Genomic DNA, 72,089 nt, shown 5'->3' with positions numbered 1-72,089 from the left:
TGCAGATCTGCACTGCAGCCCCCCCCTTGTGTGCCAATCCCAGGACACGGAGGCCAGTTGGTTGCATCCACTGGGGGGGGACAAGGGCAAACCCACTGCTCTCAGCTTTACTTGTGGCCTATGGGGGAGTTCAACCGAAGTCGCCGCATGAACTCTGCTGTGCAGTCACCGGGCAGCAGTGGAGGAGTTAAAGCAGGCGCTGCTCCTCTGTCAGAAGTTGTTTGGTCAGAGCAGAGGAACACTGCCGAACTGGCTTTACCGCTGCGCAGCTCCGCCCCAGGCAGCGTGTCAGCACTGAGCCTCCTCCAGTGACAAGCTCCTTCACACACAGGAAAAGCCCAGCCGCAGTGAGTGCAGTGCGCAGAACCTTGCACTGGTCTTTTGAGGGGATTTCCCTCCCCCGAGCACTACTCAGCTTCTTGTAACCAGAAACACATGACTCTGACTGTTCAAGCTTCTTACTGTTACTGCAATTATGTCTGTTGGTAACTGAAGCTGCATCACATAATTAAAGCTGTTCGAGTAACTCCCTGTAATCTGATCCCTGGGGCCTGGCCAACTCTGGAAGCTTTAGTTTTTGGGAGCTGCTGCCACACTGTTTCCAGTGAGAGAAGTGCAAGGAAATGTCACACGTCATCAGACCCAGCAAGGCCGGCCCAGGAACAAAGCAGGCAGCTCGGACTCACTGGCACTGGCTGGGGAGTGGAAGGGAAGAGATGTCATTGGAGTCTATCTCCCCCACCACCCTGAGAATGGAGCTGAAGATCAGCAGTGCACTGGAGCTCTTTGCCCCACCAGGCTGAACATTAAGGGGGAGGGGGGAGCACACATCACCGGAGCAACCACAAGGGAAGAGGCAGCCCAGGGAGGAGATCCAAGTTTTGAACTTTAGTGACACCTGAAGCCTTACGGGCCCTGTTGTTGCTGTCCTTCCACTGGCTCTGGAATAGGCCAGCCCTGTTACATCACAGACAGCACCACAAAGTATGAGGGCCCACGCGCTACCACAGCTCTTCTTGCCTGGTACAGTGGAGGTAGCACTGCTACTAATTTCAGAGATTAAATCCAAATCTCAGTGCAGAACTCTCTGTGGAGTTCAGTAATCCAAGCACACAGACCCTCACACACAGACACCCCTTCCAAATGCTCATAAACGTAGCCGCTTGCATCAGAGATGAGCTGTGCCTGCTGATGTTGGGGTGTGGGGGGGGGGGCACTGCCCTGGAAGAGCTCGTCTCCCCCTCACCCCCTCGGCAGTCTCCGCCTCTGGAAAGGAGTAGCCCCTCCCTGCAGCTTCCAGCTGTTCCTCATGCCTCCACCTCTCCCTGCCCAGAGCAGCTCACAGCTTGCCAGCCCAGCTGGGGCCCTGCTGCACCATGTGGCTGAGCAATCTGGGGATGCATGTGACCCTCCTGCTCCCTCCCCCGCCATGCGTGGCCTCTGGCTCCTGTACCTCACAGACACACAAACAGCCATTTGCAAACATACACACCACAGCCCCACACACTCAGTCTCACACCACACATTTGCTCACGAGTAACTCTCTTCATCCATATATATGCACAGTCATTACCTTCACACACTCATGCATACACCCAGCCACTCAAGCACTGGCTCAGACACACACAAACAAGCCACTCACATTTCTGCCCCAAAATGCTAGTGACACATGAGTCTTGGTTTCCACCCTCGTGCAGACTGAACCTCCCCATCCCCCTACCTGAATCACTTTTTGATGTGGGAACCTGAAGATCTACATTTGCTTTCACTTTTGCATTCAATTGACCTACATTGCAAGCAGGAACTTGGAACTGCATAGCTTTCCCCAGCTGCTTTGAGTCCCGACTTTCAAAAACAAAACAGCGTCTTAACACTTGTAATATCCCTGCTGATCTGGCATGTATGGCCTTGTCCAGTAAACACCTTCAACAGCAACCTGCTGCTCTCATGGAGTGAGTCACTCATGTCCAGCCGTGGAATGGCTTAGAGCTCGGAGATGTCAAAGAAACTTTATTCTGATATTTTGCACAACTTCTGAATGAGACTTTGCTTTGACTATGCTTGCTGCACTTTCTATTTGTTTTTCATGAACAAAGGTTTGATAGTGGAAAGGAAATTTTGGGCCTGAGATTTGTTTAGACACAAAACAAATCGCTGAAACAAAATTCTTTTTGTGCAGAAGGGGAAATCATTTAAGGTTAGGTCATCAGATCAATGAACCGAAACAATACAATATGATATAGATGACCAGTCACTGCTCAGTTATTGAATATCCAATATTCAGAGGAGTACAGTACTCAGGATGATGAATTCACAGGTGATCCAGAGAGAGGCTGAAATCCATTCATTGAGTCATCCTGAATAGGGAACTAATTAGTGAAAAATTGGGAGAGTAGTTTGACAGGTGGCAGAGCCTGCGTAGGAGCACTGTGAGATTCCACAGTCCAACTCAGTTTGTGAAGAGGAAAAGGGTTAAAAGCACCTAATAAATTGTTTGTTGTGGATTGTTCACCTAATCCTAGCATGGTTAATGGGCAATGGAAAAATTAGTCCTGATTTTCAAGGAGTGCTTCCCAAATCAGACTGACATATATTGACTCCTAGACTGAAGGCAAACGTACACAGCAATCGTAAAGTTCACATGCATCTTTATGTGGGCAAACCTCACATTTGTATATTCTCTTGCACATAAAAATGTAGGCCCACATTTTCAGAACTATATGCATGCATTTGTGTATCTAATTTGCATGTGCAATTACTGCAATGTCACAAATGGAGTAATGGTGTGCACTTGCATATCTAGTAATTTGCATGGCTATCTAGTGACTTAGGTGGGCTATTACTGGATTGCAAGCAAAACTGGGAGCAGTGTAAACAGATGTCTAAACCCTTGTGTATGCACTATGCTGAAAATATGGGCTTGGATTTGTGTGCACAAATGTGGGGTTTGCATGTACAAAAAATTGTAGACACAAATGCAGAGTCTGGATGGTGGCTGCTTTAAAAGAACTGACCCAAAACATGACTAAATAGGGTCTAATTTTGCAAAATACACCTTTGCCTTCTGTCTGGTAAAATTATTTCAAAGATAGATGGCATTATTTTTACTCTCTACAGAAATATCTCACAATTATGCATGTTAATTCCCATCTCCAGCTAATAACCACACACATGTTAAGAGGCAAATGCCTAAAGACTGAGTGGGAAATATAGCAAAGAGCTTTCTGTACTTTTCACTCCTACCCATGATTGTTTAGTTTTGCCTGACTCTGAAACTGACTCCCAATGTTATGTTTAAGGAGGCGAAAATGAGAAGACCACTGTTCCACCAGATGGCCTGATCCTCCAAAGACTGCTGAGGAAAAGCTCCACTCTTTTAACTGTTATGGTTGACCCATGTACATCCTACTATTAAGCAATCATGTTCATAATACTACTACCACCTTTGTCCTTCTCTAGTGCCTCTCATCTGAAAATCTCAAAGTGTTTTACAAACATTAATTATGCTTCAAAACACCTCTGCAAAACTAACAAGAACAGTATAAACAACGAGGAGTACTTGTGGCAGCTTAGAGACTAACAAATAACGTGGGCTAAAACCCACTTCATCAGATGCATGGAGTGGAAAATACAGTAGGCAGGTATAAATACACAGAGTACATGAAAAGATGGGAGTTGCCTTACCAAGTGGGGGGGGGGGAAAGGGGGTCAGTGCTAACAAGACAATTCAATTAAAGTGGAAGTGGGCTATTCTCAACAGTAGAATACCAAGGGAGAAAAAATCACGTTTGTAGTGGTAATGAGGCCAATGTAATCAGGGTGGGCCATTTCAAACAGTTGACAAGGAGTGAGTAACAGTAGGGGGAAATTAGTAGGTGGAAATTAGTTTTTGTAGTGACCCATCCACTCCCAGTCTTTATTCAGGCCTAATTTGATGGTGTCCAGTTTGCAAATTAATTCCAGTTCTGAGGTTTCTCATTGGAGTCTGGTTTTGAAGTTTTTTTTGTTGAATAATTGCCACTTCTAAGTCTGTTATTGAGTGTCCGGGGACACTGAAGTGTTCTCCGACTTGTTTTTGAATGTTATAATTCTTGACGTCTGATTTGTGTCCATTTATTCTTTTGAATAGAGACTTTCTGGTTTGGCCAATGTACATGGCAGAGGGGCATTGCTGGCACATGATGGCATATATCACATTGGTAGATGTTCAGGTGAACGAGCCCCGATGGTGTGGCTGATGTGGTTAGGTCCTATGATGGTGTCCCTTGAATAGATATGCGGACAGAGTTGGCAACGGGGTTTGTTGCAGGGATAGGTTCCTGGGTTAGTGTTTTTGTTGTGTGGTGTGAAGTTGCTGGTGAGGATTGGCTTCAGGTTGGGGGCTGTCTGTAAGCGAGGACTGGCCTGTCTCCCAAGGTCTGTGAGAGTGAGGGGTTGTCCTTCAGAATAGGTTGTAGATCAGGGGTGGGCAAACTTTTTGGCCCGAGGGCCACATCAGGGTTGCAAAACTATATGGAAGGCCGGGTAGGGAAGGCTGTGCCTCCCTAAACAGTCTGTCCCCTGCCCCCTATCTGCCCCCTCCCACTTCCCGCCCCCGACTGCCCCCCTCAGAATACCTGACCCATCCAACCCCCCCGCTCCTTGTCCCCTGAGTGCCCCCTCCTGGGACCCCTGCCCCTAACTGCCCCCTGGGACCCTACCCCCCATCCAAACCCCTCTTCTCCCTGTCCCCTGGCTGCCCCAACCCCTATCCACACCCCTGACAGGCCCTCCGGGACTCCCACGCCCTATCCAACCCCCCCCCCCATTCCCCATCCCCTGACTGCCCCCCCCAAAACCTCCACCCCATCCAACCGCCCCCTGCTCCCTGTCCCCTGAATGCCCCCCCAGAACCCCCGATACATCCAACTGCCCCCTGCTCCCTGTCCCCTGACTGCTGCCCCAGGACCCCCCATCCCCGCCCCCTTACCATGCCAGAGCCCGCCATGCTGCCGCGCTGTCCGGCAAGAGCGGCAAGCCAGAGCGCTGGCAGCGTGGCGCGCTCAGGCTGCGGAGGAGGGGGGACAGCAGGGGAGGGGCCGGGGGCTGGCCTCCCTGGCCGGGAGCTCAGGGGCTGGGCAGAACGGTTCCACGGGCCGGATGTGGCCTGTAGGCCATAGTTTGTCCACCTCTGTTGTAGATCCTTGATGATGTGCAGGAGAGGATTTAATTGGGGGCTGAAGGTGATGGCTAGTGGCATTCTGTTACTTTCTTTGTTGGGCCTGTCCTGCAGTAGGTGACTTCTGGGTACCCTTCTGGCTCTGTCAATCTGTTTCTTCACTTCACCAGGTGGGTACTGTAGCTGTAAGAACGCTTGATAGAGATCCTGTAGGTGTTTGTCTCTGTCTGAGGGATTGGAGCAAATGCAGTTGTATCTTAGAGCTTGGCTGTGGGCAATGGATCGTGTGGTGTGGGCTGGATGAAAGCTGGATGCATGTAGGTAAGTATAGCGGTCAGTAGGTTTCCAGTATAGGGTGATGTTTATGTGACCATCGCTTATTTGCACTGTGGTGTCCAGAAAGTGGGTCTCTTGTGTGGACTGGTCCAGGCTGAGGTTGATGGTGGGGTGGAAATTGTTGAAATCCTGATGGAATCCCACAAGGGCCACTTTCCCATGGGTCCAGATGATGAAGATGTCATCAATGTAGTGCAAGTAGAGTAGGGGTGTTAGGGGACGAGAGCTGAGGAAGCGTTGTTCTAAGTCAGCCATAAAAATGTTCGCATGCTGTTTACAAATGGTGAAACTGAGGCACAGAGAGCTGGAAACAGAATGCAGGCTGCTATCTTGTGCTATAAACTACTAGACCATGATTTATCCCTTGATACTCTTGGTGGCGATTTAAAGCAGGGGTGAGTCTGCTGTTTGCAGAATAGTTATATAATTCCCTTTTATAAAATACAGGAACTAAGTATTTGCCATTCTCGTCAGGGTCAAACCACAGGTCTGTCAAGTCTGATATCCTGCTTCCTGCAGTGACCCACACCTGCCACTTCAAATGCCCCCTCAGTAATGCACCTCTGTCATTGTGCAACCTGTACATGGGGAAAAGAATTCTTTCTTAAGATGAGCAGATGAACTCTTTGCACCCTGCAGCATGAGGTTTGATTGCCCTGTTCATTATCTTATCTTCTACAGCTACATGTTACTAATGGTCTAAAAATTAGCCAAGACTTCTGCAAAAAATCCAGCCACTGGGTCTGTATGTTTGACTCAGTTGTATCGTAATGCTGGCGCCAACACATTCAGAAACAACCTGTACTTCACATATTGTGAAAACGTGCACTATGGTAACACAAATTAATAAATAATAATAATGTGCCTGGTGCAACCATGGGCTAACTGGGAATGTTATATATTGTCCAGTCACAGCAATGGAATCAGCTTTTTGGAGCTCAAGCCTGCAACATCTGAGTACTTCTGTGAGAGTCTGAGTGCTCTCAACACTCACCTGCTCAAATGGGAGTTGAAGGTGCCCTGTGTTGCAGGGGTCTGCTCAGCAGCTGATGAGTTGATTTCAGGCCATGCCCCTTTCAGAACATATACAACAAACAGACACACATATACACAGCATTAGCTTAAGCAAGACATCCCAGTCTGCTCCATAAATGACAGGGGTGCTACTTCAGGCCTGGAGATCAGGAGATCGCTTCTTTCAATGACAATTAGATACCAAAGGAGGCTCATAAGTGCATGTTAAACAGAGGAGAATTGCTGAATTTAGAAGACTTGAGGAAACATCTAGAAAGCTGACAAAAGTGACAATGAGGTTTGCCATTTTTTGTCTCAATGTCAGCCCTGCAGTTTTATCCCCAAAATGTTGAGCAAGTCCACTTTAAACCTCATTGTGGTACATCATAAACTAGTGAAGGGATGGAATATTTTGGGCCTAATATTCATAGACCTTAGGGTGCCTAAAAGTGTGTGCCAAAAATATGATAATGACTACATATCAGGCCATTGAATACACAAATGCATTTATTTATCCATTCACAAGCACAATTTCAGCAATGAGCACAAATTCTGTGTGAAAACTGGATGGACATTTTGCACATCCAATTGCAGGCACACAGGCAGATTTTCAGAAACATGCCTGCATTTGGTAGACAACAAGTTTTCCCCCATGACGGCTGTTCAGTGGCACATATGACAAGCGTTTGCTGGTCTCCATCCATTCCCTAGGGGATGAGCATTACACATCACTACATCCAGCAGCTCCGCTGGCAGTAACTGGCATCCTTGCTGACAGCAGAGATCAAAGACTAGGGGCCTGATCCAGTGCCCACTGAAGTCAATGGAAATATCACAGTGGGCAATGGATCAAGCCCTAAACTATTCCCTCATCCCTAGATGCAATCCCTTAAGATCAGGGAGGAGGCACATTGATGGGGCAGAAACTTGCCATGTAGCTGGATGGGTCATATCTGTTCTGTGGGCTTCAGTCTCCCTGGCTAAGCATCAGGGGGTAGCCGTGTTAGTCTGTATCCACAAAAACGACAAGGAGTCTGGTGGCACCTTAAAGACTAACAGATTTATTAGGGCATAAGCTTTCGTGGGTAAAACACCACGTCTTCAGATGCAACCTGGCTAAGCAGCACCTTTCCTTGGCACTAAATTCAGGCCATCTTTGATGCAATGGGAATAAAGATTCAGAGTGGGCCCTGCCTGCCTCTTTATCTCCTGCCATGAACTTACTTATTACTTTATTAGACTCATTAAAAAAATAATAGCTGCACCAGGGTTGAGAAACTGGTCTCTAGAATTGCCCTTGGGCTGCTGGGTAAGGCACACAAGAATGCATCTTGAGACTGCCTCACTTGAGACACAGATACCAGTCATTAGCCGCATGGTGGATGACAGCGAGCTCTTTGTGACAGACAGAGACACGCAACGCAGAAGGTGTATCCAACGAGGGGAAGGGGCAGGGTCTGTGCAGCCTGTGCTGGGCGTTGCCTTCTCCTCAATGTCTTCCTGTTACCAAAGGGGCTTCACTTCTCCTTTCTTTCTCACGGCATGTAGCTAACAGGAAAGCTGCTTCCATCCAGAGCCCAAGCACTGTGATCTCTTGGCACACACATTGGTTGCACAAGCTGCAAAGAGGGTCTCCTGTCACTTACTTAGATACCTTAGTCAACCCCACCCCCAGATCTCACTGCCCAGCCTCTTCCTTCCTCCTCTCCATTCCCCTGCTGTTACGCAAGAAGCAACATAGACACAAAAAGTGAATGGTGCAAGCCTTTGCAAGGGAACTTCAGAGAGGGAGGGATCCGATGCTCCCACCGTACATGGGAGTCATTTACGGGAGTTGCTGTCAACCAGAGAGGCAGTTTCTAAATGCAGCATCATATGTCCCCGGCTGCTGCCTCTTACTTAATCTCTGCTTCCTCAAATAGTGCCTGGTATTGGGTAAGAGCTTTTCTGGAGGTGACAGAAGCAGGGAAAAGGTGCCAGAACAATCCACTTGCCATTTCTTTAATGAAGAAAATGGAACGTTTTAATTTATTCAGATGGGCAGAAACAGAACCATTTACCCGATTTCTCTGCCACCCCTGGAAACTGAGGGGGGGGGGTGAGGGGAGGAAGTGGGTTCTGATACATGCAATCAGGATCCATCAGAACTATCTCCGGTCTGGATTTTGCAAAGCTTCAATCCAGCCTATGATCTTGAAAAATTCAAATCACTACCCCTGGGATTCCTCCATCTCTTATTAACTCTGGCTTTCTGGGCTTATTTAAAACAAACAAAGAAAAACCTGGCAACTAAATTAGGCTACAATTTTCAAAAGTGACTAATGATTTTGGGTGCCCAGCTTGAGAAACCTCAAAGGGGTTTGATTTGTAGAAGTTGCTGATCACCCAGCCTCTGAAAATCAAGCTCCTTTAGGTGTCACAAGTTAAGAATCCAAAATCTGAATAACCCAGAATCAGTAGCTGCTTATGAAAATCTTGGTAGGAGAAATAGACTAGCACTGGATTTTAGGTAGTGGCTTCCATACTAAATGCATGTCAGTGCAGTTAAATGCACTGAATACATTGGCAAACACATCAGCCATTTATGTGTTCAGCAGTAACTTCCAGGCAGCCTTGGACATTAGGATCAGGGCTGTCCAGAGAGGGAATGTTGACAAGGATGCTGGGATTTATTTCCTGTTTGTTAAAAAAATAATAAAAAAAAAATCACAGGACCTTTAACATCCCCCTGGGCAGATACCCTTTTGGAATATAATGGAAAGCACTTCAGCATTGCTCCCCTGTTACTGCATTGCAGGCTCAGCGCTGCATACAGAACCGGAGGTGTGCCAAGTTTTCATGTATGCCAGCGGTGGTTAGCTCTTCGCCAGCAATAACTGGTTTCTGTGGCGAGTTTATAAAGTGGAACCACAAAATAGTTTTAGTTTGATGAAACTGGCGGGAAAAAAACATTTATCTCTCTCTATGCATGGGGTTTGAGCGCTAAGGCTTGGCAGGAGATATGAAATACAGGCTTTGGGAGCAAAGGCAAGAAGATTCTTCACTGAGCCTCACAGCCTCCTACTCATTATTATTATTTGTATTCCAGTAGCACCTGGGGCCCCAATCAGTGATCAAAGCCCCCATTGTGGTAGGCAATGTGCAGGCAAGTAATAGGAAAACACCCCGTGTCCCAGAGGGCTTACAGTCTAGGGCCCTGATCCTACAAAGATTTAAGTACATGCTTAATCTTAAACGTGCGACATCAATGGGATTATTCATAGGGGTAAAGATACGCATATGCATAAATACTTGCAGGACAGGTGCCTCAAACATTTATTACTCCAAAACCATTGGTACTAACTAGGGCTCCAATCCTACAGTAGTGCATGTCCATAGTCTACCTGTGGGAGGAGTCCTATTGATTTCCACAGGACTTCTCCCATGCATAAAGTTAAGAACAGGAGTAACTGTTTTCAGGATCAGGGCCTACATGTATATCATAAATGTTCTGAGTAAATATCTCCATATGTCCTGATTTTCTCCATCCCACCATTTTACAGTAGCACCTAGAAGCCCCAATCTAATTCATGCTCTGTGCTATACACACAGTAAGAGAGAGCTCCTGCTCTAAAGGGCTCACAAGCTAAACAGATTACACAAGTAAAGGCAGGGGAAACAGAGGCACAAAGTCAGATTGAGTTACCTGTGGTCATGCAGCAGCTTGCTGGAAGAGCTGGGAATAAAGCCTAGGTGGGTTTTTTGAGTCCCCATTCAGTGCCCTGTTCACTGAATCACTTAAAGAGTTGACTTTATAAAAAATGCCAGAGGACCCCAAAGCCTTCATAAAACCAGAGTTTCAGACAGTCAGGTATTATACTAATAATGTTGCTATTATTAGTCTGAAGGACTCAAAGGCATATTGGATAAAAGGGAGTTTGGTACAGCTCAAAGCACTGGGATTGCCCGTGTAGAAACCTGCTGATTAACTCACTGCAGAGCTAACTCCAGGAACAGAGCGTTGCTTGGGCAAAAACCTCTTTACTCTTGCCCAGTGAGGGGCCTCGCACGAGGGTACTGCACAAGAGTGTATGCATGCAACGTTTGGGCTGCACTGGTGGAGGCAGAGTTTGTGGGCTTGATTCTGATGCTGCCTCAAAATTTTATTGTAGGGAGGATCCTTCTATATAGGAGGTGAGAATGGGTCTTTATTGCCATTGTTTTCAAGAAAGCAGATTCTTTGCACTTAATTCTGTCTCCATCTGACAAGTTTACAGTCCTCATTGTCCTTTGTATAAATATATTATGCCACCAGCCAATCAGAGCCTCTGACAGGACAAAACACAATCTCTCCTTGCTCTCCCACACCAGAGCCCTCTAGGGACATGGGACTTGTGTGAGCATGACACAGCCCAACAATAGAGGTACTGTGCTGGCTGATAGCCATGTGATGGGAGCTGAAGGAATAACATTGAACAAGAGAGTTCATTATTGTTTCTCTAACATGTGAAACACCATAAAGGAAAGCACACCAAGGATATATGAATAAGACTTCTATTAAAATCAGAGCATAATAGCAGATTAGTTCTTTGAAATGCCAAGACTGAGTCCTGGGCTACACTAGAAAATTAGGTCGGTTTATCTATGTTGGTCAGGGGTGTGAAAAATCCACACCCCTGGTGGTGTTAAGTCAACCTATGTCCCCATGTAGCCAGTGGTATGTTGATGGAAGAATTCTTCTATCACCCTAGCTACCTCCTCTTGGGGAGGTGGATTACCTATGGCGACCCTGCCATTACCTATGGCGATCCTGCTGTTGGCGTAGGTAGTGTCTATGCTGAAGTGCTGCAGCAGCATAGCTGTCGACATCCATACGTACGTCAACCTAGCTATGGATGTGTCTTCACTTAAATTTGGCTCCTGCCAATGTTGATAAGTGCCCCACCATGCCGACTTAAAACACCACCTCCCCAAGCGGCGTAGAGTCACAGTCGATGTTGTTAAGCCAATGCAGTGACAGTGTGGACACTGCATTGCTTAGGATGACTGTTACTGGCCTCCAGGAGCTATCCCACAATCCCCCACCCTGGCCGCTCTGGTCACCATTGTGAACTCTGCTGCCTGGGGTTAGTTGACAGGAAGCCATCCCTCCCCTTTAAAGCCCTGTGAATTTTTTTAATTATTTTTTCCTGGTTGCCTGGCATGGTGAGCACACCTAGCAGCTCTCCATTGCTGAGTGTAACTGCCCAGCTGACCGTGCTAGCTACGCACTCCAGACGTGCTCCTGCACAGAGTAGACAGGAGATATTGGATCTCCTGGGCCTGTGGGGAGAAGCGGCTGTGCGGGCACAGCTATGGACCAGCTGTAAAATGTTGACATCTATGAGCAGATTGCTTGGGGGATGCAGGAGAAAGGCTACAAGCAGGAAAGGCAAGGAGGCACACCACAAGGCCAGGGAGGTCAACAATCAATCTGATGCTGAGCTGCAGACCCGCTAGTCTTACAAAGATCTGCAAGCCATCCTCAGCAGAGACCACACCTCCACCCCCAAGAACACTGTGGATATTTCCGAGGAGCCTGAGTCACAGGACCCTGCCATGAACAGCAAGGAGGAGGAGGTGGACGAGGAAGAGGAGGAGTATCGGGGACAGGCGACCGTGGGATCCAGCTGTGCAGCAAGCCAGGACCTGTTTTTGACTCCACCACAGTCCAGCCAGTCAAGCACAGGTGAGTTTGATGCAGGGGAAGGGTAAGTATGCAGCTTACTTTGAAATTACTGGGATGGCACCCCAAACGTAGCAGGACACATCTGTTGATTTACTCATTTTTACTTGTGCTGGATAGGCAGTGGAACAACTGAGAGAGGTAGAATTGCTATCAGCTTTTCATTCTCCTCTAGGGTTAGGCAGAGGGAGCCATGCGGAGTTGTTTGTTTATGTGCACACAGATGTCCCATGAATCCAAAGAGATCTCAGTGAAACTTTCATGGAGGTACTCTGCAATCCGCTGCCAAAGGTTTCTGGGGAGGGCTGCCTTATTTCTCTCACCGCGGTAGGGCACTTTCCCATGCCACTCAGTGATTACTTCAGTACGCACCATTGCAGTACCCAGGCTAGCAGTGTACAGACCCTGGCGGCATCAGGATGCCGCCAGCACAGCTGTGCTCTCTCTGCCTCTGTTACCCTCAGGAGTGAGATATCAGATAAAATCACTGTCCCCTGTGGAAAACAGTGCCAGTATTCAGTTCCATTGCCATATATTACTAGAATCATGCAAGCGAGCTATTCCCTCTCCTTTCTCGAACCTCCCAGAGGGCCATACTCACCATGACTGGTGCTGTGAGCAGCGCCATGCTGTATCAATCCCAAGGAGAAGTGAGAACGTAGCGCTTACAACGTGTATGGATTGAGTGGAGTGAGTTCAGTATCCTAAGTGTTGATTTCTGTCATGAATACGCTGACACTAGTACCTCTGTGTGTTGTATGTTCAGCTGCCGGCACTGTGGCCTTGAGGGTCTCCCCCTCCACAGCCACAGAACACTTGAGCCAGATAAGATGAGGAGAAGGAAGAGGACATGGGATGACATGTTCCACGAGATCCTGCAAGCCAGTGCTCCATCAGAGAATGAGCACAGGATCCAGAGGATCACCCTTGCAGACAGCATAGAGAAGGAGAAAGGGGAGAGGAGAAAGGTGAAGGACAAGGAGAGGGATGTGCAGCAGGAGATGCTTGTGTTTCTCAGGCTTCAAACAGAGATGCTGCAGACCTGCAGGCTCAGCAAACCTGTGCTCGCCTCGAGCTGTGGCCCATAGAGAACTCAATATCAGGACGTCCCTCAACATTCCATGTGGCAACAGGGCTCAGTGCACTCCCTCACCACTCCCCTCAGAAATGGGGATGTGGGGGGGAATTAAAGATAATCAGAGCTTCTCATACACTAACAGCAGCTTTCACTGGTCAGGGTATGTGTACCTGAAATGGAAGTGTGTATTCTTTCCCCTTCTTAAGTTCTGTTCCCTTAAAAAAAAAAACATTTAAAATGTAATAAATTAAGTGCCTGGTTCATGTTACAGAATAAAATTCTATTTTTTGGACCAAATTTGTCTTTACTACTTCACAACATGTGCTTGGGGGGTGCCAGACCTGCTTGTTTCCTGTTAATTCACTATGTCACGGCACCTATAACACCACTCCCAGATAATATTAATTGGTGCACTGACAAAGTTATATTCCTACACACACAGCAATCATTATATGATTCAAACTAGGCCATAAAACAGCAAGGCCAGGTAGAGCACACTACAGCAACACATACTATTCTGGCTCACTTTTAAAATGTTCTTTAAAAGCCTCCCTGAGCCAGAGACCTCTGCGCTGAGCTATTCTAACAGCCCTCATACTTGGCTGTTCAAATTCAGCAGACAGCCGCTCCATCCCCGCCCTCACCAGGACGGAAACTTTTTCCCCTTTGCTTCATTGTCATTATTCAGGACACAGCAGGTAATCATTAGGTATTTTTCTCATCGAGGCTCATTCTTGTAAGTAAACAACACAAGTGTCTCTTCAAACAACCAACTGTCATTCTGCACCTTCTGAGCCTGTAGTTGAAATCACCTTGATGCTGTCAAGGTGGCCGGTGTATGGCTTTGTGAGCCAGGGGAGCAAGGGGTAGGTTGCGTTGCTCAGAATCACTATTGGCATTTCAACATTCCCAATGATAACCCACTGGTCAGGAAACAAGGTCCCTGCTTGCAGCTTTCTGAACAGTCCTATGTTCTTAAAGATGCGTGTGTCATGAACCTTCCCTGACCAGCCCACATTGATGTCGGTATAGCATCGCCAATGATCCACCAGCACGTGCATAACCATAGAAAAATAGCCCTTTCTGTTGATGTACTCTATGGCAAGGTGGTCTGGTGCCAAAATAGGGATGTGTGTGCCATCTATCCTACACCGCAGTTTGAGAAGCCCATTGCTGAAAAACCATCCACTATGTTCTGCACATTGCCCAGAGTCACAGTCCTGCATAGCAGGAGGTGATTAATGGTCCTGCACACTTGCATGACAACAGCCCTTGCATTGGATTTCCCGACTCCAAATTGATTCCTGACTGACCAGTAGCAATCTGGTGTTGCAAGTTGCCACCATTCAATTGCCCCTTGCTTCTCAACTGTCAGTATGGCTCTCATTTTGATGTCCCTGCGCCAGAGGGCTGGGGCGAACTCGGCACACAGATCCAGGAATGTGGCCTTGCACATCCAGAAGTTCTGCAGCCGCTGCTCGTTATCCCAAACCTGCGTGACAGTGCAATCCCACCAATCAGTGCTTGTTTTTCAGACTCAGAGCCAATGCTCCACGATCTCCAGCTGCTCTGGAACACCACCAACAACCTTGAATTGTTTCTTTCTATGTCCCACAGCAAGCTAGCCTCCAAGAAATCATCATGTTCCCCACGGCTCCTCTTGTGGCTCTGCAAATACTGCAGGATCATGCACCCTGTGCTTGCAATACTCATGACAATAGTGCAGAGCTGTGCAGACTCCATGCTTCTGTCAGAGACAGCAGACAGCAAGGAAGGACACACGGGTTTGTGGAATTTTGAAATAAAGGCGCAAAAATTATGGGATGCAGATAAAATTATGGGCTGCAGAAGACTGCATTATGGGAAGTTGACCCCATGCTCCCAGTCACCCCAGCGTGACTCATTTCAGCTTCACCAGGCATCGCAAGAACTTCCCAAGAGACCCTACACTGGAATGTGGCAAGTTGCACAGCGGGATATTTACCCCCGGTGCACTGCATTCTGCATCGATACAAGTGCTCCTGGTGAGGATGCGTACCGCCAACACAAGGAACCAACTATGCACATGACACGCACAAGCAATGTAATAATTGTGGCGGCTGTATGCCGATGTAACTTGGGTTAACATAATTTAGTAGTGTAGACATGGCCGTAGACTGTCAGAATTAAGATGTAAAGGAGTGTTTTTTCACCCCTTCTTCCCCCACTACCCCAAAAAGGGGAAATGTTTTGACTTTCCATCCAAGTGCTGATGGGACAGGTGACTTCATCTAATAGTGCAACATATGGGTCTCTGCTATACCGTGCTGGGACACCATACAGCAGCCCACCTAGTCTAAATAGCTCAGACATGAAGCTTGTAAAAAAAAATCTTAAATTTGTAATTTGTCATTATAACTTGTGAATAAATACATTTGACCTGATGCACTAAGGGAACAGTGTTATCGAGTGGATTGAGTATTGACTCAGGTGATCTGGATCTGGATCTGTTCCTGGCTTTGCCAGTGAGCTGCTGTATGATTCTGGGCAAACTACAAGTACTCCTCGTTCTTTTTGCTGATACAGACTAACACGGCTACCACTCTGAAATACATCACCTCTGTTTCCCCTCCTGCACTGTGTCTTTACAATATAAACAGATAACTCTTCTCGATTGGCACCTCTGGGTGCCAAGGTAACACAAAGATATAATAATTCAAGTACCAATATTATTGTTTGGCTAGAGGGCAGCCACTTCACTGATCATTAAAACAATGAAAGAGAAAACAGCTCAGTTGTTGAGCCATGTGGTCTGTTAGAGAAGGAAACTGGAAACAAACAGTACGGGCGGGTTCTGTTCCTGAGAGGGAGTGTGTCTAGTGCTTACCGCAGGGTGAATGGCAGCCAGTATTCCTGGGTTCTGCCAGGAACCCACAGTGTTATCATTGGGGAAGCCAGTTCACCTCCCTTTGCCTCAATCTCTCCATCTGTAAAAGAAGGGTAACACCTTCACAAAGGTGGTGTGTGGCTTAACTAAATGTTTGCCAATCTCTTTGCAAACCTTACTCCTTTTTGTCGTACTTCTCATTTTTGTTTCGATTTTATGTGTGTATTAATGAGAGGCTGAGAAAAGTGAACGATTCAATTGCAAGTGGCATTTCATGCTCATGTTTCAATCTTTGCCTGTGAATATTCCACACTTTGTAACTTCTCCTTAACCTCTCTTTGCCAGCATCTGCAGTGGCCCCTACTGGCCAAGACTGGGAGCAGCACCACAGGACAGCAGCAGCAAGAAAGACAAATCCTTTGCCCATTAGCCACTTGCTTGTTGCAGTCCGAGTCCTACTTTCAAAGGGTGGCATTGGCACCACGTTGCATTGAGACTCCTGGGAAGTGAGCTGTGATTCCAGAGTTGTCACATTCTCTTTTAACATCAGCCAAGAGTTTGTGATTACAAATTAATTTTTAATTAAATGAGATTTAACAGGACAATCAGGAAAGCCTTTAATAAAACCAAAAAGAAAAGGAGTACTTGTGGCACCTTAGAGACTATCCAATTTATTTGAGCATAAGCTTTCGTGAGCTACAGCTCACTAACCAACCATGTGTTGATTTCAAGGAGAGAATGAAACACAAGGAATTTTTGGGGTGTTGGGCATAATGCGTCTGATTACATCTGGGCTTGTGACTAATGGGATAGGCTGGTGGTGACTAAGTGTCTACAAGTAAATGGGAAAAGGGAGAGGCAGTGCATTTGACAGGGTGGGGGTGGGGGAGCATCCTCCATCCTTACAGGCGGGAGGGGCTCTCTGTCCTCATTCTGTTGCAGACAGAGCATTCAATCCCTGGGGATGGAGGACCCTGCATCCTTATCTAGGAGGGGCATTGTGCTCAACTCCTGGGAGGGAGCACTTCATCTGACAAAGGAGCATTGGGCTCAGCCCTGGGGGAGGGGATCACCCACATTATTATCCTAGGAGCCTGCTTGCTCAGCCCCTGAAGAGACAGAAGGATCAGCCCTTTAGCTCTCAAGTAACCTCCTTCAGTCAAACACAGCAAGCTGTGGAGACAGCCCAGCATGGATGGGGCCTTTAAGGAGGGAAGGAATGAAGGGGGAGAAATATGGAGGATTCATAGGCAAAGTGGGCAAACCTGAGGAGAGCTGGGCTGCCCTTTAGTTGTAAGATCATGGGTTAAAAGTTTGACAGCCAGCCACAGCAACAAGGTTCTGAGACCACAAGCCTTTAGGTATTTGGATCTGGGGTCTCCGTACAATAGTCCTGCCTGTTGCACATCATTAGATGGGGCTTCACCAGCAGATGCTTTTCTTCCCACTGCAGTTACTCAGTGCATCAAAACAAAGACCACTTCCGCTTTTGTGAAGAGATTAAACAAAAAGCAGACTTCAGATCAGTTCCTATTACAGCTCCAGCTCCAAGGTGACAGATCCTATCAGTACTGTAGTCAGTTTAGAACGGTTATCTAGACTGGAGGAGGGACTGTCTCTTACCAAGTATATGTCCAGCACTCCATACAAAGGAGTCCCAATCCTAACTGGGGCTTGTGGGCAATCCTTGTAATACACTCATGTAATGATAAGGAATTGATACAGCAGCCTTAAAGGGATACATCTTTACAGTGGCCAGATATTGGCATGGATTTAATCCATCTGATGATCTGGATCTTGAACATTATCTCAAATGAAACACAAACAAGCAGCCAGCTGCAGCAAGGCTTGTCCTACCAGTTTGCAAAACCTGCAGCTGCCTCAGCTGAGAAAGGGGTTGCCATGCCTTCTCCAGATTCCTGATTGGAGCTTGGAAGACCCAAAGAAGAGCTTGACCCCAGAAATCCACCCCAGATAAACCCCAGGCTCGCTGGGACTTGGGGGTTTAATTGGTGCTGCATGGACACCCAGCTCAGATACAACCAGTAAAGCTCAGAGGTGAACCTGCTTAAGCCACACAGGTGTGAGCTCAGTTGGCACTAATGTTACAGAGAAGGTTCTGATGAATCTCTACTCTTGTGCTGCTTTATCATGCTAGAGACATTGCAGCATGCTGATTGCCATACCTTTGGAAATGCACCCGGGGTTACCAGCTGGCAGTGCCTGTGATCTAATTGTGCAACATGAGCAGAGGACATTATCCCTTAATTTTTGTTAAACTCTCACTAAGATGTTTCACCATATCAGAGGTGACTTTCTGGGATGGATAGGGAGTGATGCTGAAAATAATTTGGAAGGGAGAAGGGGTGGGTGGGAAGCTTGGTTCTGATGTTTCCAAGTAAATAGAGATAAGACGTATAGAAGCTCCTCTGGCAGGGACATTAGCAAAGCCTCAGCAAATTAGTTTTACGCCAGAATATCGACATGGAACGGAAACAAGGCATTCAAAGCAAGGATGCGCTTTAACTAGGCACAAAGCTGAGGCAATTTGACAAGAAATGGAGTTGTTTCCAGAGTAGCTAATTAATTTCCCCTTATCTTCCCTTGGCAGGGGCTAGCTGCTTAAAAACCACTTGATGTGCGCCTGCAGCTTCTTCCCCTCCCTCCTTGCAGGAAACAAAAGTTAGTTCTGTCACAAACTACTCTGGCTCCCCAGGGGCTATTGAGAAATGACTGGGAGTTCATTGGGGGTTTCTCTGACACCCCTGCATTATGCAGGGCTCAGGAATATTTGCTCTCACTCTAAGGCCAGGTCTACACTTAAACCTTTTGGCAGTAATGTCCTTTAGGGTTATGATTTTTATGACCTTTCTATGCTGATAAAAGCCCTAGTGTAGACACAGTTATACCGGAATAAAAGTGCTTTTGCCAATGTACTTTATTTTGTTCAGGGAACTGATGCAAGCTATACCCATGGAAGCATGTTTTTTCTTGGTATAAGTCTCATCCACACTCCAGGTTTGCCACGCTGTATGTCCCAGTACAGCTATGCCAGCAAACCTTTTCTAGCGTAGGCTAGGCCTAAGATGTTCTCTTCTCCCCACACAGTCTCACGTTCCCAGCAGTTCCCTAGTCACAGTGGAATCACAGCAGGAGATATTTCACTCTGTTGCCCAATGTCCTCAGTTCACCTATCTGAGGAGATTCTCTGTCAATTCACCCAGGTCACAGACATCTTCCCCTCAGTTCCCCGAGACCCAGGCATCCCCCTGGTGCCACTGTTTCATCTCCCTGCCTGCTGGGTATTTTTGTCTCCCTCGTGCTTGCCCTTTGCATTCCATTCGGAGGCTACTCATACTCCAAACATGACATGTTCTGCCTGATGCAGGACAGTTAGTTTCCTTTAGGATCACAGAAGCCAGAGACTGGAAGTCCTATTAGAATATTCTCTCTCTTCTGTCAGATGCTCTCCATCTTGTGACAGCCTGCAATCCTATCCGCTGTGCCATGTGCCAAGTCCTGGCGACAGCCCTTCCAGATCCCCAGCCAGGACTTTGGAACAACCAGAGAGGAGGCTGGCTCTGATAATCTGTTTATACTAAGCCTCCTGCATGCTAGGAGTGCTGCAGCTTCTAGTTTGCACCTCAGTGCTCTGATGGGTGTTCCCAATAACCTCCCAGTAAACACCTCCCGTTTACTGTCTGCTCTGGACTCCTCAGTGCATCCTGTTTCCATCTTTTCTCTGTTCCATCTTTTAGATTGTAATCTCTTCACAGAAGGGACTGGCTCTAGTTTGTGTGTCTTGTATGGTGCTGAGTACATCACCAGCTCTAAATAAATGACAACAACAACCTGGGACACAACCCAAAGCAGGCCTAGGGAAATCATGGCTACATGGAGCTACATCCCCTGGGTTATCATTTAGAAAGATGTGGCACATTTTGCTACACACACAATAGCCCTGAGTGACCCCTCTGAAGGACAGACAATGACCTGGCTTGTCAGCTTGGTTGCTGGCATCTGCTGTGGAGGTAGGGTGACCAGACGACCCATTATTAATTGGGACTGTCAATATTAGGGGCTTTGCCTTTATAGACTCCTCTTACTTGCCACCCCGTCCTGATTTTTCACACTTGCTATCTGGTCACCCTATGTGGGGATGGCCTACTGATCCAGGCGGATGGTCAGCACTTCACAACACATGTACAAAGCTCAGGGCATCTTCATCAGCACCACAGGCACAGTGTGGACCATGCAAACTGGCCTTTTGGGGCAGGAGTGAAAAAGTGGCACACTGAGTACAAATCTATTCATGTCATCTGCGTGAACGTTGTGACCATTCCTCAGCTGGCTGTGGGGACTGCGATTGCCAGAGGCAAGGCAAGGTTTAATACAAGCGATCTTTGCTGAAGAGACACCTCCTTCTCTAAAAGAAAGTCCATTGATGCCAATCCACCACCAGCCTTTCTGCATTGCATCACATGGTATCATTTAGGCACAATCCAGCCTAGCGGTGAACGGGCTTTGAAAGTTGTTCTGTAAGGAACATGGTTGAAATCCTGTGAGCTTTGAAACGGATGGCTGAATAAGAGAAGGGGAGACTCGTCCAGCCCAGTGTTAGCCACCTGGCAGTGGATGATTGATCCAGGCAGAACACACTCAATACACGCAAATGGTAGCAGAGAACAGCCACATAGTGGATAGCCTTAGAAGCCTGACTGGGAGAAGGTTAAACATTCGTAAGCCATGTCCCTGCAGGAATTGAAAGACCAGTTGTGTGAAGTGCTTTGACTTCCAGGGAACTGAGCTGTAAACCGCAGCACACAATCTAGGCTTGGAACAGTGTCACGTATCTGACATGTAGAAATCTTCCACGTAGAAATCTTCCACACAGACAGTGCCAGGCAAGGAGCTTGTCAAAGAGACATCTGCAGCTGTTCCCTCTTCAGGCTGTTTACCCTGCGGAAGGATTTACCATCTGTGCACAAAAACAATACACACACTAGAAATCAGTATCTGTCAGAGGAGGGATGGTCCCAGGGCTAAACAGGACTGGCAAGCAGGAGATTTGGATTCTGTTACTTATTCTGCTACAGGGTCTCTGTGTGACCAAGGGGAAGTCACTTAACTGCTCTGCACCTCACTTTCCCTTGTCTTCATAAATGGGGATAACATTGCTACTTCTGATGTGCTAGGAGGGTTAGTTTGTTCATGGATGTTTCTATGGTGCTTTGAGATCCTTGGACAGCAGTGCTAACTCAGAACAAAATAGGATGCAATTCCTCACCATTTCTAAAGTTTTGAGAGCAGATCAGGCCAGTCTCTTTTATGCATGGAAGCAGAAGGAGTAGAGAGCCCCTCACCAACACCTGTAAAACTGTCCAAAGAGCCAGTTCACATTGTGTTAATCTCTGGTTCAAACCCTAGAGGTGCTCACATTATAAAGGCTTGACCTCTATCTTCTGATCTGTCATGGGCTTCCGTGGACGGCATGTTGGAAATGTTTGGCGAAAGAGAGAGAGAGATATCTTATTCAGTGATTAACTTCCTATCCAAGCATCCCCAGACTTTGTGATCTTTAAATTTGAATTTTGCAGCTTGAGTCCATCTCTATATTTAAAAGGATGCAGACTGGGAGGCCCCAAAAGAAAATCTACTCTTGTAGTTTTGCTTTGCAAATTCTAGGTAGCTTATTTATATGGTACGTTTCCACCATGCAACAAATTCTTCAAAACTTTTGTTTTCTTAGGGCTGGTCTTCGCGTATTAAATGCAGCTGCGCTGCTGTAGTGCTTTAGTGAAGATGCTCCTACACAGAGAGAGCTTCTCAGTCAGCATAGGCGCTGCTCCATGGGTGACCCGGGGCTGGAGCACCCACGGGGAAAAATGGTGGGTGCTGAGTACCCCCCAGCAGCCCCTTCTGCCCACTGGCGGGCCCCGTGGATCAGCACATCCCCCACCCCCCCAGCGCCTCCTGCCTGCTATGATCAGCTGTTTAGGCTCTGCGGGGGGGGGGGGGAGCGAGGACATGGCACATTCGGGGGAGGGGGCAGAACTGGGTGGGAAGAGGCATGGCAGAGGTGGGGCCTGGGGGAAGGGCTGGAGTGGGGGCTGGGCCTGGGGCAGAGATGGGGGGTTGAGCACCCCCCAGCACTTTAGAAAGTCAGCATCTGTGCTTGTCAGCATAGTTAACCCACTTCCCCAACAGGCAGTAGCTATGCTGACAGGAGCAGCTCTCCCATCATTTTCGCTCTGTCTACACCAGAGGGGCAGGGTGTGTTAAGTCAGTAGAATTACATCGCTCAGGGGTGTGGATTTTTCACACCCTGGAGTGATGTAGCTATACTGATATAGGTCTGAAGTGTAGACTGGCTTTAGTCACAAGCAGTTACACCAAACCTATGTGAAGGAATAAAGTGGAAGGAAGAGGAAAGAAGGAATTGTATACAGCAAATAGGAATGAGAGATTATGAGCCCTGCCTACAATCATGTATATTACAGCCAGGAACAATGTGAGCTTTCCCACACAGCCCTGCCAACATAGCTCAGTCGTAACTTGCAATAACCTAAATGCTATTCCAATATCAGTCGTCTCCTCGACAGAGATTCCCAAGTGTCACAAATGCATGCTGTGATGAGTGGATGATCATATTAATTTTAGTTATGACTTAACGCACAGCTAAATAAGAGTGGTGCAGGACCTCATTACCTATCACCTTGCTTGTTAGATGTATTTTGCACCAATTACAGAGATAGCAATTGCACCTCTAAACAAAATTAAGCAGATCGATTGTTGTTTAATAGATTCCATGTGAATGGGAATTCCAAAATCCTATTACCACCCACTTATATTTAAACTTGGATCTGAAGTTCAGAGTTTGGACCTGTCTCTAGAATGGAGACCACCACCACCTCATTATATATACAGGCATATAGGCCCTGTCTACACTGGCAAGTTTGTGTGCAGTAAAGCAGTGTTGAGCGCTGTAACTCCCGAGGTGCACATGCTGCCAAGCCACTTAGTGTGCAGAAACTGCGCAGACGCAGTGCTCTAAAAAAAACCACCTCGACGAGAAGCGTGCAGCTTTCTGCGCCGGGGCTACAGCGCTGCGGTGCCAGTGTAGACACTGTGGTGATTACAGAGCTGTGACTAACCTCCGGGAGGTGTCCCAGAATGCCTGTTCTCACCTCTCTGGTCATCTGTTTGAACTCCACTGCCCTGCCCTCAGGTGACCAACCATCAGCCCCACCCTGGACATTCCTTTGCAAATTTGAAAGTCCCCTTCCTGTTTGCTCGGTGACGCGTGCAGTGGTCTCAGCGCATCTTTCCAGGTGGCCAGGCCTGCTCCACGCACCAGGCAATTCCCCGCTTGGAGCAATGCCGAGCTGCTGGACCTCATCGCCATTTGGGGAGAGAAGGCTGTCCAGTCCCAGCTGTCCTCCAGCCGTCGGAATTATGATACCTACGGACCGATTTCTAGATGCATGATAGACAGGGGCCATGACTGGGACACATTGCAGTGCAGGGTCAAAGTGAAGGAGCTGCAGAACGCCTACCACAAGGCACGGAGGCAAACCGCTGCTCTGGTGCTGCACCCACGACCTGCCAGTTTTACAAAGAGCTGGACGCGATACTCGGTGGTGACCCCACCTCCACTGTGAAGGCCCCTGTGGATACTTCATTGGCTTCGTTGCTAGTCGAGAGTGGACCAAGCCAGGAGGAGGAAATCTTGGATGAAGATGGGGAGGGGGAACCAGAGGCAGAGGATGACTTGGAGGCCAGAGATGCATGCAGTCAGGAGCTCTTTTCTACCCCGAAGGAGCCTAGCCAGTCACAGCAGGCGGATATTGGCGAAGCGCAAACAGGAGAGGAGGCCCCTGGTAAATGGATCTGATTTTGGGAATTGCTGAAGCGAGTTGTTGGGGGCAGGAGGGTTGCCGAAAGCAGGCTTGTCTCCCACCTCACGCCTAGTTTGAGCGGCGGAACAGGCTGTTGATACGCTCCCTCACTTCACGGGAATCTCCCTCAGAGATCTAGGAAACTCTCGTGGAGATACTGGGCAATCCTCTCCCGCAGGTTCCTCGGCAGAGCTGCTTTGTTTCTTGCCCCATTAATGGTAACTTTCCCGTGCCACTATGCCATCACTCGGGGGGCGGGGGGACAACACCATAACTGCACACAGGCTAGCTGCATAGGGGCCAGGGAGGAAGCCACAGGCTTGGAGAAGACCCTCCCATGATTCCCTGCTCACCCTCAACAGTGAGATATCTTGCATAATGATCACCTCGTGTGGAAAGTGTGGGGACAGGAATCATTATCAGGCCCCCCCTACAGTGCTGGCTCTCCCCAAGTGCCCAAGAGCCACGTGCCCAGTGTACAGCAGGGTCCAGGAATAGTGATTTACTCTGCTTCTGCGGCTACTCACCATTTTGGGGGTCTTGTGGCTTGTGTGCACTTATAGAATCATAGAATCATAGAATATCAGGGTTGGAAGGGACCCCAGAAGGTCATCTAGTCCAACCCCCTGCTCGAAGCAGGACCAATTCCCAGTTAAATCATCCCAGCCAGGGCTTTGTCAAGCCTGACCTTAAAAACCTCTAAGGAAGGAGATTCTACCACCTCCCTAGGTAACGCTTTCCAGTGTTTCACCACCCTCTTAGTGAAAAAGTTTTTCCTAATATCCAATCTAAACCTCCCCCATTGCAACTTGAGACCATTACTCCTCGTTCTGTCATCTGCTACCATTGAGAACAGTCTAGAGCCATCCTCTTTGGAACCCCCTTTCAGGTAGTTGAAAGCAGCTATCAAATCCCCCCTCATTCTTCTCTTCTGCAGACTAAACAATCCCAGCTCCCTCAGCCTCTCTTCATAAGTCATGTGCTCTAGACCCCTAATCATTTTTGTTGCCCTTCGCTGGACTCTCTCCAATTTATCCACATCCTTCTTGTAGTGTGGGGCCCAAAACTGGACACAGTACTCCAGATGAGGCCTCACCAGTGTCGAATAGAGGGGAACGATCACGTCCCTCGATCTGCTCGCTATGCCCCTACTTATACATCCCAAAATGCCATTGGCCTTCTTGGCAACAAGGGCACACTGTTGACTCATATCCAGCTTCTCGTCCACTGTCACCCCTAGGTCCTTTTCTGCTGAACTGCTGCCTAGCCATTCGGTCCCTAGTCTGTAGCGGTGCATTGGATTCTTCCATCCTAAGTGCAGGACCCTGCACTTATCCTTATTGAACCTCATCAGATTTCTTTTGGCCCAATCCTCCAATTTGTCTAGGTCCTTCTGTATCCTATCCCTCCCCTCCAGCGTATCTACCACTCCTCCCAGTTTAGTATCATCCGCAAATTTGCTGAGAGTGCAATCCACACCATCCTCCAGATCATTTATGAAGATATTGAACAAAACCGGCCCCAGGACCGACCCCTGGGGCACACCACTTGACACTGGCTGCCAACTAGACATGGAGCCATTGATCACTACCCGTTGAGCCCGACACTTGCCTGGGGTCAGCCAGTTAGTGTCAGGTGTGTGAGTACTAGCTGTGTTTTAAAGCTTTTAAAGTATTGCAAACAATACTGCTTCTGTAAAATGTTGGATTTAAACTTCACAGAGATGACCTTGGGAGGCAAGCCTCCCTTATCGGTGGCGGAACGGTTGTAAAGAATTAGAAAGCATCCAAGAAGAACAAAGGAGGACTTTATGCATGAGGTTATGATGCACTCCGCCACCGAAAAAAAGGAATTGAAGGAGTGGCGGGACAGCGAGAAGAGGGAACGAAAAGAGAACGTGGCACACCAGAAAGAAGCCACGGAGCAGCTCTTAACAGTTATGGAGCACCAAGCGGACATGCTCCAGGCGATACTAGCTCTTCAAACTGAAGAGCTCCATGCCCGTCCTCCCCTGCAGCCACTGTCGCAAAACTCTTTCCCATGTGCCTCCCCCGCCCCTCCCCGCCAACTGCCAACACACTTATCAACCTCCTGGCTCCAGTCTGTACCCGCGGCATTCCACTCCTCCCCCGTCACAGTCCAGCAGTGTGGACTCCCCATACCCACTGCACTTAACACCCATCCCTCTGCAGTTTGGCCCTGCTGAAGTACAGCACCCGCTGCATCATATTCCAAAGGAGAAGACTGCGTATGATCCCTGGACATACACAAACCTGTAGCTGTCCCGGGACCCCTCCTCCTCTTGAGACCTTCCATTCCCCCATCCCCCTCCCTGCTGATGGATTTTTTCATTTGACTCTCTCCTCTGGTTGTTGTCTTTCAATAAAAGAATTGTGTTTGTTTGGAAGCAATCTTTATTCTATTACGTGAAAGCAAAAAGAGCACTGGAAAGCAACATACATTTATGTTAAGGCCCCTTCTTGCATCATGTGCATCAATCACCTCCTAGCATTACAAGCACTGCAATCCTGAGCATAGCAACAAATATTAGTGGCTTTCAGCTTCAAATTGCTGCCTCAAAGCATCCCTGATCCTTATGGCCCTGCGCTGTGCCCCTCTAATAGACCTGGTCTCCAGCTATTCAAACTCAGCCTCCAGGCGCTGAGCCTCTGTGGTCCAACCCTGAGTGAAGCTTTCACTCTTCCCTTCACAAATATTATGGCGCGTACAGCACACAGCTATAAGCATAGTATATTGTCATCGGCCATGTCCAGCTTCCCATACAGGCTAAGCCTGTTGTTGAACTGCTCCTTGCTGCTGTCAAGTTGCCCCGTGTATGGCTTCATGAGCCACAGCATTAAGGGGTAGGTGAGGTCTCCCAGGATCACAGTGGGCATTTTGACTTCCCCTATGGTGATCTTCTGGTCCAGGAAGACAGTCTCTGTTTGCAGCTTCTTGAACAGGCCAGTGTTCCAAAAGGTGTGCGCGTCATGCACCTTTCCGGACCAGCCTGCGTTAATGTTTGTGAAATGCCCACGGTGATCCACAAGCACCTGGAGAACCGTTGAGAAATACCACTTGCGATAAACGTACTCAGTGGCTAGGTGGTCTGGTGCCAGAATTGGAATGTGCGTGCCATCTATCGCCCCTCCGCAGTTAGGGAAGCCCATTTGTGCAAAACCATCCACAATCTCAGGCACGTTGCCAAGAGTCACAGTCTTTCGGAGCAGGATGTGATTAATGGCCCTGCACACTTGCATCAACACGACTCCAGCGGTCGACTTTCCCACTCCGAACTGGTTAGCGACTGATCGGTAGCAGTCTGGAGTAGCCAGCTTCCACAGTGCAATCTCCACGCCATTCTCCAGTGACAGGGCAGCTCTCATCCTTGTGTCCTTGTGCCGCAGGACTGGGGTGAGCTCATCACGCCGTCCCACGAATGTGGTTTTCCTCATGCGAAAGCTCTGCAGCCACTGCTCATCATCCCAGACGTGCATGACGATGTGATCCCTCCACTCAGTGCTTGTTTCCTGAGCCCAAAAGCAGCATTCCACTGTGGTCAGCACCTCCATGAATGCCACAGGCATTCTCGTGTCATAGCTACTTTGTGTGGTGAGATCAATGTCACACTCCTCTTGCCTTTGGAGTTTAAGGAATAACTCCACTGCCACTCGTGACATGTTGGTCAGTGCAAACAGCATACTGGTCAGCAGCTCGGGATCCATTCCTGCACCCAGAAAGAGGCAGGGCAGGGCAGGGCGCGGCGCGCAGTACACAAACCGTTGAAAGATGGTGCCAAATGTGGACGGAAGCACAGGGATTGCTGGGATGCGAAGCAATGCATCACGGGGCATTGGGACAGGACCCAGGATGCCCTGCGACCCGTTCCGCCTGCCCACAAGTCTTAGCGGCAAAAGAGCAAGAGGTGCTCTGTGGGATAGCTGCCCAGAGTGCACTGCTCCAAATAGTGCCGCAACTGTGAACATGCTATCGGGCAGGCAGCTGTCAGCGTGAACACACAACAGCGGTTTTCCTTCAGCACTCTCTGAGCGGCGCTGTAACTGCCAGCGCTGTAACTTTGCCAGTGTAGACATGCTCTCGGTTTGTTCAACAACCAGCAGATGGTAACAGCTTCATACCATGCTGGAAATAATTCTGTAACCCAGACAACATTGGGTATCTGAAAGGTTCAAAGTGCTTTAATTATACCTGGTTCACTGCAAGGATGCTGTTCTGGGTTGATTGGGGTTTGTTATTTTGGAAAGTATGGAGGGAAACGTTGAATAATTGCAATAGAAAAGAAATAACTGAAATCCACAGCTGCTTCAAAGCACAAAAGGTGAGGAAAATGGCATTTTCTCTGAGGAGGTGCTTGTGCAAATAATTCTGAGCAGTTCTGGTTGGGCTTGTGTTCCCCACCCCCTTAAGTTTTGGGCTTGTCTACACAGGAACATTCAGGAAAATTAATCTGATTTAATTAAAGGTGTGAATGTAAAGTAGATTAGTTAAACTGCATTACACCATGTGGATAATCTCATTCAGCATTAAAATGTCCTTAATTCAGTTCAGTATAGGATTTGTCTACATGGACATTTAGTTCACAGCAAGCTGGGGTATGAATCTACCCCACACTAGCCTGCCATGGACTAACTGTCTGAGTGGAATCTGCTAATGTGTATTTACAGCTTCTAACCAGCGGACCAAAGTTGGTGATGAATCCTGGTCATGTGCCACCTGAGGCATGTTGGGCATAGACTAAGAAGAAGAAGAATGTGCTTTGATCTGGTGCTGTTTCAAAGAGGCGGGGGGGGGGGGAGGTAGATTCACACCCCAGCTTGCATGAACTAATTGTTCAAATAGAGAAGTCCTTAGCTCAAAAGTGAATTAAGAAACACTGAATTAAGGTCACTTTAATTCTGAATGAGAGTATTCATACAACAGTTTAATGTAGTTTAACCAACCCACTTTAAATTCACATCTTTAGTTAATTCAGATTAATTTTCCTGAATGTCCCCATGTAGACAAGCCCTTGAATGCAAAGGAGATAAAAAATCTCAAGCAAAGCTCAGTCAAGGCCCATGAGTTTCATGTCACATTTCACATGATCTTAATGCACAAACACAAATTGTCCCAGCTGGTTCATACAAAACTGGTCTCTGGTTTGCTCAAAAGATTCATGAGCGTTAATTTACTTTCCCTGCCCATGGGGGGAACACTGAATTTGTAACAAAACACTGGGGAGGTTTGCAAAATCTTTTTAAAGCTAAGGCTAGTCTACACTAGTCTACAGCGCTTCAACGTGCCTTGTGTGGTTGCGCCACAGCTCTGGGAGAGAGTTCTCCCACACTCTAAAAAAACCCCACCTCAACGAGGGGTATAGCTCCCAGCGCTGGGGCAGTGCTTACAGTGGCGCTTTACAGCGCTGAAACTTGCTGCACTCAGGGGGCTGTTTTTTCACACCCCTGAGCGAGACAGTTGCAGCGCTGTTCATTGCCAGTGTAGACATGCAAAGGTTTCTGTGTTAAAAAGTTAGGTCGCAGACAAATTTATAGGTGTTGTGGTCCAGAACCAGTGTAATATGTAGATTTAATCCTGTTTGGGCAAAACACTGAATTACTGTAGGCTAAATACCACCCATCAGTTACACTGGTACATAGCCGTGTTGACTTATATCGGTGCAGAATTTGATCCTACAAGGGATCTAGTGTCAAATTTGGGTCTCACTGAAGTCAGTTTCAGAGTAACAGCCGTGTTAGTCTGTATTCGCAAAAAGAAAAGGAGTACTTGTGGCACCTTAGCGACTAACCAATTTATTTGAGCATAAGCTTTCGTGAGCTACAGCTCACTTCATCGGATGCACCGATGAAGTGAGCTGTAGCTCACGAAAGCTTATTGTCAAATAAATTGGTTAGTCTCTAAGGTGCCACAAGTACTCCTTTTCTTTTTACTGAAGTCAGTGTTTTTCCCAGAGCATGGTAGATATGTTGTGAACAACACATTCTGAATTCATCCACCTTTCACTGAATATCAGAATGTTCAGTTCCCTCATTTTAATCATCCCATTGTGGTCGATAATTTACACAGCAAAACTAATCTAGCCATTTCTGATTTGTTATTTCTTTTAATTTTGCTGACATTATTCAGCCCTAAAATATCTTGTTTTTGTTTTTATTGCCCTGTAATGAGTCACCGGCTTATTTAATTTAATTTCATCGTAATTGTTATCTTTTCATGCCTGTTTTTTTCCACTATGGTTACTCATAAGACCACAAGATATAAACAGGACACAGTTGCTTGGATCACTTCTGCATATTATTTTCAGTATAGCACCAAATCAAGGCAATTCATTCCATGATCTTCACTTTCCCAAGAACTGGATTTCTTTTTTGAATAGAAAAACAAGGGTGTTTGTTTGTTTCTGAAAAGTATGCGCTTTTCACCAGAAATTTTGAGATTTAATTGAAAGCTGGTTTTGGCCAAAAAGTAGCTTTCAGCCACAAATTTTGGAGTTTTTGTTTGAAAATTTGTCATGGAACACCGCTTCCTCACCCCCATTTTCCAGTTAGTTCTATCTCCAGCCCCTTTGTGTTTGCTGGGGGTCTTGAGAGATGAGGGGGTCTCTCACTGGACTTCTGCTGTTTCTTGTTTCAGACAAGTCAGGAATCCAGCAAGAGCAGCCTCTCATGGTATCTTGGCACTTCCCCTTAAAGAGCCAGATGAAACTCGGAACCTAGCAGTCTTTTTTCCCCAAAAAACACCAGAAAGGTTTGGTTAGAGTTTAATTCAAGTTTTGGAGGTGAAGAGTGTGATGTATTTAGATAGTTCCTTAATTTATGCTTTTGTTTACAGTGTACTGCACCTTTAAACATCTGAAGACTCTGCTGTCTGCTAAGACGGGTGGTCATTTTCTGTTCAGTTCAGTGCGGCGCAGCCTACCACAGTGGATGGACAGACAGACAGACACTATTTTCATAAGTAAAGCTGTTCGAACAAACAGATTTCCGTGGACCAAACCAAAAAATAAAAATAAAATTCATTTAAGTACAAACTGAAACTAGTTTCCTCCCCTCCCCCGTTTTTCCTCACTGAAACACAAACTGAAAAAAGAAAATTAGTTTCAAGAGAAACATTAGTTCAACTCCAAATGATTTTTTTTTTCAGATTTTTGTTTAGTTTTGGGTAATTTTTGGATTTTTTCAGATTTTTTATTTGTTTGGTTTTTAAACTAGATGGTCTGAAACAAAAATTCAAAAACATTTAGATATTTCTGGGGGGGAAATAATCTGTTTTTTCCCCAGTCTTTTCACCAAATTCAACCCAAATTTGTGAATAGTTTTGGTGGCCTGAAAAAATCATTTTTCACCAAGTTTACCATTTGCCAACCTTTTTTTGCCCAGCTCCACTTGTAAGGCATTTACTTCTGTTCTTTCTTTTTTTTTTTTGTTCTCTGCTTCTAAAGAAGGACTGAATGTGTCTGTTTCCTTTGTGTGTGAGAGAAAATTGAACAGTCCAGGGAAGCTTGTATTTTTCATGAGCCAATTTGGAAATTGTTTCAAAGGCTCTGTCTAAACAAACATTTATTTTGTATCAAGCTGGGGTGTAAATCTACCATGCGCTAGCCTGCCGTATTCTAACTGTCCATGTGGACCCTGCTGCCATCCACTGAAAGCTCCCTAGTGTGCGGTAACTAGGCTTGGCAGAATTCAATTTTTATTTTTGTTTTTTTAATAATTTTGACAGATAATTTCAATGTTTTTTCTAAGCATTTTTTCTATTTTTATTTATTTAAATTTTCACAGTTGCAGGAAACTATCGGGAGGTCAGACAATGGGGGGGTGTCAGAGAATAATTACTTAATGACAGTAGATGTTCAGAGTCAAAAACGAAAAGCTTTATAACCATTAAAACACAAGCCGTCAACAGCGCATGTCAAAATATACCTTAAATCAAATTCTCATTTAAAGTTCTCAAGCAGCATTTTTTTCATTTTTATTTTTTAAACTTTGCCCATCTGTAAATTTCAGTTTTCACTGATGGAAATATTTTTAGGTGGTCTGTGTTTGTATGGAGAAATCGATGTTTACTGGCATTTATCAATAGAAACTGAATATTTCCAAGCCTACCTTTGGTCTAGTGCATTAATATGCACTAGAGAACTTCTAGCACATGGCAGCAGAGTCCAGATGGATACTGCTTGCAGGGCACATTAGTGTGGAGTAGATTTACATCCCAGCTTGCTGTGCACTAAGTTTTTGTATAGACAAGCCCTTAGATGCAACCTGTGTGGTATGTAAATGTAGGTGGAGATGAAGGATCTTTGCCGATATGCAGTTCTGGCATGAAAGACTAAAGAATCTTCCATACTGGCATGAACTGCAAAACCTGAAGAGTATCTGCAATGAATCTGCATTAGACCAGAACTATTGATACTTGATGCCACAGAACTGCTAAAGAACGTTGCCTTTGGCCAAGGGTGTTCAGTAGGCTGGCTATGCTGAACTGAGGTCCTTGGAAAGGTTTGCAGTGGTAACCTGGGAGCACCCATTTAGAATGCTGAGTTCTGAGCACAAGGATTATACCTAGGTGCTGCTGAGAATGGTGTTAATGCGATGACCCTTTGAGTCAGGAGAGCGCCAATCCCCATGCATGGTGGTAGGAGGCACTGTGGTGCTGGGTATGCAGTCCTGAAGATGAGATGCAAAACTGAACTCCTGACCAGTGTGGTCATTTAAAAATCCTGTGGCTCCTTTTGCAAGAGTTAACGCCTGTACTGAAATCAGATTCCAGACTGGGTAATTCCACTCTGCCTTTCTAAAATTCCCCTACTAGTTTCAAACAGATGCAACATTCTTCACTTCCCCCACTAAAAAACTGCTGTGTTCTGCTGACGATTTGCTGTGTTTCACTCCAGAAGTAGCTGCAATCCAGTGGAAGGAATGACAACACTTAGGGCAATCACTAAAGTCTATGAAGTACTTTGGACTCTGAGGATAGAAGATGCCAACCATGTAAAGACTGTTACACGTTATCACATGGTGCAGCACTCTATGGTAAAAAGCTAAGAGACATTAGAAGGGGGGACTGGGCTTCTGTAATAGCTTGCAAATATGGGCCAGTGGATAGGTGCTCTGACTAGGAGGCAGAGGACCTGGGTTCTATTTCCAGCCCTACCACTGATATGCTATGTGATCTTGGGCAAGTCACTTAAAAGCTGATCCAGCTCCCACTGAACTCAGTGGATGCTCTTCCTTTGACTTCTGTGGGAGTTGGCTTGGGCTGTTAACCCCTATGCCTTCATTTCTCCATTTCTAAAATGGGCATAACAACACTTACATATTAATGATACTTAGCTGGGTATCATAATGGTCATTTTCAAAGGGAGATGTGTTCAAATTTCTCTTTTCTTTCAACACATCAAACCAATGGACCAGCACATTGATCAATCACTTTATATCATATCCAGTGTCAGGCAACTGGGAGTGTTGGAGTAAAAAGAAAAAGCCAGCACAGCACTGAAAAGCATGATCAATGAGAGAGAGCTGTAGCTGCAGAAGAGTGAATGTAAAATCAATTACTTTAGGAGAAACAATTTACTGAAAAAATTATTTTTATTGAGTGCCAGCCAGTTCAATCCTTGGGCTCATTACCAATACATACAGCCAATTAGTGCCACTTGCCATGGGTTACTACTGCAATGTGGCCGCCTGTCTGTCGACACTAAACCAGCTCCTTTCATATACAACACCAAAACGGCCCTCAGTTGGTAACAAAAAACGCTGATTCTTCTGCACTGATACACACAGAATTTCCAATCTATTCTAACAGGAACATCCTGAATGTATATAGCATCTTGTATTGTGAAAGATCCCCAAGGGCTTTTATAAATTAAGCAAGCTCAGATACAAATTATGGGCCAGATTCTATCACTACATTAGGTTACCAATGATGATGTGTGAAACGTCAACAATGTGCTCAGCATTGTGTAACACACACTGGTGTAAATCTAGCATTCTGAATTTACACCAGGATAACTGAGTGCAGAATCTGACCCTCCATACACTGAACCACAACTAAAAAGCAGCCACCTCTGGGATAGAACACTGCATCTGCTCAGCAGCAAACAGCAAAACTAACTGAAGAATGCAAATGAATAAAGCTCCCGGGGAGTATTATTAAGGACAGCCTTGAAAACTAGCAATGACATAAAAATCAATTGGGGGAAAAAAGATGATCCTCTGGGAGAAATGCTTTGCTCTCTCTGCCATTCATAGACCTTCTGAGACTCAGTAACGCTCACAAAGTAAAAGAATCCAAGTGAAGCTTTTTTTGGTCTCCGTTCAAGTTCTAACAAAATCTGTTTACTGAACTTGTTGACCCCTTTCCTGGAATCTGCCCTGAGTTTCCCAGAACTTTTTATCATGTGGCTCTTTGGTCATTAATAACTGAGTATGACACAGCAGTTTAGACACACAGCAGCCGTCCCTTGCGTTAAGGCAGGCGCCAGGACGGAGCACAGTGCACACAAACATTTCAGCTGGGGCTGCAGGATCCAGTCCTGAAGCAGCAGCAAGCAAAAAGGGCAACGGCAGGAAGTGAATCATCAGAATACAGTACAACGTGCAGAATATGATCAAAAAGATCTGCCTCCAGCTGACGTTTGGTGAGAACAAGTACAGTACCGGACATGTGGCTTGAGGTTCCAGTCTGGCTTTTAGATTCAGATCCCACTGTTGTTTACACTGAAAACCTCCCTTCCTAGCCAGCTGTGGATTAAAAAGTACAAGTTTAGTATTAACGTGGGGCAGTGAATCCGAGGACTTCTGAACACATGGCTGCCCTCCTCTAGCCACCCACTCATTTATGTGTATAGGCTTCCTGGCTTTTGACTGGAAATCTTTGGCTTTTAACCTGGAGGCCTCTCCAACCCTTCCTCTCTCCCTCTGGCCTGTTTCAGCACTTACTGAGTCTATCTGGCTTCTTCCCTACCACTCCCCCAGCCCTTTCGCCCATTGCTGTTCAGTCACCTCTTCTCACGATGGCTGAACCGCACCCACGGAATTTCGAAGGGAAGTTGAGCACCAGCTTCCAAAGGGGCAAAACTGGAGTTGGCTTCAGGTACATCGTGCCCCAACTCAGAGTCACCAGAGACTGTACCTGCCCAGCTCCAGGGACACTCTTAGTGGAAATTAAAAATTTCCATGATTTTTTGTTTTGTTTTTGTTTTTAAGTCAAGGATAACCCTGTGTCCAGCTACACGTTCCTCATGCAATTAACCAGGTTCTGCTGGGTATGGCTGTGTGAGAGCTACTGCCAAGTATACAAGAATGACTACTGAATTGATTCAAACAGTTGCTACACTCCAAGGGCCAAATTCTGCCCTTAGCTATACATGCACATCTCCTATTAGCTCCAGAAGGAGTTGTAGACATATGAAGACACACACACACACGGGGACAGAATTTAGCCCCTATCCAATTCCTTGCTTTATTGAACACTTTGATTTCACTAGAGTTATAACATGCTGGGATTGGGGAAGGAGGAAGGAAAACTCAGTTCCTGGGGTGTGGAAAGGGGTAAATAAAATCAATGACCTTCTCACTCTCCCTCATTCCCAACCCCCAGCTTATCTTTGCCCACCTCTCTTTGTCTTCTCCAAGGTATTTACACTAGGGAAGGGTACATTCATTTCTCCCTAGAGTCTCATAGATTTTAAGGCGAGACGGGACCATTGTGATCATCTAGTCTGACCTCCTGCACGTTGCAGGCCACAGAACTTCACCTACCCACTCCTGCAATAGGCCCACAACCTCTGGCTGAATTTCTGAAGTTCTCAAACCATACTTTAAAGACTTAGAATTAGAGAATGCAGCATTTACACTAGTTTAAACCTGCAAGTGACCTGTGCCACATGCTGCAGAAGACTGTGATAAACCCCCAGGGTCTCTGCCAATCTGACCTGGGGAAAAATTCCTTCCCAACTCCAAATATGGTGATCAGTTAGACCCTGAACATGTGGACAAGACCCACCAGGCAGACACACCTAGGAAATAATTCACTGTAGTAACTCAGAGCCCTCCCCATCTAGTGTCCCATCTCCAGCCACTGGGGATTTTTGCTACTGGCAGTCACTGATGGGCCACATGCCATTAAAGCATCCCCTCCATAAACTTATCAAGCTCAGTCTTGAAGCCAGTTAGATTTTTTGCCCCCACAGCTCCCCTTGGAAGGCTGTTCGAGAACTTCGCTCTTCTGATGGTTAGAAACCTTTGCCTAATTTCGAGCCTAAACGTGTCGATCGCCAATTTACATCCATTTGTTCTTGTGTCCACACTGGTGCTTAACTTAAATAACTCCTCTCCCTCCCTGGTATTTATCCCACTGATGTATTTATAGAGAGGAATCATATCTCCCCTCAAAGTTCTTATTGTTAGGCTAAACAAGCCAAACATCGAGGGTTCAAATATCCAGTTCAGGTAAAGCTCATTCGTGCAGGAGACAAAGCTTTCTCTGGCACTGGCCAGAGACTGTGCAATGAACTCCTACAGGAACTTAAGACCATCACAAACCTCACTGCCACCTGCTTCTTGAACCCGCCTTCCCTAACATAAACACACAGCAGTGGGTACATTTAAGAAAATCTAAAAAAACACAACCAAAATACTCCATTGCGCAAACAATTCTCTCCCTGGGAAGAGGATAAGAGAGACAGAATGAACCACACAACAGATATTAGTCATATCTCTTAATGCACTACTGAAAGGTGCTCAAGTGCTGTAGTAATAGGGGTGGTATAAGAACCTATATAAAAGCGGATAGCTTAGTTCAAATGGAGTGGGGTTAATAGTCCACGTATGAGAAACTACGGGCTTATCTAGGGATTTGGAAGGGGTTTCCTAGGCTGTGTCTACACTGCCCCGTAATACGGACTACAAGGGTATGAATGGCAGCATACACCACAGTGCTGTGCTGTAACTCCCCCGTATGGATGCTGCGGGTGTGAACTCAAAGGTTCCACGTTCTCGGTAACGGGACTTGAAACAGGGCTACATTAATGCGAAGTAGGAACCTTTTCATTCGCCCCCGCAGCATGCACATGGGGTCTACCAAGCAGCACTTTGGTACTACTATTTACACTCCCATAGTCCAAACAGTGGGGCAGTGCAGACAAGCCCTAGGCTTTAACGCAACCAGTCTAACGTGTTAAAGGTCCACTGCCTTGTCTACACTTTGCATTTGAGTATGGCTGAGAGCGCAAGCAGCAGGACGGGACACACACCCTGAGTACATACGTGTCTGAGACACCAGGTACATGCTTGGGACAGCAAGCCCCTCCCACCACTTGCGTTGCCACAGCTACACTTCTATTATTAGCGCACTGGCTCTGATCGAGATAGTGGAGGTTTACACCTCCAGCTCAAAATACAGCCATACGCTAGGGTGTTAACATGCATTAGGTTCCAAACCCTAGTTTACACAAGGCTTAGGAGGGAGAAAAACCACAAGCGCTGACATTTGTTTTTGCCGGTGGGTGCTCCTCTCTGCAAGCAGTGGGTGGGGCCTCAAGACAGAGTGAGAGCAGAGTGGGGGTGGGGCCATGGTCCACGTGCAGGGGCCCACAAAAGAATAATCCAGCACTGCCGGTGCTGAGCACCCTGGAGCAGCCACGGAGTTGGCACCTAGGAGAAAAACATCTAGTGACAAAGAGGATGAAAAATGGAACAAAGAGTGACGCAGACAGAAAAAGAGAGAGAGAGAGAGAGAGACAGACTTGGGAAAGTAGCAGAGATGAAGACAATGGCAATCTCATGGAAAAATTAATGCAGAATAGTTACCATGTACAGGGCCAGCTGAGCTTTCAAAGTGTGCTTCTCTCCCTAATCCATAACACATGCTTCCTCTTAGGTCCAGGAATATGTTTGTTAATTTGGTGCGTGTGCGTATGTTTAAACTGAATCACCCTCAGGGAAAATAAGGATATAAATTACAGGGGGCAAAAAGAAACGGTGTAGCATTTGCCAAGCAAGTTGATATACAAGGAATTGAAGAGGCCAGCAAAACTTTTAACTACGAGAGGTTCACCCATCCTTCTCAGTAACCCTGAGCATGCGTGTGCGTGCATGTGGGCACATGCACACCATTTCATTGCACACCAAGTCTGCAAATTAAACTCAGTCATTAAAGCAAAGAGCAGAAGGGTTTCAGTTCTGTTTTCAGAGGAAATCACAGCACAACCTTTTCGACTGGGTTGTCAGTCGGGGCTCCATAACTGAAAGACCCAAATCCCTCCGATTTACATGTCAGTGACTGAAATCAGTCTCCAGACTTGACACAATAGAGCTTTGAAACTCTTGAAGGGGCAAGTGAAATGTTCTGTGGCATTTTTTTCAGTAAAGCATTTTAAAATGTTGCCATTTTGTCACTTTTCTTTGAATTCCTCTTGCTAAGCAAGTATAGTCACACGAACACCAAAGCTCTCTCTCATGCATACACACAGATACCGACAATATCAATACCTCAGACACAGGCCGCTATTGAAACTTCAGATTGAACAAATAAAAAGACTATTCCCCTCAATTCAGGAAAATCTAATTGAGTTACACCAGGGTGAGCCGAAGGAAGTGCTCAGATCCATCTGCTACAGCTGTTTTCTGATGCTGCCTCCCTATCTCACCAGCTATTGTCCTGCCCATATGCCCCCCAAAGAGCAAGGAAGGCAGGCTGGGTAGCAAGGTGAATAAGGAAATGGGCTCTGTGGGAGCGATGGGGCCCTGGAAAATTTCCCCTACCCCTAATACTGTGTGTCCACATGCTTGTGTACATTTGTGTGTGTGGTGTGTGTGTGTGTGGTGGACAATGTGTGTTTTTGGCTACAAAGATGGTGTATCTTGTGCCGTGCATATCCTGGCTCAGGGTGTGTGCAAGGACTATTGTAGCATGCGGATGTGGGGGGAGGGGAGTGTATCAGCTTGGTATAACCTAAATAAAGTAATATTTAGCTAAAAATAGTTTCCAAGTAGAATTTGTAATGCTGAGTTTAGCTCTCTCCTTTAAGTCTCTCATTTTCCTTGGGCTCTGATGACTTTGGCACAGAGCACTTGAAAATAATTAGTGGCAAACAGCCAACTGGCATGCGTTAAAAGGGGGAGTAGTGGAGGCTTTGTTTGCCAATAAACCATTTTTGGCACTTACCGATATCTGAAAATTAATAAATGTGAAATACCTGTAGATGTGGGCACTGATACATCCGTGGTATTTCTGGATATCCGTCGTAAACACAAAACGCATCTAGAGAAGATCTTCACATTTTATTTTGCCTTAAATTTAGTGTATGTAAAAATAAGCAAAGTCACATCACTCACTGCAGTGTCTCTGTCTTGTGGGCATGAAGCCAGCAACCAAACAGCAAGCACAATGTTTAACTATTGTTTTCCTGCTTTGAGGCTCTAATGAATAGCACAGTCTGTCTGTCTTCTCAGCTCAGCAAGGGAGACATCTATCCAAGTACTCTTGGCTCTCCCAGACCCAAGCCAACAGGCTCCCAAAGTTCATTAGAGCCACACAAATTCAAGGGGGAATTAAAAGCAAAACAAGAGAAAATTAAAAATAAATGAAATGGCCAGTAACAATAATAATGCTCAGACTGGATTTAGAAAAACCACCAACCAGAGAATGAGTGTGGTTACAATAACACAGACATGTTTCCCTGGTATCTGGAGGCTGGGGTTCCAACTCGGTTTAGATCACACACGGGGATGGATTTGGTGGTTTCACTCTTAAGGTTAAGTGCGCGACATGAATGATGCCTTAAGACTTTGTTTTTCTTTGAATGCATCCCCTTCAAAGCTAGGCTCTTCTTTTGGTGTCTGATCCAAAACCCATAGAAGACAGCTGCCTCTGGATCAGGCCCTCAGGCCTCAATCCCGCAACCCTTACTCACATGAGTAGTCCTTATACACAGAAATAGTCCCATCGGGCCTAGGGCCGGATTTAGGGACAGGCGACCCAGGCGACTGCCTGGGGTGCCGGGCCTGGGGGTGCTGGGCTCAGGGGTACCGTTTTTGTTAGCAAGAAAAAGGAAAATAGAATGTTTTAAGTAACATGTTTCAGGTATTCTGCACGTGGATTCATTTTTCACTAACCTCCTACAATATTCTGGACCTTTGTAGAATCTCATGGAACCTTCCAGACTTCCTGAGAACTACATTTTCCTCAAACCTCCTAGAACGTTGTCAGCCATGCCCTCACGGGTATATAAGGGGTGTTGCCAGTCAGTCAGTGAGCTATAAGAACAAACTGAAGTGAAGTGAGAGACCAGCAAAGGTGAGAAAAGTGACCTTTTGAACTAAAGGTCTAGGGTTAACACTCTAAGGCTGTCACCTACTGTAACACTATTTAATACTGGTCCATCCAACGTTGGTGCCCAGTTCAATTTCTTGATGTTAGTACATTTCAGGTATTCTTAAAATTAAATTCTTTTATAAGCTTAGAGGAAACTAATTCTTTTTTATTTGCTTATATATGGCATGAATAAATACAGATTTACAGCACGCAAATTTATCATCTTATATGACAAGGATAAATCACACATGCAACTCAGGCATCAAAGTTGTGAAATGTGCAACAAATGCAATAAAAATAAGGAAATCAAAAGTTAAACAAATGGGGGGGGCAAAGATGCTCCTCGCCTGGGGCACCATTTGGTCCAGGACCGTCCCTGACTGGGCCAAATCCTGACTCTTTTTACTCAGTCCTTACTCAAGCAAAACTCCCAATAAAGCCAATGAGAGCTCTCCCGGAGAATGGACTGAATAGAATCCTATGTGTGGCTTCAGGATTTAGTCTGATAACGTGCTGAGTGCCCCCATCAACCAGTGACGTCAGTGTGCATTGGAGGCAGGTCACACCTTAGAGAACCAAGCCCTTTTTCCAGAGACTTCAGTGGGAGTACTCCTGCTTGCAGGTTTAGGAACTTGTTTTTCTTCCCAGGCTTTGTCTAGGCTAGGATTTAAAGGTGTGTTGTTAGAACATATTAGCTAACATATTTAGGATAAGTCTACATTTATGGGGTCGTGTAGGGCACACACGCTGCATGCCCATTTAACACAGGTATAAATAGCAGTGTCAGCAGTGAGGCACTGCTTAGGTGAATAGATTAGAGTGCCTTACACACCTGAACCCTAGGTATAAATCTTACAAGGCCATGTCTACACCGCTATTTTCAGCAGCGTACTGTGCCTCCCTGCTGCTGGAGCCTCTCTCTGCCACGTGTAGCTACACATCGCAGCAAGTGTGGATGTAGCCTGCCTTTCACGGCCACTGTCACATGTAGCTACTTGTACCCTACATGCTGCCACAAGTGTACACAAGGTCTAAATAAACCCAGCGGAGACAGGGTAGCATAAGCTTCAATATATGCAAAACTGGTCAAATTAAAGCCTAGGCTCCCCCCTTTAAGATCTTGTCTTCACTAGGGGAAAAAAGATGTGTTTTTAACTCATGTTGGCTAACATGTTAAAATCCTAGTGCAGACAAGGTAAATTATAGTTTTAACAAATGTAGTGGTTGAAATAAATTCTAGGCTCCCCTTAGGGCTTACTTGGCTAGCTAACACATGTTAAAAAAAATACCCTTTTCCTTAGTGTAGACATGGCCTAATTTGACCGGCTTAGCACACGCTAAACGCTGTATACCTTGTCTAAACTAAACATTCTAACAACACACCTTTAAACCCTCATATACAAAGGAGAGCCAAGTCAGTGCAACATTCAGTCTTTATTCCTTCCTCCATATATATATTGTCCTCTCCCATCAAGCATTTCCTAAAAGTAGAGTTCTCTATGTTCCTGGATATTACCCTATACATGAGCATACTATCGGACTACAACGACCCCTGTTAAGAAGCTATCATAACACCTCGTCCAGTGTCCAGTGCATACAAACACCCTCTCAGAAGTTACTTGCAATAGCAACAGCAGCTCTTACTGGTGCATGTTACAGCTATTCCTGCAAATACCATCAAGCCTTGTCTACACTAGAAAGGATTTGCCAGAACAACTAACAGTATAGCTACACTGGCAAACCCTCTGTCATAAATATAAAGGGAAGGGTAAACCCCTTTACAATCCCTCCTGGCCAGAGGAAAACTCCTCTCACCTGTAAAGGTTAAGAAGCTAAAGGTAACCTCGCTGGCACCTGACCAAAATGACCAATGAGGAGACAAGATACTTTCAAAAGCTGGGAGGAGGGAGAGAAACAAAGGGTCTCCGTCTGTCTATATGCTGCTTTTGTCAGGGATAGACCAGGAATGGAGTCTTAGAACTTTTAGTAAGTAATCTAGCTAGGTATGTGTTAGATTATGATTTCTTTAAATGGCTGAGAAAAGAATTGTGCTGAATAGAATAACTATTTCTGTCTGTGTATCTTTTTTGTAACTTAAGGTTTTGCCTAGAGGGATTCTCTATGTTTTGAATCTAATTACCCTGTAAGGTATCTACCATCCTGATTTTACAGAGGGGATTTCTTTACTTCTATTTACTCCTATTTCTATTAAAAGTCTTCTTGTAAGAAAACTGAATGCTTTTTCATTGTTCTCAGATCCAAGGGTTTGGGTCTGTGGCCACCTATGCAAATTGGTGAGGTTTTTTATCCAACATTTCCCAGCAAAGGGGGGGTGCAAGTGTTGGGAGGATTGTTCATTGTTCTTAAGATCCAAGGGTCTGGGCCTGTAGTCACCTAGGCAAATTGGTGAGGCTTTTTACCAAACCTTGTCCAGGAAGTGGGGTGCAAGGTTTTGGGAAGTATTTGGGGGGAAAGACGTTTCCAAACAGCTCTTCCCCAGTAACCAGTATTTGTTTGGTGGTGGTAGCGGCCAATCCAAGGACAAAGGGTGGAATATTTTGTACCTTGGGGAAGTTTTGACCTAAGCTGGTAAAGATAAGCTTAGGAGGTTTTCATGCAGGTCCCCACATCTGTACCCTAGCGTTCAGAGTGGGGGAGGAACCTTGACACCCTCCTAGCAGAGACACATCATGTACCAGTAAAGTATAGCTTATACCAGTTCCCTGAACTAAATAAGCTCTACAAAAGCACTTTTTTCTGGTATAAACTGCATCTACACTAGAGCTTTTGCCAAAATGGCTAAATCAGTGAGGGCTTGGATTTGATAGACTCTAAACCTACATAGCTATGACAGCAAAAGTTTTAAGTGTGGACCAGGTCTCAGATTGCTCCATAGGACTTAGGGGCCATGGATTTGTAAATGTTATTCCCCAGAATACTCTCTGATCTTTGTGTGGATCTGTTCTTTCCCACATAATACAAAGGGTTGGTTTTTCTTGTTTGCTATTATTTCTTATTGTGTTTTAAGAAAAGGAGTATTTGTGGCACCTTAGAGACTAACAAATTTATTAGAGCATAAGCTTTCATAAGCTACAGTTCACTTCATCCGATAAAGTGAGCTGTAGCTCACGAAAGCTTATGCTCTAATAAATTTGTTAGTCTCTAAGGTGCCACAAGTACTCTTTTCCTTTTTGCGAATACAGACTAACACGGCTGCTACTCTGAAACCTGTTGTTGTGTTTTGACATTTTAAGAGTCTCCTAAGAAACAACAAAGGAGAAACAATTGGCACAAATGCAGGGAATAACCTAGTGTGACTGCATGATCACAACAGACCATTCATTCTTGACTTGTCATCATTCAGCTACATTATATTCCTCTAGGACTTGCTTCAAAATGTGTGTCACACAATTACCACCAGTAGCTCCTGCATGTAGCCTTTGTAGCCTTGTCTGAAATGTCATGGTAACTGTTTGTGTTAGGATTTTTTTAACGTTATTTTGATGTCAGGAATAATATGATAGACATTAATTTAATTTATTTGGATTTTAAAAGCCTCCCTCCTGACCTGCTGGGTGACCTTGGGCTAAACACATCATTTCTATGTGCCTTTGTTTCCACTCTGATCTTGGTCAGGGCCTCTACCTCCTACTGTAAGACAAATTATTAATATTAATAAATAACAGGGCAAGGTGACAAGCACTTTCTACTGAATGGACAAGATGAGGCAAAGGAGCAATATGAAAACTGTGCACAGATATTTGAAGTGATAATACAGTAAAAACTGTGTTATCTGGCACTTTAGAAACTGGCATTTTTGATATCTCCCAATACAAAACTTCAATCTAGTAACCGGGACCAACGCCGAAGCTAACCGGAATCAATGCCGAAGCTATTTGGGACCCGAATATTTCGGAGGGGAGTTGGACTACACTCCAGTTAACTGAGAAGAGCCGAATGCTGTTCTTTGTTTGTATCCGCCGTTGTGATTGGTCGGTTTATTACTCGGTGTATTGTCCTGTGTTTAACGTAAAATATCAATGCCACCCTACCATTATGGTATCCAAAATACCAGCAAAAAGCAAAGGAGAGAAACATAAGAGAGTTGTGTTGACATAAAAACATAAAATATATATTTGTACACGTCTTGAAAAGGACGAGAATAGGAGTGTTTTGATGCAAGAATACAATGTTGGCTTGTCCACGAGATATGATATCAAGGCTCAGAAAGGACAATTGCTCAAATTTTTTGCTAGTTGTGAGTCAAATAAAGCTGTTGAACAATGTCATACTCTGCATATGCCTAAATCAGAGCAGCTAGATGGTGTTTTATATGAATGGTTTTCATTGAAACAAATGGAGGTTGCCCCTATCTCTGGCCCAATGCTCATTGAAAAGGCAAAAGATTTTATAAGCAAATGCAATTGACTGAGCCATGTGCATTTTCTGATGGATGGCTTTCGTGTTTTAAACTTCATCATGGCATTAGAAAGCTAGATGAATCTGGTGAACAAAAATTGGCTGACTATGAAGCTGCAGAAAAATATTGTGAATTTTTTAGAAATTTAATTGCTGAACATGATTTATCCCCTGAACAAATTTATAATGCTGATGAAACTGGCCTATTTTGGCCCTACTTGCCAAAAATCTACCCTAGCAGGTGCAAATGAATCTAGGGCTCCTGGTTTTAAGCAGAATAAAGACAGACTGACTGTTCTTACATGCTAATACTTCAGGCTCGCATAAAATAAAACTTTTGATGATTGGAAAATATAATCATCCTAGAGCTTTCAAAGGTGTTGCACATTTACCTGTTGTTTACAAAGCACAAGGTAATAATGGATGGACAAAGAAATTTTTTATGATTGGTTTCATCCCGTTTTTGTACCTGCAGTGAAAGAACATTTTAGAAAAATAGGCTTACCTGAAGATAGCAAAGCTATTCTATTGCTCAACAATTGTAGAGCTCACCCTTATGAATCAGACTTAGTGTCTGGTAATATATTTACCATCTTTCTGCCTGCCAGTGTTACTTCATTGATTCAACCTGTGGACCAGGGCATCATCCAGAATATGAAATGTTATCACAGAAGAGATTTCCTGAGAAAACTGATCAATCATGAAGGCACTAAACAGGACTTTCAATCTCGTTATAATATAAAAGATGCAATTTTTAATGTTGCTTGTGCATTAAGGAGAGTTTGGATAAAATGGTGGCCTGTGTTTGCAGAAATGTCTTCTGATGAAGATGAATTTGAGGGCTTTAAAGTAAGAGTTAGAAAAAAATACATTGCCACAAATTCTTGAAATGGTGAAGGATACTCCTTCACACCCAATCAACCAACTTCCTGGAAGTGAGGTAGAAGAGTGGGTTGAAGCTGACAAGGAGGTTGAAGTGACACATACTGTTACTGATACAGAAACAATAGAGAATGTTTTGAAACCTGAAAAGTCAAAGGACACTGATAAAGACAGCGAAGAAGATGATTTTAGTGAAGAGGACAAAATAACTTGGGGGAAAGGCTGCTTCGGCTTTTGATACAATAATTAAATTTGCAGAAAGGCTGCCGTGTTATACTGCCCAGGAGGTTATGCAATTGCATATTATGCACTCTACTTCTATGCAAAAGAGGCAGAAGACAAGTAAGCTAGCTGATATCAGGGATTTATCCAAAAAAGCAGTGTCCAGGTTGTGCCATAGGGTCAGTACAGATTCAGCCCAATCTCCTACACCTTCTACATCTACAATGATAATTGATGTTGTTGATGATGACCCTGAGGCACTGCAAGATCCTGAAGTGCCTTCTGAATCACCAAATAAAGATTAAATTATGTTCAGTATATTTTTAGTGTTAAGTGTATTTTTAGTGATCTGGGTGTATGCCATGTGCTGCCCGTAGTGATATGTAGTGTCATAAGAGAACCTACTTTACCTGTATACACCTAAGTGCTTCAAGAAACCAGCCACTCTGCAGTGCAGTACTACTACTGGATTAGTGAGTAGCTGTATTACTATTTTATACCTGATTCATTTTATAGTATTCTAATTCTTTGAAAATTGGTATTCCATTGGTAAGTACAACTCTTAGTTAACCAGAATTTTCGACTAACCGGTACCCCCTTTTCCCCCAACATGCCAGATAAAGCTTTTACTTGTATAAACACAATTCATTTTCAAACACAAGCAGAGTTCTTATAGCACCTACTTGACTGTAAAATTAAGCCACTTGGAAGTGAGCTGTAGCTCACGAAAGTTTATGCTCAAATAAATTTGTTAGTCTCTAAGGTGCCACAAGTACCACTTTTATTTCGATGCTTAACTTTGGGCACCCAAGCTTGAACATTTTTGGCCAATGGTTTATTGGCTATCCTGTTGCCACATCAGATTGGGGTGTTAACAAGTGCAATAACTCAGCAGGTTTGTGTTTGAAAATAACCAAAGGTTAACCCATGATCCTACAGTCCTCCCATTGACTTTGATGGGAATCGTGTACATGTAATGACTGCTGGACTGATCCCTAATCGGTAAGTAGTTTGTTCCGTTGCTCCAGAGAATTAATATGCATTCAATCATTTGCCATCTGCACACTTCAGGACATCCACAAAAGTTCCTTAAATGCTAAATCTCATACACAGAGCTAGCCATACATGACGTAGTCGCTGTAAGATGTAGCCCCTAGGGATAATGCTGGTCTAAGTTTGTGCTGGAATTTCAAATGGAACATCAGGGCTATAGCTGTGAAAGCCGTTTGTCATAGGGGGAAGTTTTGGCAGAAGACAGAAGGGGGGGAGGGGGGGTGAGAGAGAGAGAGAGAGGATGGGAGAGAAGGCAGGAAAACATGACAAGCATCTGGATGACTTGAGGGGCTGGAATAATCCTTGCTTTTCCTGTATGAGTGGATTATGAATAGAGTGATAAACAGGGAAAGATCTTGAAGGGAGAAAAGGAGAAATGAGCCCTTAATTAATGCTGATAAAAAAAAATCCTAGTTGTGGCTAATATTTATTGTCCAGATGACACATCCAAACCATGAGAAAGAGGGTGGGGCTGCCTTTTGATCAGCCCCTGATTGACATTAAAGACATTCTTCCACTGGCTGTGGCTTCCTTCATACGGCTCCAAGGAGAGGCAGAACGGAACAGTGTATAAATGTGAAGACTTTTTTTTTAAGCTACACTGCTAAGTGATGACAGCAGACGTAGGAGTTGTCTGTTCCATCCGCCTTAAATAGCCTATTTAAGAACATACACCAGCTATGAAGACACTCTGGACTCCCAAATTATGTAGTTATGCCTGGGACCCCAGTTCCTGAGGTTGCACAGCTAATGAGTCTTTTCCCCATTCTAGCTCCTATGATGACAATGCTTATCCCTTGGATAGCACACCCCCATCCAGTGGAAGGTGGCAAAATCTGTGACTAGGGAGGCAAACCCAGCACAGCGTTATCATTTGTTATCACTATTATTTATTATTTCTATTGCAGTAGCACGTAGGTACCCTAGTCACAGACCAGGACCCCAATGTGGTAGGTGCTGTACAAACACTGATAGCTGCCGCCCCTTCTGCACTTGGTCCCTTCTCTTCTGTTGCTTTCATTTTTTCCTCTCACAGTGAGGTTCAAGCCAGACACCTAAAAACAAGGGCCAGAACCTCAGCTGGTATAAATTGGTACCATGCCATTGACACAAATGGAGTTATGCCAATTTGCACCAGTTGAGCTGTAGTCTAAGGTCTGGGGCAGCCACTGAGGCTCCCAAAGTGATTTGCAAAGACAAAGCCTACCAACCACCTCCCATCTGAAGTTCATGGCCATTGAGGAAACTCACTGCTATCCTTGGGCTGCACCCCCAAGGTCATTTTGAATTTCAGGATATCAGCAGGGACAGAACCCACCTCCTCCTGCTCCAGAAAGAGGCCCAGTGAAATGAGGAGCCACTTGCTCACAAACCTTAAAAACCAAGACCAACATCTTCAGGCTCTGTACTTAATGGCAGGCACCTAAATAAGTGGCCAAGCACCTAGCAGCTCTCAGTCAACTCAATGACTGATGTGGGTGCTCCAAATCCCTAAAAATCTGGCCACTTCTTTAGGATTTTAAGCACTTAGGTTGAAAAAATGTTCTTTCTTAATCCCGTTGTTCTAAGGTGTCTAATGATTTTATTAGTTTAACACTGTTAGCTTGCTTAAGACTTTGCCACTAAAGGACAAAGTTTCACAAGAGCTCAGCACGTTGAATGTATGCTGAATGCTGAGCTGGGCTTTCCTGAAAATCCAACCTATGTGCCACAGTATTTGTGATAGTATTGGTCTACATTCCAAGCTGTGCTGGTATTTGCCTTTCCTTCCCTGCTCTCCTCACTAGGCTTTGTGATCTGCTGTTTCTACCACATTAACCCATATTGGAGGGGAAAACACTGAATAGGTCAAATACACGTTTCACAGACCATTGCTGTGCTGCCCTAGTAGCTCTGTGGGTGTCCGTAAGGCCCGGATTTCCACAATCACATGGCTAGACGTGTATCCACGTATCTATATGCACACACTACTGGGGATTCTGTAGGCATGGAAACCTTCCTAGGGTCTGCTGATGAGGCTAGGGTCTGATGATGAGGCTATGGGCATATGCGCTGGTCTATTTCTATATAGATAAAGGGGTGTGTGTGTGTGTGTGTGTGTGTGTGTGTGTGTGTGTGTGTGCATACATAAGTAAAGAAAGGGAGAATCTTTGAACTAATTTGAAAGGCACTCTGAAAAACTGAGATTAAATAAGTATAGAAAAAATCTGCATAAAAACTACCTTATAGATTACGTCTCTGGCTAACATTTGCATATCAAGGCAGAGTACTACTGCAGACATCTAATATTCTGGCTATTCCAAAATTAGCTCAGTGACAGGCAATGCAAAATTCTGCAAAAGCCATTTTCCCTTCATTCGTTTCTGACACTGTTGCGGGCTACAGCTTTTTCCCGTGATGGCTCCATCCACACAGCAGCATTTTACCATGATTAACTGATTAGAGACACAGTTTACTAAACCACAGCTCATGCCCACCTAGCTGAGAATCAGTTAATAACCAGTGAATACTAATAACAATGCATTGCCCCCATTAGTTTGGAGGTGGGATGGGGAGATTCTTGGCTAGAGTTGCCACCCATCCAGTTTTCGGCTTGTGTGTCTGCATGCCATTTGACAAGCCCAGATGTCAATTTTTTTTTTTTGTAATCTCGGGGTGGAGCGGGAGAGGAGAGGGGAAAGAGGCAGAGCAGGAGTAGGGCCTTGCGGGTCTGGTTACCAGCCATTAGAAAGGTGGCACCCCTACTCTTGGTGGCCGTGCATATCCCATGAAACTTGTGATACTGTGGAGAATTAAAAAAAACAAACAAAGAAAAAAAACCCTTTCAGAACAAGCAATTATAGAAGTTTTCGGTTACATCAGATTAGGTGCTGATTGTCCCAGCTATAGCTAAGCTCACTCACCAGTCTGCTGTGAGGAATGTAATCGCTGAATCCCTCATCTTTTTGTTGTTGTTGTTGGGCTGGGCAAAGTTTAGGCACTCTCCCTGGCTTTGGGCCTCTAGGCATGCAGTCAGGTGCAGACCCTGTATCCGACACCCCTCTTGGCAGTGGGGACCCACCTCCCATCCAACTCCCTGGGCCCTGAAACTAGTGTTATCTCCCCCAAGCCTCCCCAGCCACTCTTGCACATTCCCCAGAAACCCACTGAAGGTGTGAGCTGTCGGCTTTACAGTTCACCTCTTCAGGGGCATGCAATAACAAAAGCCAACGGACACGCAAACAGACTCAGTACAGGACTGTAAAACATCATTGCTATTTACTTAGAATCACAAGAGATACACAGATTTAGGCCTCAGTTTCCTCACCACTCTGGAGAGTTCTCTGGGCATGGACAGAATCCTCCAGGCTGCCCTGGATCCATCTCTTTCAGTCAAAGACTTCTTTTCTGAAACATGGAGCCTTCTCTAACCCAGCTAGCCTCCTCTGACCTTGGTTGGTCCTGCAGTTAAATCGCACCCTCCCCTATGGAAGTCTGTCCATCTCTTGCTCTCTCCTCCCCAAAGCATCCTCTTCCTGTGAGTCTCTCAAGTCTACATGTCCCCCTGTCAACACTTGATTCCTTTTTTCTCTTGCTGGGCATTTTCCCACTCTACATTTCACCAACCTCCTGCAGATAAGCTTGGGTAGCTTCTCCCAGCCCCACTCAACCTCCAAGTCCTTAGCATACCAATTGTTCCATCCAGGACATAGTCATTAAGGTTAATGACTCTCCTTCGTATCTAGTCTGGAAGAGACAAGGTGCTTTCACCTATGTCAACAAATAGTGGATTCCACATACACACAGAGCATTCCACAATACAACAATTTTCATAACAACTTCATATCAACCAGAATTCATAAGCTGTACAAAAACAGATTCCACAAATTGTCACACTGTTCTTCAATCAAAAGTATGCTTAAGACTTAATTAGATTAACAGGATTTAGGTGGGAAGGCTATGACAGATACAGAGGCAGCAATGGGAGTGACCTATGTAGTGGAAGACACAATGAAGATGACTGGATGTGGAAGCTGTGGTATGTACATGACCCTGTATGAAATGCCGTCTGATAGAGCTGATGGAGGAAAAGATCCGAGGTTTGGAGATGCAGGTGGAAAGTCTAGTTGAGTTTAGGAAGGGGTTTGAGCAGATTATGGAGCAAAGACATGAGGTATCTGAAGGGAAAAGCTCAGACTTGCAGATGGAAGCAGGGCTGGGGAATTCTGAGGGGAGACTGGGTGAGGAAAGTGGTCAGTGGAAGCATGTGACTAAAAGAACCAAGCAGAGGAAAAGATGGGCTAGTGAAGGAGAAATAGAGCTCAAGAACAGGTTTGCAGAGTTGGAAAATGAAGAAGGGGCTCAGCAGGTAGTCGCTGAAGGTGGAAGGGCAAGGAAGAAGAGAAGAGCCGCTAGTCCTATAGGAAAAGGGGAAGAGTCAATGGAGACTACACCAAATATGAGTCCCAGGAGGATACAGGATGGGTTGAAGAGGATTACAAGGGAGAATAGGAATGGAAAGAACTTGCAGCCAGAGGGAACAGGGGATAGACTGGAGAATAGCACCGTCACCAGGAAAAGGCAGGTCTATGTGATCAGGGACTCTTTACTGAGAAGAATAGACAGGCCTGTAACCAGAGCTGATCCAGAGAATAGAAGGGTGTGCTGTCTTCCAGGTGCTAAGATATGGGATGTAGACCTGAGGTTGAAAAGGATCCTAAAGGGAGCAGGAAAGAATCTCCTAATTATCCTTCATATGGGAACAAATGATACGGCTAGATTCTCGCTGGAAAGTATTAAGGGAGACTATGCTAGGCTGGGGAAGACGCTTAAGGAAATCGAGGCTCAGGTAATCTTTAGTGGGATTCTGCCTGTTCCTAGAGAAGGGCAACAAAGGTGTGAGAAGATTATGACTATCAACAGACGGCTTAGGCAGTGGTGCTATAAGGAGGGCTTTGGGATGTATGGCCACTGGGAGGCATTCATGGACAGAGGACAGTTCTCTCGGGATGGACTTCATCTGAGTAGGGAAGGAAATAGACTTCTAGGATGGAGGCTGGCACAACTGATTAAGAGAGCTTTAAACTAGGAATTTGGGGGAGATGGTTGGGAGATGTCCAGGTAATCTCCAAGCCGGATTTTAGCATTGAGAGGGAAGAAAACAAAGTAAGAAAGGATACAGTCGTGGGTAGGAGAATGTATATAAGGAGGAAGGGCAGTGTGAATACCAGTCTAATACGTTATACTGGCTGTAGAATGACCGTGCCTAATAGGGTACAGAATGTGAGTGAGGCTAAACAGCAAAAATTAAGATGTTTGTACACCAATGCGAGGAGCCTAGGTAACAAAATGGAGGAACTAGAGCTACTGGTGCAGGAAGTGAAACCAGATATTATAGGGATAACTGAAACATGGTGGAATAGTAGTCATGACTGGAGTACGGGTATTGAAGGGTATGTGCTGTTTAGGAAAGACAGAAATAAAGGTAAAGGTGGTGGAGTAGCACTGTATATCAATGATGAGGTAGAATGTAAAGAAATAAGAAGCGATGGAATGGATAAGACAGAGTCCGTCTGGGCAAAAATCACATCAGGGAAGAAAACTATTAGAGCCTCCCCTGGGATAGTGCTTGGGGTGTGCTATAGACCGCCAGGATCTAATTTGGATATGGATAGAGCCCTTTTTAATGTTTTTAATAAAGTAAATACTAATGGAAACTGTGTGATCATGGGAGACTAACTTCCCAGATATAGACTGGAGGACGAGTCCTAGTAATAATAATAGGGCTCAGATTTTCCCAGATGCGATAGCTGATGGATTCCTTCATCAAGTAGTTGCTGAACCTACTAGAGGGGATGCCATTTTAGATGTGGTTTTGGTGAATAGTGAGGACCTCATAGAAGAAATGGTTGTAGGGGATAATCTTGGTTCAAGTGATCATGAGCTAATTCAGTTCAAACTGAACGGAAGGATTAACAAAAATAAATCTGCAACTAGGGTTTTTGATTTCAAAAGGGCTGACTTTCAAAAATTAAGGAAATTAGTTAGGGAGGTGGATCAGACTGAAGAACTTATGGATCTAAAGGTAGAGGAGGCCTGAGATTACTTTAAATCAAAGCTGCAGAAGCTATCGGAAGCCTGCATCCCAAGAAAGGAAAAAAATTCATAGGCAGGAGTTGTAGACCAAGCTGGATGAGCAAGCATCTCAGAGAGGTGATTAAGAAAAAGCAGAAAGCATACAGGGAGTGGAAGATGGGAGAGATCAGCAAGGAAAGCTACCTTATTGAGGTCAGAACATGTAGGGATAAAGTGAGACAGTCTAAAAGTCAAGGAGAGTTTGCAAAGGGAATTAAAACCAATAGTAAAAGGTTCTATAGCCATATAAAGAAGAAGAAAACAAAGAAAGAAGTGGGACCGCTAAACACTGAGGATGGAGTGGAGGTTAAGGATAATCTAGGCATAGCCCAATAGCTAAACAAATACTTTGCCTCAGTCTTTAATAAGGCTAAAGAAGATCTTAGGGATAATGGTAGCATGACAAATGGGAATGAGGATATGGAGGTAGATATTACCATATCTGAGGTAGAAGCGAAACTCAAACAGCTTAATGGGACTAAATCGGGGGGCCCAGATAATCTTCATCCAAGAATATTAAAGGAATTGGCACCCAAAATTGCAAGCCCATTAGCAAGAATTTTTAATGAATCTGTAAACTCAGGAGTTGTACCGTATGATTGGAGAATTGCTAACATAGCTCCTATTTTTAAGAAAGGGAAAAAAAGCGATCCGGGTAACTACAGGCCTGTTAGTTTGACATCTGTAGTATGCAAGGTCTTGGAAAAAATTTTGAAGGAGAAAGTAGTTAAGGACATTGAAGTCAATGGTAAATGGGACAAAATACAACTTGGTTTTACAAAAGGTAGATCGTGCCAAACCAACTTGATCTCCTTCTTTGAGAAAGTAACAGATTTTTTAGACAAAGTAAACGCAGTGGATCTAATTTACCAAGATTTCAGTAAGGCGTTTGATACTGTGCCACATGGGGAATTATTAGTTAAATTGGAAAAGATGGGGATCAATATGAACATTGAAAGGTGGATAAGGAATTGGTTAAAGGGAAGACTACAACGGGTCCTACTGAAAGGTGAACTGTCAGGCTGGAGTGGAGTTCTCAAGGATCAGTTTTGGGACCAATCTTATTTAATCTTTTTATTACTGACCTTGGCACAAAAAGTGGGAGTGTGCTAATAAAGTTTGCGGATGATACAAAGCTGGGAGGTATTGTCAATTTAGAGAAGGACCGGGATATCATACAGGAGGATCTGGATGACCTTGTAAACTGGAGTAATAGTAATAGGATGAAATTTAATAGTGAGAAGTGTAAGGTTATGCATTTAGGGATTAACAACAAGAATTTTAGTTATAAGCTGGGGATGCATCAATTAGAAGTAACGGAGAAGGAGAAGGACCTTGGAGTATTGGTTGATCATAGGATGACTATGAGCCACCAATGTGATATGGCTGTGAAAAAACCTAATGCGGTCTTGGGATGCATCAGGAGAGGTATTTCCAGTAGGGCTAAGGAGGTTTTAGTACCATTATACAAGGCACTGGTGAGACCTCACCTGGAATACTGTGTGCAGTTCTGGTCTCCCACGTTTAAGAAGGATGAATTCAAACTGGAACAGGTACAGAGAAGGGCTACTAAGATGATCCGCGGAATGGAAAACTTGTCTTATGAAAGGAGACTCAAGGAGCTTCACTTGTTTAGCCTAACTAAAAGAAGGTTGAGGGGAGATATGATTGCTCTCTATAAATATATCAGAGGGATAAATACTGGAGAGGGAGAGGAATTATTTAAGCTCAGTACCAACGTGGACACCAGAACAAATGGATATAAACTGGCCACCAGGAAGTTTAGACTTGAAATTAGACGAAGGTTTCTAACCATCAGAGGAGTGAAGTTTTGGAATAGCCTTCCAGGGGAAGCAGTGGGGGCAAAAGATCTATCTGGCTTTAAGATTAAACTCGATAAGTTTATGGAGGAGATGGTATGATGGGATAACATGATTTTGGTAATTAATTGATCTTTAAATATTCATGGTAAATAGGCCTAATGGCCTATGATGGGATGTTAGATGGGGTGGGATCTGAGTTACCCAGGAAAGAATTTTCTGTCGTATCTGGCTGGTGAATCTTGCCCATATGCTCAGGGTTTAGCTGATCGCCATATTTGGGGTCAGGAAGGATTTTTCCTCCAGGGCAGATTGGAAGAGGCCCTGGAGGTTTTTCGCCTTCCTCTGTAACATGGGGCACGGGTCACTTGCTGGAGGATTCTCTGCTCCTAGAAGTCTTTAAACCACGATTTGAGGACTTCAATAGCTCAAACATAGGTGAGGTTTTTCGCAGGAGTGGGTGGGTGAGATTCTGTGGCCTGCGTTGTGCAGGAGGTCAGATTAGAGGATCATAATGGTCCCTTCTGACCTTAGTATCTATGATCTATGAATTGGGGACTTTGTAGATGTACCAAAAACAGGGAGAAATATCCATTTTCATTATTTTTGTGTGTCATAGTTGCACCTAGAGACTTCAGTTGAGATCAGGGCCCAATGTGCTAGGTACTGTACACATACACATAGCACAAAAGACAGTATTTCTTATTATATAAACAGACAAGACAGACTAAAGGCAGAAGAATGGAAGTATTATTATCCCCATTTTACAGCTGGAGAAACTGAGGCACAGAATGTAGGGTATAGGAATAGGGTAGTATCTCTGTAAATAGCTTGTGAGACCTCTACTGGTGCTCCCTGTGTTTTAGAAGCTGCCAGAAACCAGTCAGAGCCACAATATGTATGTAGCCAGACCTTCCATGTTGTACATATTTAGTGAACACAATTATTTAGGACCCAGCTCTGCCTATGTGGTTTCTTCACATTGTTCTGTTGTGTAAAGAGCAAAGGAGACAACAGAGGTAAGTAGATAATACAGGAAGCCTGTGACAGGGCTGGGAATTTAATCCAGCTCTTCAGAATCACAATCCAGTACCTTAACCGTAGGACCATGCTTCCTCATGTGAGTCCAGCACAGTGGGCTACCTCTTCAGAGGTACTTTGTGCTACTTCAGGTCAACAACAGAAATATTTCACTTCCTGGTCTTGGGTCTCCTCTCATACTAAAAGTCTTACATGGGTGTAACCCAATCCGCTTCAGTGGAGTTACTTAACATTGACGCTGACGCAACGGAGAAGTGGCCCAAGCCATGTGTGCGTGCGAATTGCCCCCACTTGTAGCGATTTGCATGGAACTCAGAGGGAACAGCACAGGTTGCCAAGAGTTTGGAAAAGGCACCAGGAAGTCAGTCTGTGTGCACATGGCTAGAATGCTAGCTGCAGGTGCTGCACCCCTGTCAATAGTTCTTAATAAAGAGAGAGTTTAGCTTTAGAAACATGGTGTCCTCTCATGTTATCACTGAGCATGTGGCACATGAAACACTGCTCACCGCTTTTCAGCGCTCACAAATCTGAGTCAGTCACTGAGCTGACAGAAAGGAGAGAGAGAGAAAAAAAAAACAGAAAGAGAGACAAGGCTGAGGCATTCCTCTATGTGACGCACAAAGGAGTGATGTCAGAGCCGGAGACCACAGGCACTTTTCCCCAAATGAATGGAATTCCAGCAGGCTGCAGCTGGTCCCATGGTTTCTACATTCTGTGCTGTTTCCTGGTTACTGGCAAGTCCCAGATGTAAGCTGCACAAGGATTAACCCCTTCCCTGTCCAGGATTTCAGACAGTCACTTGCTGGGGGAGGTTCCCCTTGCTGGTGGAAGATTCCAACATTTCATAATCGTGCCTTTTCAATGAATCAATGACACTTAAAAATAAAAACACTAACCCACATTGACTGGGGAGGAGAGCTGGTGAGAATAGCATGCAGAAAGAAGAAGTTTTGTATAAAGGAACATTGCTGATTCTGTACCTCATCCTCTAGCTTCCTTCCCTCTCCTCATTACTCCTATTCTCAGCCCCTATCCCAGGACTCCTCAGACTTCTTGCCTAATTATAATTTCAAACTAGAATTCTAGTCTTGTGTCTAGAGTGGAGGTTGTCCTGAAACAAGACCCCAGCTATGAATTCTCAAGAAGTTTTGTGGGAGCTGGAATCAAAATCCAGATCCATATCTTAATCTTGTGACTCCCTCTCTGCATAAAACAAGACCCACACTTGGATCTGAGAAGCCCTGAACTTCAGGAGAAATCCAGGCCACAATTTTGTGGCTAGACCAGCGAGCCCTCCTGCTGTTTGGAGTGAACAAAACAGAGTCTGGAGTATAGTTAAGGAAAAAGAATCAAACATCTGCTTTCATTAATAATTCATCCAAACTGAATTCAAACTACAGGAGCAGGCCCAATCTGTCTTGTCCAAGAAATCTGGCCATACTGCTCCCCAGCAGCATACTGAGTGACAACATATTCAGGTAATGAGAAAAACAAGAGAAGCATTGGAGCATCAAATCTCACTGGCCAAGCACTGATCCTGAAAGCAGGAAATAAGTGAGCCACTTCTGATATCTGATTATTCCTTATGTGCAGGGGACTACGTAACTAAACACAAAAGCTGTTTGAGAAATATGGAATCTCAATTTTATTTTTTTTTTAAAAACACAAATGGGGATACAATTTTTGCAAAAATTTGCAAAAGTCTTCCCATTTTTCAACCAGATCTGCTAACCACCAAGTGCATCTTCTAGGTTGGGCAGCACAGATTGCTACTGCCAGCTACATAAGGGCATCTGATTAGATTAAAACTCCCCTGTGCATAAGAAATGTGAGCCACTGGCTCCCAAATGCTATCTATTCTGTACCCACTTGGGACAAACTCTTTGATCCACAGCCTAGAAACTTTCTACTCCGTTCATCCCCAGCTGGGTTTGAGCCTTTAGGGTTCACATTTTCAAGCTTTTCTCTGCAACCATGAGGGCTAGAGACGTTAAAAAAATGATTCTTGTAATCACATGATTCCAGGAGCTGGAACTTCATGAAAAGCAAAATATCTGGCAAGAATTGGCAACACAGTGTCAACTTTCCTGACATCCAGCCAACCCAGGTATCAGCACTTGGATCCCTATCTACACAGAAGTCCTCTGCGCCCAGGAGTGCATCGCCTTTGTAACCCTGGCATAGGGACTGCAGTTCTGGGATGCTCTCATGTGGAACGTACAAGGCTGGAAAGGATCCTTCTGCTATCCCCACCATCTCCTGCATAAGGGCCTGTCACAATCCAGCCCACAGCGAGACTGTGCTGTAACTAGGGTGAGAGAAATGGGTCATTGAGTGCTGCAGGAACCACCAGCACTAGACCTCATTCTGTAGAGCATTTTATCTCTTTCTGCATGGCTACATAGTTACACCACTTACTGCAGCCTAACCCACCTGTTCTGTCCTCATGGGGGATTGGGTTTCAGGGTCCTTCAAATCCCTGTTAGAAATAACAAGGATTTAATTGTCGTTCAGTGGGGGATGGGGGGGGGGGTAGGGGGATAGACCCTATTGGAGAGATTTGTACCACCTGAGTCCTTTTACTTCTTTACTGAAGCATTTGGGAGGAGAGGGCAGTTGTCTGTCTCGCTGCCCTGGCCTGACAGACAGACACTATCATTTCACTTTCATTTCTAATCAACATTTTCATTTCACTTACACAGACACTTTCATTTCTGAGATTGCAGAAGAAGAGGAGAGGCAGTGTTGCACTGCAGTGGTTAAAGTACAGGACAGGGTCCAGGAGATTTGGCTTCTATTCCCAACTCCTCAGTCACTAATTGCCTGCCTGATCCTGGATGAGTCAGTTTAAGCCCTCTGGGCCTTAGTTTTCCCATTTAAATAGAATTAATAATGCCCACCCACCTTTATTATTTGTACTGTAGTAGCCGCTAGAGATCCTAACTCCATTGTGCTAGGCATTGTACATATGCAAAAAGATGGCCCATGCCCCAAAGAGCTTACAATCTTAGGCCTGGTCTATACTTAAAAATTAGGCTGGCATACCTATGGTGCTGAAGGGAATGAAAAATGCACATCCCTGAACACTGTACCTACTATGCCAACCTAACCCTAGGGCAAACATAGCTAGAAGAATGCTTCTGTCAACCCAGCTGCTGCTCGGGGACGTGGATTACCTACAGTGATGGAAAAATCCCTATCGTCACTGTAGAAAGAGTCCATGCTACTGCATTACAGAGGCTGTAGGTGTGCAGCTGTACCAGCCTCAGTGCAGGCAATCCCTCTGTATGAGGGACACAGCAGGCATGTACAACAAACAGATGGGGGAACTCACGGTGACCATGTTCAGTGTGATAAACTGCCTCACCGGCTTTGTAATCTTTGGATGAAAGATAAGGATTCTTAAATGCCATGGAAATGTGCCACAGCCTGGACGAGGACAGTTAGAGTCACCGCTCTGGGGTGCACAGCTGTCTTTGCTTGCCATAAGATACAGGCCCACCCCTGCACTCAGAACAGAGGGTCCCACTCCTGATGCTGTAGGACACGTGTTAGTTACATCACTTCATGGGCCACTGAAAGGGGCTTGGCTACTGCGGTGATAAAGGTGGCATAAGAAACTGAATAGAACAGAGCCTTGGGAGGAGACTCTTGCTCCTACTGGGCCTTTCAAAACTCTGCCACTGCTTAAGAAGGGGGAACTGTACACAGTGTCAGTAGCTATCTAGTCAAGGAGGTCTGTAGCACTGTTAACTGGATAGCACACAACTCTGCACCTTTCACAGCCTGGTCCTAATAAAACGTATTTGAGCCTTGCACTTAAAATCACTGGCTGGTCTGGCCAATTATCAGCATCGTGCCTCCTCCAAGGATCCTGCAAAGGGCCCGTCAGATTGTTTGTACCAAGTTGTGCTATAAAGCAGCCAGCCCGGCACACCATTGTTAGTCACAGCAGAGATTAAACAAACCTACTTGGCCTCTTTCCCCTTTGCTTTGTACTGATGTTCACAGATAAACTCACACAGGAGAAGCTGAAAAGAACTGAATGTCCCATGGGAACTCTTATCAAGACCAGGGAGTGAGCAACCAGTAACCACTAAGCAAGTCACCTCCTAGGCTTAAAAAAAGCCTGTTTTAAAGAACCAACAAATAATCAGCAAAATAGCTGAAATCCTCTTTAGTCCTTGGCTCCCTCCCCTTGGTCTCGCTCTGCTGTGACTGGTGTTTTTTCTCACACAGTTCTAGGCAAGAACAAAATCCATACCATTTTTAGAACTTGAGTTGCACTGACCAGTTTGGAAAGCTCAGAAATGTTTGGCACTTTTCATTTGGACTGTAAGCTTTTTGGGTCTGGGACAATCTCTCACCATGTGTTTGCGTAGCACTTAGCACAACAGGGCTCCAATCTTGAGTTAGGCCTCTTGGCACTAGCAAAATACAAATAATATTTAACAATAGCCTTAATAGACATTTGCCTCTGCAATTTCTTTTCTCAGCTAGGGCCAGATTTGAAAGTTCTGGGAAGATCTGAGATAGATTCTTCTCATAGTAATTAAAGGCTAACCAGAAAGAGGGGATCCAAGAAATCTCACCAGTGTCTATTCTTGAGAGATTTCTGGCTAAATGTTGCTGATTTAAGGGACTAAAATTTCCAAACATGGCCTCACTCTGTGCACGGTTGCTTGTGTGCACAGATGAAAGAATACATTCACAATGATAAACTGAGCACAAGCAAATGGCTTTTTGCATGTGCATTTGTGCTGACAAGTGATAATGTGTGTGATTGGCACAGGCAGCTGCACAAATGGGTGCCAGTCTGAGGCCCCTTTAAAAATTTAGTCCAGAAGAAAGGACAGTATGTATAAGGCATTTGAGCTTTTGAATGTGTATCCAAACTGACCCTAAGCTTTGCACCTAAATCCACTTCCCTCTCTCCAGCACCCACCTCCCCACCACAAGTTTGTTACTTAATTCTACTTCCCTCTTACTTCAGCTCCAGTCCAGTAACACTTTGGGGCCTTTATTAACTTCCTTCTTAATGTTCAATGTTTCCTACTCTTCTGATCTTCTTCCCAATAGCTCATCAAAAAAAGCAGAGTAGGAGGAAGCCAGGGACCTGACATTTTCTGCATTGTAGCATGAGGCAACACTCTCCGATGAAGTGAGCTGTAGCTCACGAAAGCTTATGCTCAAATAAATTGGTTAGTCTCTAAGGTGCCACAAGTACTCCTTTTCTTTTTGCGAATACAGACTAACACGGCTGTTACTCTGAAAACTCTCCATTATTGTTGTTAATCGCTGCTGCTAACATTTGTAACTTGAGAAGTGCAAATGGTGTGTTTAACAGTGTGTTTCCACTGAGCAGACTGGGACAGCAAGAGGTGAGTACCTGGCACACAGAGCTGCTCACTGTCCCTATGGAATCATGGCTATTACTGGGGAGCGGCTTGTTGTCAACCTTGGAATCACTGATTCTTCAGAAATCCTACCACCAGTAGTAGTGTCTGACTCCAGTTTGATCTCAGCTCCTTTTCTGCTGCAGGGAAAGTGCCACCACTGCCCTCTCCTGTCCTTTCCTTGACTTCTCTTTTCATTTTTACTTTCCCATATTATTCAGTGTAATAATATCTGTGATTCACAAATGGACATGGCAGAGAAGAATTCAGGGGACGGTTTCACCGCCACTTTCTTTGCTGTACCAATAAACCCTTCAGGGCAGGGACTGCCTTTTTTATATGTTTGTCTAGCACCCAGCAGAACAGGGCCAGGTCTGGATTGGGACCTTTGAGAGGTCCCACAATATAAAATACTTACTACAATGGCTACAGTTCAGTCTGCAGGACCATTTTCTCTGGCACTTTTCCACCAACATTAAAATCACTCCAACACCATAAAATAAAGGTTGTTTTATGCTGTTGGTCCTCTGCCCTTCCAAACACCTACTTCTGACAATCTCTCTGTCATCAGCGCAGATCATGGAAGGAGTTTGGGCAAGACCATGTGCTTTAAAAGCAAGAAGTAGGTTCTGAGAGTCAGTGCAGGTTTTGGTTAATGTCCTCTTTCCAACTGATCCTAGTGAGGTTTTTCTTTTTAATGCCTATTCTGAGTTCAGTTGATTATCCTCAAAGTGCACAGATAACAGATCAGTTTTCTTAAACTTACCAAGCAAATTTGACAAAACTGTAGGCTACAAAAGCTAGAAACATCTGCAAAAATATTATATGTTATAGGCCTAGAGATTCAATTTCACATGCACAATTGTGTACCTAATATGTGGGGCACGCAGTTATGATGATTGTATGTACCAAACCTAATTCTGGTTCCTGGCATACACAAACTACCTAATTTACATACACAAGCAAGGTAATTGTGCGTGCAAATTAGGCACACAGTTGTACACGTGGCACTGTCAAAGGGTGTGCTGTGTCCCTCACTAATTTGGCTGCCCTACTGAAGGATAAAAGCGTGCTACTGCTACCAGCTAACAGAGTCACTACTTAAACTCGCTCAGTATAGGGCTGAAGGTCCTGGATTCAAAAGCGGCTGATGACCTGGGGTGGCGTGGGGATGGGGATTGTTACACACGCATGCACCTTGGACTATATGAGCAGCCACTGATCAGACATAAGAAGAGCAGCACCTCACTTTGTCACTGTCATAAAAAAAAAAAGAGAGAGAGATTAGCATTTTCGTTCAGTCTCATCATAAATAGCTGAGACATAGCAGATTGTCCACATTCCATTGCTATGACATTGACTGATAAAACAAAATAGATGGATGCAAAGAATGTATATTAAGTATGTTCCCTTCAGTCTGTGAAAGTTCAAACAAAATCACATAAACATTGCTTCATGTTAGGACCAACTGTAGGTCAAAGAGTGCCCTGACATGACAAGCTCCAGGAGCTGTTTCACCTTGAAATGTATTAATGTCATTAAAATAAACATCAATAAAATATTCCTGTTTCTTCCCAATTTTGTAGCCTGGTGTTACTGAAATGGAAAACATATGGAAAGTTCCTAAGGACATTAATATTAGTGTTCATGTACAGCTGAGGGCTCTGCCATGCAGGAGAACTAGGTTAAATTGCCATCCATCTTCCCGGGAGCAGCAGAGACTGAGAGCGCTCTGGAAGCCAGTCTGAAACCCTAGCGAATAGTGCTCTGTATTGTCATGCAGGAGATAAGGGTTTGAGCCCCACCACTGGAAGCAGCTGGGGCTAGTAGGAATACGGAGGCCAGCCCAGAGTACTAGGGTATAGTACTCAGAAGACTTGGATTACATTCCCAGTCGTGTCTCTTCTTCTTCCCTTAGAACAGCAGTGGGAATGCTATGAAGAAAATGTGCTCAGTTTCCGGAGAGGAGGAGGTGTCTTAGATTGGTCAACAGTGAGTCACCACTCCAGGTGGCTAAGGAATAGCAAAGGTGGAGTGTGGTGGAAATGGAGAAAGGGGAGCTGATTTTAGGTCAGCACAGAAGCAGGAGGTTTTTACATTGCCAGAACAAGGATTTTCACCTTTCAGGCTTGGCGGCATTTCTGCAACTTGACAGCCCCTGTCAAGGCAGTGCTTTGTAATGGGATTTTAAAGGAAATCATGACCAGTTATGGGTGATGGGGCTCAGGGGAAGGCAGCACCACATGTTGCATGCAGCACCCTCATTGATTTTCCAGATGTTGGGGGTGGAGCCACCGTTCGCATCACTTTGATGATTGGATTTCCACATGTCAGAGGCAGACACAGAACAGGGGGTGTTTGGCTTACTTCTCCATGACTAGAGATAAGCCAGTAAACCTTTCATCCGACTCCCTCACCCCACGCTATCCCCTAATCCCCCAGACTTCCCCAGGGATGTTTGGACATTTGGATAAAAAGGGGCACAGACCTGAGATCCTGCAACACTAAAATCCCAACACTTCTGCTCAGCTGATTCTGCCGCCTGTTTAAAAAAAAAAAAAAAAAGAAAAAAGGAACAATCAGCAAATCCGTCGTGAGCCCCACAATGAAGTTACTGGATGGCCACAGATACCACAGTGACTGGAGCTGTCTAAGTGCCCAGAAGGATAAGCAGGCCTGACATGGCTCCAATACACCTAGGTGGTCTGTCCCAGCCAGGGGGCATTTTTTAAACCCCTTTTGAGCTACCCACTCTTCTGAACCGATCAGTTTCAGCCCAGAAAACATGGTAGCTCTGAGCTCCTGCTGAAAAACTCCCAGTTATTGCAGCCCCCTCAGTAACAGTGGCTCCTTTGAGCTACATTATTATTGTTAGATGCAAGGCAAACCAATGTTTTCACTTCCAGCTCCATTGTAGTCTGTTTTCATGATAACATCTTTTTCAATGATTTTCGTATGTGTCATCTGTTGTTCTCCATTTTTCCCCATCTCCCACCAAGTGGGATCTAGTCAAGGGCCTATCTAGGAATACAGGTTTTTAATAACCAAACAGCACTCCCACCTTCTTTCCTGAATCATTGTCCCTACAGTCTGTTGGCCAGTCCTTTGTAACTCTTGAGTGTTAGTTACTTTATCTCATTAGTGGACACCAAATATTCTCCACAACCAACTCTGATGCAATGCAGTAAGTTTCCTGTTGTGGGGTTCTAGACTTTGCCAGATTTCAGAAGCATATAATAATATGGGTATCACAATAACATTGTATAACTTTATCTTGGTTCTTATATGAATCTCCTTCTTTTTCCAAACATTTGCCAGTCTATAAAAAGCTCCACTTGCCTTCCCAATTCTTGCTTCCACCTCCTTCTGAAGTTGGCCATCTGCACTGATTTCGCTTCCAAGATATACAGATTCATTCACCATGCTGTATTTTTCACCTTCAATCACATACACACCATCATTGCTGACTCCTCTTTCAATGATCATGACTTTCATTTTCTTTTGGCTGACTCTTAATCCCACTTTGGCAGCCTCACATTTGACATTGACAATGGTCTTTTTCATGGCACCATCATCGGTGTCCAACAGAACAATATCTGCAAAGTCAAGATCTTGAAGTTTTCTTCTGACATATAACTTTCTTTCTTCCACATAACTCCTGTATCTTCCTCTGATGTTGCTCTTCACATCACAATCTGTCATAATGAAGAAAAGAAGGGGTAATGAGATGCAACTTTGCCGCACTCCTGGGATTATATCAAACCAATAGTTTGTCCTTACACCGCATTTTGAACCTTTATGCAGCATCTTGACCAGTGACACTATCTTTCTAGGAAGCCCATATTGTCCTAATATCTTCCATAGCAACTCTCTATGAATGCAGGCAAAAGCTTTGGTGAAATCCATGAAGTTAAAGACTAATCTTCTCTAGAAGGTGAGCCCTTTCACAATCACTTGTCACAGGGTAAAGATGTGATCTGTGCACAATCTTTTCAATCTAAAACCTGCTTGCTCATTACACAGCTTTTCCATCTATGACCAGTTTGACTCTGTTCAATAGTATACTGCAGAACACTTTTCCATGTACTGAAAGTAATGTTATTCCTCACCAATTATTGCACACCAGTTGGTTGCCTTTCTTTGATAATTTACAGATCACACCTTTCTTCCAATCCTATGGGCAGAGTTCTTTCTCCCAAACTAAATTACAAAAACTTTATGTAGTTCATACACTACCACATCCTCACCAGCTTTAAACATTTCAGCAGTGATCTGATCTTGACCAGGCACTTTGACATTTTTTAGCTGTGTAATTGCTTTCTCTATTTCTGCTTCTGAAATTTCTAGCTGCAAAATGTTTATTTCTTCACCTTCTTTGCCTCCATCAATTGGAATTGTTGGCTTTGGTTGGTAGAGTATTTCATTAAAATTTTCTCACCATCATTCCTTTTGTTCCACTTCTGTCATTAACAATTTTCCATTTTTTTGCTTTTAATACACCACTGTGACTCTGTGATGACAATTGCTTACACGTGAAGCAGCTTCTTAGCATCACCTCTCTCACTCAGTCAATTTCTATGCATTTCTATGCATTTCTATGCAATTTCTATGCATGTGCCTGCATTTGCTCTTCTTTCCTTGATCCTCTTGGTCCAAGTGAAGTTGTGGCAGCTTCCAGCAGACATCTTTAACTGAATCCATTGTTCTTCTAGATCATCATTCATTACCCATTGCTCTTGAAATCCGTTCAAGAACTGGAGTTTAAAATCCCTCCTGATTCCTACATCAGACAGTTTCTTCCCATCAAATGCCATCTCTCTTTTTTTTTTGTTAGCTTGTCTTTTTCGCTTTATTCTAACTGTTCCAATGACAATATGGGGTGGCTGCCTACCTCAGCTTTTGTAAAAGATTGTGTATCTAACAGGGATCTTCTCTGCTGTCTACTTATGGCAATAGAATCCAGTTTCTCAGTGATTCCATCATTTGACTTCCAAGTTAGTTTGTGTTTTCTGGGATGAAGGAAGAGTGTCCTCCCCCTTCCCCTATGCACAGTTTATACATGCTGCCCAGCTCAATTATTCTTTCACCATTGTTTGTCTGTTCCCGAATTCCATATTTACCCATGAAACGCCCATCTTCGAGGTTATTACCACCAACTTGGGCATTAAAATCACCTAAACCCAAATTGATATCACAAGCATAAACCTGGTTTAGTACGGCTTGCAACTTATTGTAGACTGCATCTTTTGCTTGGTCATCATGATCATTGGCAAGTGTATAACACTGGATGATAATTATTTTATCATGCTTTGTAACAAAACACACTTCTATCATTCGTGAGTCAGCTGCTTCCCATTCCTGTAGAGCTTGTGTTGCCATTTTGTTGAGGAGTGTTCTACATGATTATCATCCTGCCTTCCTGAGGGAAACCGTCTGAATGGAGTCTTCCGCATCCAGTCCATCTCACTTCGTTCACTCTGAGAACACTAATATTGAACTGAGTCATGTCTCTACTTGACTCAGTTTCTCAGTGTCCCACATGGTTCTCACATTCCAGCACTCAATTTTAGTTTTGATTTTAGCTGCTAGGATCTCTTGTTTCAGGCAACGAACTGACTCATAAGTTTGTTCCACCATCTTCATCCCTCCATTCAAATTCATTTGTTGTTGACTCAGTGATGTTGATCCCCTTCCAGCTGGCTAATTAAGACAGACTTGTATCTAGGCTGTTCCCATAACTAACTTTTTTTTTTTATATGGACAGCTAGTTAGCCTGACTCACAACAGCAGGTGGACATGCCTGGTAGCTTAGGATGCTCCCTGTGAAGTAACCGATGTTTGGGTTGGTAAGACTGAGCATAACAGCACAAATTAAACTGTGTGCATCAGAAGTAGGTTCAGAATTTCCCTGCCACTATGTGTTTAAATCAGATTCTTCACCTTATTTAAATGGAGTTGTTTTGGGGGGTTGAGTTTTTTTCCCTGTGAACAAGGGGCTCTTCATGAAAAGGGAAAAGAAGGAATGATCCCTCTTGGACGCTGTCCAGTTCCTTGGGGTGAAAGCATGACAGGAAGCATCATACCATAAAACTGACAAATAATACTTGCCAGATTTTTCCCAGTTAGACTTTGTCAACCTATACAATGAAGCCCTTGATTCATCCATAAACAAAGTCCCATTATACCTCACCAGGAAAAAGGAGGGGCAGGTGCTTCTACACTCGGAGTGTGAGCAGCAGCTTGATGGATGGTCTCTGTTCTCATCTGACTTAACCCTCTGCATGCCACAGTCATCCTGCTGCGATCGCAGTGAGGACAATTGGATTGTTGTCAGTGGGAGAACTTGGATTAACCATACTATATACCAGAGGTGGGCAAACTACGGCCCACTGGCCACACCCAGTCCACGGGACCGTCCTGCCCGGCCCCTGAGCTCCTGGCCTGGGAGGCTAGCCCCAACCCCCTCCCCCACTGTCCCCCTTCTCTTGCAACTGTGCTGCCTCGCGGGCAGCGCTCTGGGTGGCGGGGCTGCGCGTTCATGCAGGGCAGCGCGTCTAGCTCCGGCTGGGCTGCGCGGCTGCCAGACATGCTGCTCTGAGAGGCATGGTAAGGGGGCCGGGGCAGGGCCTGGGGGTTGGATAAAGGGCATGAGGTCCCAGGGGGGCAGTAGGGGACAGGGAGCAGGGGGCGGTTAGATGGGGCAGAGGTTTGAGGGGGGGGTGTCAGAGGATGGGGAATGGGGAGGAGGGGGTTGGATAAGCGTGGGAGTCCCGGGGGGCCTGTCAGGGGGCGGGGGTGTGGATAGGGGTCAGGACAGTCAGGGGACAGGGAGCAGAGGGGTTTCGATAGGGGGTGGGGTCCCGGGGGGGGATTAGGGGTGGGGGCGGTCAGGGGACAAGGAGCAGTGGGGGTTGGATGGGTCAGAAGTTTTGAGGGGGACAGTCAGGGGGCGGAAAGTGGGAGGGGGCGGATGGGGGGGGCAGGCTGTTTGGGGAGGCACAGCCTTCCCTACCTGGCTCTCCATACAGTTTTGGAACCCCAATGTGGCCCTCGAGCCAAAAAGTTTGCCCACCCCTGCTATATACAATGCACTTTATGGACCACATCCAAAGTGCCTTCTGAAATCACACAGAGAATGTGGCTCTGTGCGTGCGTTCGCATGCACACACACAGCAACCGCAGCACAAACGGGGCAGCAAGAAACCTTGTCCACCAGCCCTTGGTTCTGCCTTCACAGAAAGCAGCAGGCTTTGCACAACATATCTGCCTGGCCATTGCATGCAGAGCTGGGGGGTGCAGGGTCTTGCCTAATCCCCACCCTCCATACTCCATTTTGGGTGCCTTTGGGTGCCATTTTGAGCCCACAAAGGCTCAAATAGAGAACCCCTGCCCTCCAGGGGTGCAGGTACCACAGCTCTCTGTCTATTAGCTGCCCAAGGTTGCAGGAGGGGAGAGCTGCTTGCACTCTTCCTTCTGCCTCTTTGCACAACAATGGAGCAGCTGAGCATTTACTAAGAATGCCAGGATTTAGTCTATTGGGGGAAAAACAAAACAAAACAAAAAAAACCCACCTCTATTAGTGCTGAACTGGCATTTCCAGGACTCCTCTCATGGAAGTGGAGGGCAAGGAGATTTAGGCTGTGAGGGTATAAGAGGCAGAAATATGAAAAAGTTGTACCGACCTTCCCAATGCAAAGAAAAAACTTCTAGTGTTCCTCCCTCAAAACTCTGTCAGCTCCTGTGTGTTGTGCTGAGCAAGGGAGGGCTCAGTTCTACAGCTCCCCTGTGCAGAGAACTCCCATTGACTTCCCTGGAGGTTCTGCAGCGGGGAGCCCCTACTGGGTCTGGCCCAAAGGATGGGATTGTTTGCAATGTGGCACTGTCGCCCATTAGCTCAAACCTCACATGAGATTCCTGTACTCTGTTTTCTCCCTCCAAGAAGAACGGATGTATTCTTTCCTACACGCAGTGGAATAATCCCCAAATCGTTTATCAGCTCCAAAAGAAGGCAGCTTCCGTCAACTGAAGAAACAATTTCATGTGCAAATAAGTACAGCCCATTCTGCAAATCCTTACTCGCACATGAAGTCCTTGTGTGGCTAGGCCCAGTAGGACACTACTCAGGTGAGTAAGGAATAGTTATATGGCTAAGTCTTTGCAGATTAAAGCTCCTCTGGATGTGCCAGAGAAGAAACAACCCAGAAGCACCAAGCCTTAAAAAGGCCTGATACTGGACCATTCATCCTCAGCTCCCATCTCTCATTCTATGGTTAGATTATAAATTCTTTGGGGGCAGAGGCTGTGTTTTTTATTATATGAATGTATGTGTATGTAAAGCACCTTGTACAATGGGAGTCCTGATCTCAGACTCAGGCCTCTAAGTGCTACCACAAAACAAATATGACGACGACGAATTCAGAAGAAGCTTTGGGTGCTCAGGACTTTGGACAGACAGTACATTGGTATTACATATATCAAAAGCTGAACTGCCTGCATTACTGTGGGAGACTTTAAACAGCAACCCCACCGGATGTTTGCGTGATAGATATTTTCTTCCAGATGTGGATGACTGAGCCACAGAATTAAAAACAGAAGGTAAGCAAGTTATAGCTTGAAAACACAAGTAGCCAGAATGTCCGTAGTGAGAGGATGTTGTGGAATTTTCCTGAAAGCTGTCCTCACCTGGCTGACAGATCACAATTCCTGTAATTACTGGATATGCAGAATGTATGATCCTGCCATGTTCCTGGCTTCAACAACAGTATCGACAGTACCAGCTTGGCTCCAGACTCTGCCATCCATGTGGCTACACAGGAGGATAAAGCAGCTCTGAGTTTCTAATAAATGGTTTAGAATGCACATCATAACGTACATTTCATAGGACTTTATTAAAAGAGAGATACAGTTTTATCATATTAAATATAGATTTAGATGGAAATGGAATGGTCACTGAGAGACTACAGGTGCCCTGATCCAGTAGCATCAGTGGGGCTGCATGGGCATATCAATCCCCAGTGGTGTAGCTGGATTTCTGTCCTTTCACAGGCCGGCAAAAGCAGTAACAGCAGGAGAAGGAAGAGAAGTAGCTGACCCCCATGTAACTCAGCATACATAGATTAGACAGACAAACAGAGATGAGCGTAGATGCAGTTCTGGTTTTTTTAAGAGAATGAAAAAGATTAGTTCATGCGGAAAGTAAAGGAAAATACTATTTTATTTATTTACTTGGGGCCAGATCCTGACACCCTTACCTATCTTGTGTAGAACCTGATTCCCTCACAAAGTCCTGTTGAAAATAATGGGGCTATTTGAAAAGTAAGATACTAGTCAACATGAGTGAAGGTGGCACAGTCTGGCCCTGATTAAATACCATCGGTGTGCTGGTCTCTGTAAAAGGCTCTGAAGAAGCCTAGACTCTCTTCTGTTTAGAAAAACACAGGGAACTCTATGTTAAAATGGGAATGTCCATGGAAACTCTAAAGCATGCAGGTGTTCAATGGGACATCCAAGTGGTCAGCATTGAGGCACATCAATTTGAGAATCCATTTGGAAGCTGGCTATTCTCTTAAGAAGCTCTCATTTGATATCTAGGCCAGAGCCTGAGAGGGTAATTCTAGTGATTATTACAATATCCCATCTCTTCCAATTTTCCAGATGCTCTGATTTCCTGGTATGTTCTCCAAACAGGTCAGATTAGGTAGAAGCAATGTAATCCAGTGGATAGTCAGAAGGAGTGATCTAGTGTATAGGACACTAGGAGTCAAGAGACCTGCATCTATTCCCCGTTCTGCCACTGATAGACTGTGTGACCTTGGGCAAGTCTCTTCACCAGTCTGTGCCTCTATTTCCCCTCCTACCATGACTCTGTCTTGTCTATTTAGGTTGTTAGCTCTTCAAGGCAGAGACGCTCTCTTATCACGTTTTGAGTCCCGATCTCAGCCGGGAGCTCTAGGAGATACCATAGCACAATTACTGACACTAAGGCTATGGCCTCACTAGACCTTAAGTCGACATAAGCTACATCACTCAGGGGGGTGTATTAGCCACCCCCCTGAGCAACATCATTTATGCTGACTTAAGTGCCAGTGTGGACAGCGCTATGTTGGCGGGAAAGCTTCTCCCAGTGACATAGCTACTGCTGCCTGTGGGGGCTGAAGTAAGTAAGCCAACAGGAGAGCTCGCTCCCATCAGCTTAGAGTAGCTGCACAGAGAGCTCACAGCTGAGCAGGTGCATGAGCACAGCTGCGCGGCTGTAAACTCTCTGGTATAGCCATAGCCTAATAGGCCTAAGGTTTCTGTCTTCTGTATTGCCAGTAGCCCAGGAAGCAGCCTGCTCACCCTACAGTGTGCAGACTGTATTTGCCTTGCCAAAATGAATAGCCTTTTGTAACCCAACTTGAATAATCACCTTTTCTCCTGCTTAATGAAGCATAATGCAAGCTTCGGGAGGGGAGGGGGGAGGGGGCGGTCTGCCTGTCACTTTTCATGAAGCAGCATGTTTACAAAATGAATGTTCTCTCTCTTTAGAGAATAATGGCATGACAGGCAAGTAGTGGCTTAAAGTATTATTTTCTCCCTTCATTATACAGCAGCACAGAAAATCCCATAAATTATTCATATGTACTTCCCAGGGAAGAAAGAAAGATTTTTCCTCATCACCCCAATATTCTGTAATAAGAACATAAAAAATGGCTACATTGGGTCAGACCAAAGGTCCCTCTAGCTCAGTATCCTGTCTTCTGACAGTGGA

This window comes from Natator depressus, chromosome 13, assembly GCF_965152275.1.
Source record: "Natator depressus isolate rNatDep1 chromosome 13, rNatDep2.hap1, whole genome shotgun sequence".
NCBI classification, from domain to species: domain Eukaryota; kingdom Metazoa; phylum Chordata; order Testudines; family Cheloniidae; genus Natator; species Natator depressus.
This window is presented reverse-complemented; position numbering follows the sequence as displayed.